The 72,089-nt window shown below is 46.2% G+C and overlaps 1 protein-coding gene across 1 annotated transcript; it reads right to left on the bottom strand.

The window, feature by feature from the left end:
* Positions 1-21,583: 21,583 nt before the first annotated feature.
* LOC130120533 (neuroligin-4, X-linked-like) lies at positions 21,584-46,339 on the bottom strand. Its single transcript, XM_056289104.1, has 8 exons — positions 46,207-46,339; positions 45,127-45,279; positions 39,513-39,698; positions 36,023-36,473; positions 35,460-35,673; positions 32,796-32,920; positions 25,799-26,408; positions 21,584-21,988 (listed from the first exon to the last, which is right to left on the bottom strand). The coding sequence occupies exons 1-8, from the start codon at positions 46,322-46,324 to the stop codon at positions 21,584-21,586; spliced, it is 2,262 nt and encodes a 753-aa protein (XP_056145079.1). The 5' UTR covers positions 46,325-46,339.
* Between the last annotated feature and the right edge of the window lie 25,750 nt (positions 46,340-72,089).

Here is a 72,089-nt window from a genome sequence, read left to right as displayed (position 1 = left end):
CGGTTTCCTCCCACCATCAAAAAGACATGCATGTTAGCGTTGATACTCCTGTCTGTGCCCCCGAGCAAGGCAATGGAAAGAAGAACAATACAATAGGATGGGTTAAATGCAAAAGGTGCATTTCCGTACGGGAATTAATAAAGCGTACCTTCTTCTGATGATGAAAGTGTTCAGTTGCCCCATAAAACACTGTTGTAAATCTGTGTCCAGCGGTGGCTTGATCCGTCTTTCTTGGATTTAGAGGAAGAGGAGTCAAAAACTCACAACCACGCGGGTACTGGGATTTTCACAGTGCTCGTCGTTTGTGGCTAATAATCACAGCAACCTCACCAAGCCCGGTTGCACGGCTACCATTGCAGCATACATGGACAATAGAGGCCACACGTAACCAAAACGTTACTCTTGAATAGAAAGGCAAAAAGAAAAACAGGAGCTAAATAACATGCGTCCATTCACAGCATGCGTGCCATTCAACTCAAAGAATACAAGGCGCTGTCTGATGACGTCGCTTCTCTCGTATCTAGACGACGAGTATTTTTTAAAGGTACATTTCCCAATTTCGACTGTTACACGCTGTATCCAAAATCTCTACAATAAGAGGGTAAAATTACATCATATCCGATACGCATGATGGAGGATGTAAAACTGTGGATGTAAGACCCAGAGTTAAACTGGAGCACTCATAACATACACAAGCGGCATTCTATGATACTTTAACTTACGCATTAATATGAACTCATCTGTGGCTTTTTTATCATTGTTTTCCCTTTTAAGAACGACCAAGGCCGTCATTTTAACGGTTTTGGATTTTCAAAGTTCATAACTTTGCATTAAAAAAAGATACAGACCTGCCGCTTCGTGAATGCGCCTAAAATTGCATGCACTCTAAAAAATGCTGGTGTGGTGACCCACATCTATATATCGAGAGACATTCACCTAAGAGGACGGTGTACCTTTAAGGGAAGAGGCGAGGGGTCAGATAATGCACTTCCGCTTCCGGTTCACAGTCAGTTCAGTGTCGTTGTCGAACGTATGACATGCAAAGTTGGAGCTAGTAAACTACCTCGACTACGTCTACTCTCACGTCTCCTGTCTCGTTGTTTTCTAACTCCACATTGGTGACCCCGACGTGATCGAACTACTAATACGAGTCTGACAACGACGACGCCGGTGCTAACAACATGGCTATTGCTAACGCTAGCATTTACACCGCTACTGTGAAGCTACCCGACTTTTGGCAGCATAATCCACGGCCGTGGTTTCAACATGTGGAAGCCCAGTTCCAGCTGAGAGGGATAACGCAGGATGCAACGCAGTACTTCTACGTAGTGGCGGCGTTAGACGCATCGACAACGGCGCGAGCAATGACGCTGTTGGAAGCTCCGCCAGCTGCTGGCAAGTACGATGCTATAAAGACATTCCTCCTGAAACTATTTGAACTGTCGGAGCTGGAGAAGGCAGACCGTTTACTGTCCCCGAATGGCCTCGGCGACGGCAAACCGTCTGAGTTAATGGAAAAAATGCTGTCTGTGCTGGGATCGGCTGATCCGGCCTTTCTTTTCACACACATTTTTCTGAGGCAGCTCCCCGCACCTGTACGCACAGCACTGGCCAGTTCTCCTCTCGCCGCCTCCAAGGACTACCGTTCTCTGGCTGCTGAAGCAGACAGGGTTTTCCTGGCCAACCGGCAACAGTTTGTGCATGCCCTGCTACCCCACCAGACCACCCCACCACCACCTGTGTACGACTATATGGACACCGCGGCTGCGGTGACAGCCCGCCGCCAACCTGACGACGGGCTCTGTTATTACCATGCCAGGTTTGGGGCAAAAGCAAAACAGTGTCGCAAACCCTGCAGTTACAGGGTTCAGGGAAACGCCAAGGCCGGCGCTCGTTAACGGCTATGGGCGCCGGCCGTGACTGCAAGCTGTTGTTCATCAGAGACTCCTTGTCGGGCCGACGGCTGCTGGTTGACTCTGGCGCTCAACGCAGCACACTACCAGCACAAGCTGTGGACACGATGACCGACAGTCACGGCCCCCAGATGGACGCCGCCAACGGCACGTCCATTCGGACGTACGGTATCAGACATGTGGACGTGTGTTTTGGCGGCCGACGTTTCGGCTGGGACTTTGTGATGGCTGCTGTATCCACCCCGCTCCTAGGTGCGGATTTCCTCTGTGCTTTCAACCTGCTGGTGGATGTTAAAAACTGTCGCGTGATTGATGCCGTCTCTTTTGCGTCATACCCCTGCACGCTTGGGGGCGCTGGAGCGCTGTGCCTCGCTAACACACTCTCCACCGGGGATCCATACCAACGCCTGCTCGCAAATTTCCCCGAGCTCACCACACCCACCTTCTCCTCGGCGGTGGCCAAGCACGGCGTGGAACATCATATCACCACAGTGGGCCCCCCAGTTTACGCCCGGGCCCGACGCCTCGACTCGGCCAAGCTCGCAATAGCCAGGGAGGAGTTTTCGACTATGGAGCGCCTCGGCATTGTCCGCCGTTCTGACAGCCCGTGGGCTTCCCCTCTTCACATGGTTACTAAGGCCGACGGGGGTTGGCGCCCGTGCGGGGACTACCGTCGCCTAAACAATGCCACGACCCCCGACCGGTACCCCATACCGCACATACAAGATTTCTCTACCCCCCTGGCGGGCGCTGCCATCTATTCCAAAATCGACTTAGTGCGGGGGTATCACCAAGTGCCGGTCCACCCACTGGATGTCCCAAAAACGGCTGTCATCACACCCTTTGGGCTCTTTGAGTTTTTACGTATGCCTTTCGGCCTTAAAGGGGCGGCGCAGACGTTTCAGCGCCTTATGGATTCTGTGCTCCGCGACATGCCATTTTTGTTTGTGTACTTAGACGACATCCTCGTGGCCAGCGCGTCGGCGGAGGAACACATGACGCACCTCACACAGCTGTTCGACAGGCTCAGCAAACACGGCCTCATCATCAACCCAGCTAAGTGTCAGTTCGGGTAGTCGTCCATCACCTTCCTCGGGCACCACATCACTCCACAGGGGGCCGTTCCCCTCCCTGCCAGGGTTGAGGCTGTCACCATGTTCCCCCGCCCCCGCACTGTACAGTCGCTGCAGGAATTCCTGGGCATGGTGAACTTTTATAACCGTTTCCTGCCCCGTGCCGCCCACATCATGCGTCCCCTGTATGAGGCCCTGCGGGGTAAGAAGTCTAAGGACGAGCTGGACTGGTCTTCGGGGATGGACGAGGCTTTTGTGGCCGCCAAGACCGTGCTGGCCAACGCTGCGCTGCTAGCTCACCCGTCGCCTGCCGCCCCCATAGCCCTTACAACGGATGCCTCCGACTACGCCGTGGGGGCCGTGTGTGAGCAGTGGGTGGAGGGGGGCTGGCAGCCGTTGGCGTTCTTCAGTAAACAACTCCGTGAGAGCGAGCGCAAATACAGCACCTTTGATAGGGAACTACTGGGTCTCTTCCTCGCAACCAGACACTTTAGGTTCCTATTGGAGGGCCGACAGTTCACCGCTTTCGTGGACCACAAACCGCTGACGTTCTGTTTGGCCAAAACCTCAGAACCGTGGTCTGGGCGTCAGCAGCGCCATCTCGCGGCGGTTTCCGAGTTTACCAAGGACATACAACACGTGTCGGGCAAGGATAACTTCGTCGCCGACTGCCTTTCACGGGCAGTTGTTAACGCCGTTCACTTGGGACTCGACTACGCCGCTATGGCAGCGGACCAAGCCAAGGACGCGACCGTTCAAGACTACCGGTCGACCCCTACGGCGCTACGGCTGGAGGAAGTGACGTTCAACTCGGCCAACACCACCCTCCTCTGTGACATCTCCACCGGTCAACCGCGCCCCCTGGTGCCTACTTCCTGGCGGCGCCGAGTTTTCGACACCGTCCATGGCCTTTCCCACCCGGGAGTGAAGGCCTCGACCAAGCTGGTGAGCGTCAAGTTCGTTTGGCCTGGGCTCCGTAAGGATGTTAGAGCCTGGGCCGGCTCGTGTGTGGCGTGCCAACGCGCCAAGGTGCACCGCCATACCAAGGCCCCTTTGGCGCCGTTTGTGGTTCCAGAGAGGCGGTTTGACCACGTCAATGTTGACCTGGTGGGTCCCCTGCCCCCCTCCCGTGGTTATACGTTCCTCCTCACTATTGTGGACAGGGCCACCAGGTGGCCAGAGGCTATTCCCTTGTCCTCCACGACGGCAGCAGAGGTAGCGCGGGCGTTCATCGGCTGCTGGGTGGCCCGTTTCGGCACGCCTGGTGACATCACGAGCGACCGGGGCTCCCAGTTTACCTCGGAGCTCTGGACGGCGGTCGCTGAGCACCTGGGGATGAAGATCCACCGCACTACGGCGTACAACCCGCAGAGCAACGGACTTTGTGAGCGGTTCCATCGGGACATGAAAGCCGCTCTGCGGGCAAGCCTCACTGGCTGCGACTGGATGGACCGGCTCCCGTGGGTCATGCTCGGCCTGCGTTCGGCCCCGAAGGAAGACCTCCAGACCTCCTCCGCTGAGCTGGTGTATGGCCAGCCCCTGCGGGTTCCGGGGGAGTTTCTTCCGGATGCTACGGCTCCCTGGTCGGCCGCCTCTCACCTCAGTGCGTCCCGGAGCGCTGCCGGTGCCTTCGCTCCCGTTCCGATGTCTCAACACTGCCTCCCCCGGTCCTACGTCCCCAAGGATCTGCCATCGGCGAGGTACGTCTTCATTAGGCACGACAGCCATCGGTCCCCGCTGCAGCCCCCATACGACGGGCCCTTCCGCGTCCTGGAGGCGGGGGATAAGAACTTTGTGGTGGACATGGGGGGCAGGCCGGAGCGGGTCGCTATAGACCGTCTCAAGCCCGCTCACTTGGACATTGGGGAGCCAATGCAATTGGCCCTACCCCCGCGGCGGGGGCGCCCTCCTAGGTCGGCCCCGGCACCTGCCTCTGTTCCTGCTTCGGCCCCGCCTATGGCCCGGGTTTCGGCCCCATCTGTTTCCCCTCCTGTGAAGCGCAGCCGTTATGGCCGCAGGGTCCGCCCTCCGACTCGTCACCTGTTTTCCCCGTGACTTTGCACTATGTCATTGACTGTTCTGTTGTAGAGTCTATTTTTATGTTCATGACTTGCACTTTTGCTGTTTTGCATTGTTTTGTTTAGGTGAATTCTGGGGGGGCCTGTGTGGTGACCCACATCTATATATCGAGAGACATTCACCTAAGAGGACGGTGTACCTTTAAGGGAAGAGGCGAGGGGTCAGATAATGCACTTCCGCTTCCGGTTCACAGTCAGTTCAGTGTCGTTGTCGAACGTATGACATGCAAAGTTGGAGCTAGTAAACTACCTCGACTACGTCTACTCTCACGTCTCCTGTCTCGTTGTTTTCTAACTCCACACTGGGTTGTTTTCTCAACCCAAACGCTGGGTTGAGGCTGTTTGACCATATTTTGGGTTATTTTAATTTTATAAACCTTGTTACGTTTGTTAGATTAGCAAAATGTGTTGTCCGTTTGGTTTTTCATGTAATATTTTCCCTTCTTCAATTTTGCTATTCAAGTTCGACCACGTCTCTGAAATTTAAATTGTTCAAAAATAGTATAAAAGTTGTTAAAATGTTAATTTTTGTGTCAGTCGTTTCCTAACAGACATACTAATATATGCAATGCATTAATATCTCAATTGGGTATTTATCTTGACAGAATATAGAGTTTAAAAATCGGCCGTCATTTTGACCGTCCATGGTCGTTTTAGGTATGAGTGAAATTCCGGTCGTTCTATTAATCCCCAACTGTACTTGGCCAACTTCCCTGCTTTCTGAGCAGTCCTGGTCGCTGCTCCACCCCTTCTGCCGATCCGGGGAGGGCTGCAGACTACCACATTGCCTCTCCCATACATGTGGAGTCGCCAGCCGCTTCTTTTTACTTGACTGAGGAGATTCGCCAGGGGGACGTAGCACGTGGGAGGATCACGCTACCCCCCCGCGAATAGGCGCCCCGACCGACCAGGGGAGGCGCTGGTGCAGTGACCAGGACACATACCCACATCCGGCTTCCCACCTGCAGACAGGGACGCCCGACCAAGCCGGAGATAACACGGGGATTCGAACCGCCGACGATCCCCGCGTTGGCAGGCATCGGAATAGACCGCCACGCTACCCGTACGCCCCACATCATCTGTGGCTTTTTGACATGTTTTGCCTCTATTTTATTGTCATTAGTTTTGTTTGTCATTGCAGTACATGAAGGAGGAGGTGCATGTCCATGACACCACCTCCAGAGCTCTTATTGTATGCTAAGCCCCTCTAGCAAGGCAGTTTCTCTGCTGTGTGTCTATGTTGTTCCTCAGGATGAGAGTTCTAGATTCACAGATGGTGTTCTTTGCTCGCCCCCCCCCCCAATTATCTTTGAGAAATAAACTATTGCTGTTGCATTATTCCAGACAGACCAGATTGTGAAAATCAGCAGTGATGAAAACAAATCCCAGAGATGAATGAGTATCCTAAACAGGCCATTAAATTCTTCTGAGAGACAGAGCTTCCCTGCCGACTGCTTTGTTTGTTTCTCCAGCCAGTGGATCGTAAGTGGGTGATGGATCAGACTGCTGTGGCACATTCAACAGGAGACAAATGCTGATGCCGGCACAGTAAAACACCAGTTACATGACGCTCTCTGGCTCAGGGTGGGGCTACAATCCTACACTCATGGCTGTTCCGTCCTCTTGATGCACGCATGAACACACACGCACACACACGCACACACACACATGTTACTGTACTATTGGAGAGATCGTCGGTGAAAACCTGTTGGAATTTGTTTGCAGAAGCTGCATAATGTTGACAGGTAAACACTCTCATACACACATAAAAACACATGCACACGTAGAGATTTACATCTATACAAAAAAGACCTGTGCGCACACATTTGCATGTATATGAGCACACAAGCCCTGCACACGTAGTTGTTGAGGACTTATGTGGAAAAGGAGGTAGTGGTTTGTAGTTAGAGGCACTCTGACACTCACTAATGTCAGAGTTAGGTTCAACCTTAAGTAAGGCCTGCAGGCAAAAACTCCCCTCAGAGGAAGGAACGCTATGACACAAAAACACCACACACACGCACACGCACACACACACACACACACACACACACACACTAACGCACACAAATACAGTTACATACACATACAGTATACACACTTGTTTGAAGTCTACGCCATGTCCCTGCTGGCCTGGACACACCTGTACTGTATCTATCTTCTCAGACAGAAGTTTAAGTGATAAACCATACGTTTTGGCAGTGTGTGTGTGTGTGTGTGTGTGTGTGTGTGTGTGTGTGTGTGTGTGTGTGTGTGTGTGTGTGTGTGTGTGTGCAGAAAGAAAGATAGAGCCAATAGTCTGTAGACAAGGGCAGGCAGAGAAAGGGGACTGGGTAACAGAGACAGAGACACAAAAGAAAACAGAGGGTGGGAATGTGTGAAAGATACGACCTGTAAAAGGCTTTGCCATGAGGAAGTGACCTTGTGAGTGCCAGGACAAAGGACTTGTCAGAAACAAACACAGAAGACAGGTTCTGCTGTGGGGCAAAAAGACAGCCTTTTTTTTTTGCACCCTACAAAAAGCATAATAAACCCTGTTTAAAATGATTGCACAGACAGGCAGACGATGGTGCTGCTATACAGTGTAGTTAAAGAAACGGGAGAGAAAAGAGAAAGAAAGAAAGAAAGAAATGCATAGGCGATGTAGGAATGAGAGGAAGGCAAGGTAGGAAAGACATATTGTGTCCCCTTCTGCCAGGGATAAAGGCAGAAAGAAGAAGGAGGGAGATGAAGGAGACTTGAGTCATCTGAGCATCAAAGAGGACGCGTATATGAGCTTGACCCCTGGAGGAGAGGTCACAGGTCGTGACCCCTGACATCTGTAAAGATACAGTTTCTCTGCACATCCTTAAAGGACGGCTTCACTGTTTTTGAACCCAGACGTCATTAAAATGTTGTCGGCCATCTTTTAGAAACGTACAGACGCCAGCTTCACTGAGCTCTTCAGGACTGAGAAACTCGGTGCGCTGTGCTGATCGTCCTCGGTGGGTTCAGCACACTCCATCGTTTACGTCATCGAAAACAGCGATAAATCGTCTGTTCGAAGAATGGGAATTTCACAGTCCAGACCAAAGTGTGTCATATGTGTCATTGGAAAGACGGTGGGCAAAACGAACCACATCAAGCCATGTCCAGTAAATATGGCGTCGTTCTACATTTCTACACGTTTCCTGCGCTTCATCTGCCCTGTCCGTTGCCGCGCTGCAGGGTTGTTTCCGGTGGACGTAGCGAACACGACAGCGCTTCCTGCTCGCGCGCAAGTGTGGGAGTTCAGGGCCGGGATGTACTGCGTCGGCGTCAAACAGAGACCCCAAATCAGACTTTGCTTCTATCAAAAACATGTTCTGAAAAAAACATGAAATAAACGAAGACTATGGGGACCGTGTCGTGAGCTCGCCGTCTTCCTAATATATATATATATATATATATATATATATATATATATATATATATATATATATATATATATATATATATATATATATATATATATATATCGTGGGTTTATGAAGGTTCAACCGTTTGCCCCATTTGGATTGTGTTGAAGTCCAGCGAGAAGATTAAGCAAAAAAAAAAGTTCGCTTTCTCAAAACTGAAGGGGATCAGTGAAGTTTTCTCGTCAACAATGTTTTAATGAGGTCCGGGTAAAAAGAAAAGAAATAAAAAAAGAGAAAAGGAAAAACTGAACCTCTCCTTTGATGCATATGCAGACACACATATCTTTCTCAAATGCACACAGCCTAATTATATAAAGGTCTGTTTGACTCTCTTACACACACACATACACACAACTTGTTTCACGATACAGGGAAACTTTGCTGCGTGAACTGCAGAAAGTGTTGTGGTATGTGCAGCTCGGGCTTGATACTGGGCAAGTTTGGCCAAAAAGGATAGTTCCTTATAGAGGTTCAAATGGCCAACTTTTATCAGGGATAAGTACCTCTCTCCAATCTTCATTGGCCAAAGCACTTAAGGCTGGCAAAGAATATTGAGCAAACACACACACACACACACACACACACACACACACACACACACACACACACACACACACACACACACACACACACACACACACACACACAGAGTGATTATCTATCCCTCCCAGCTGTGAGCCTACTAACCAGAGTTACATCACAGTGGAGTGAGACACCTGGGTCTACTTTATGTAATACACAATCCTTACACCCCCCCCCCCATACACACATGCATACACACAAACACACGCATTTGCGCAGTGGACACACACATATACACATACACACATGCACACATACACAGATGTCAAGGTAGACAGGTATGGGTCTGGATTTGGCTAGGTAAAAATCCATAGTACATGAGTCTCAGTGGACTCTAGTTGTACATCTGTGCAGTGAATCAGACCACAGACAGGACAGTACAGTACCTGGCTTGCAAAGTACTTCTGTTTGTCTCATCTGTCTACATATGACCAGACTGCACATTCAGAGCCATCTATCCAAAACGAGCACTGGTAGAGAAATCACAAAAGACAGCGAGAGTCCCACATGCTCCTTGATGCACCGTTACATTAGCAAATCCTGCGAGGCGACAAATCCGGTTCCAGACAACATTTCAGTCGTTGAAGTTAAAAGTTTATTGAGCGCCAAGTCGGTTTTGCATGTACGAGGAATTTGTCTTTCTTGGATGCTCAACATGGAGACAGAAGCATACAAAGAAAATGCTTTTTTTAGAAGAAAAGGATAAACTAAGAATAAGCATCAACAACAAAAAAGTACATTTATCTAACTATCCATTTTGCAGCCAAATGATCGGTAGGGTGTGTTAGGTAACTGCCTATAAATAGAAAAAAATTTAAGATCAATGGATATGTTATGCATGTAGTGGTACGCACAATTGTACATATAGTACTGCACATGTAGGTGACAGATATCATACTAATAAGTACAAGAATACACATATATAGAGGAGAATAACCACAGTCGCTCAAAATGCAATACAATATATAATGCATATATAATATATATTGCAATGTAATAAATACTATAATAGATACTAGCTAGGTTGAATCTATACTGATTCTTGTACTGAGTATTGATAATCATACAGTGAGAAATGCTGGTGAGTGACGAGGGAGACCAGTACAGTGTTAATGTCTATTCCTATCTGTACTGGTACAGAGGAGTTGTAGTTAGTGATAGAGAGAGAGAGAGAGAGAGAGAGAGAGAGAGAGAGAGAGAGAGAGAGAGAGAGAGAGAGAGAGAGAGAGAGAGAGAGAGAGAGAGAGTGTGTGTGTGTGTGTGCGCACGTCTTCTCCTGGATAGCCACCTTGCCATGGCGGAGAAGCTTGCGTGTACCCATGATCCCAAAAGCTATGCTGCCTGGAGCTTGGCTCCTGGTAGGCTCACCCAAGGCAGACAGGTCAAGGGGGCGATTCCAGATGAAGCGCGATCCAACAAAGACCTCAACGGCAGAACTGGTGAAAGATGTCTCCAGGTCACAACGGCAGTGAAGGCGGATGAAGGCTGCCACTGAGGGTACTCCCCAATCGTCTTGGTTCTCCATGACATTGGACTCTGGCCACCCCCTGCCAAGTACTGTGTGGTGGCGACAGGCGCATCAGCCTCTCCACGTAAAAAGCTGTCATGCACAGGCGTCCTCCCATTATGCGGCTCCAGGATCGGTCTCTACACCCACCTGAGGACCCAGAAGGGAGGGAGAACGGTCATACTCACCCTGAGTGACTGCCGATGATGATGATGATGATGATGGTGGTGTGTATGATGATGGTGGGGTTGCTAATGCTAGTTGGTAGAACAGTGGATTGGTACTTGTCAGCAGTTTAGTTTTTATTATTGGTGTTGATTTACAATGTTGGACTGCGGTGTCCCTTCTGTTCATTACTTAGAAAGATGGTATTTTTGTTGGTGTCCTTGCCCGCAATTCATGATATATAGTTTGTAAAGTAGTATTGCTAATACAGTTTATTAATCTCTTTCGTTTGTTGCCTTTAAATAAATCCTAAAGTAATGTTTTCAGTCTACACTTCCTTCGGACTACCTGAGCTTGGGCCTTGGCACACAGTGTGGATCAGCACTGAGGCTTCACCAGCCTCCTTGTTAGCTGTGACTCTGGGCATTCTTACATGGAGAACGTCATGGCCAGATAACAGTGTCGCAGAGGCCACTTGAGATGCATCCTGGGAGCCCAGAGATAGTTGAGTGGTTATGGCTGCTGCGTCTGGACCCACTAGCCTATTATCAAATCTCTCCAGAGATTTCAGTCCGGTGTCTCCCCTCAGCTTTCTCTCTGCTCAGCTAAAAGAACGATACGTGAGTGGACTGCCCAGGCGGTTCATCCAGCACAGGGCTGCCATCAGAAGAGAAAAGAAATCAGATTCTTAACCCTGTAGACCCTGACCTGACTGTGCTGGGTCTCCATAGAGAGTGGTATGCTGATATACAGTCTTAACGAAGGAATATACTGCAAATAGATGCTAATTCCAGCCACAAATATTAGATTGTTACCAGTCTAAAAAAAAGTATTTACTTAAATGTTGTGTTTACATTTATGCCAAGGAACTCAACTCATTTCAGCGTTGGAGAAAATATTGAAATATTAATAGGCAAGACCCCGTGAGAACGCATCGCAATTTTTTGCAAACACAAGCTGACACATAAAATATACAGCACAGCGGGCTGCCTACTGCAAGCAGAAAAAGCCCATTCCAGTTTTAATTAGTTGGTTTTCCATGACGATTCTTGAGGCATGCTGCAGGAGCATGCTAAGGGTCCTAAGTAATTCAATGGCTGAAACTGGCACAAATGAAAAATTAGTAAAATGGGTTCTAGTTTTCAGCCGGCAGAGGCTGGAGCAGAGTTTCCCGGGTGGGTGTGAGATGATTGGATTTTATCTGCGCAGGATCACAGACAGTTCACACCCCAGTGATAGGCTAGCGTTGTGTGTGTGTGTGTGTGTGTGTGTGTGTGCGCGCGCGCGCGTGCGTGTGCGTGCGTGTGCGTGTGTGCATATGTGCGCATGTGTGTTTGCTGTGAGCAGAGTAAACGCTGGAAATCCAAACTTCCTTCCTGTCTGAATGATAACAGGCCAACCATAACACCCCCCCCCCCCATTCTCTCTCTCTTCTCATGCTCTCTCTCTTCTCATGCTCTCTCTCTTCTCATGCTCCCTCTCCTGCTTTTTAAGAATTCCAAATACACATCAGACGGGTATGGCCCATATGTACGGTCCGCACACACACACCCAGTTTAGTCACAGCAGAGGGGCATCATGGGAATGGTACACAGGCGCCACTGCTGGGCGACTTCCCCGTCTGACAAAGCAAGCGGGGAACAGAAAGGGACGGTAGAAATAATCTTAACGAGTGAAACAGTAAGATAATATCGACAGCCGCAGATTTGTATGTAACAGTTGATCCGTTTTGAGGCGACGTCGACGGACAATTTTGCTAACAATGACATTATACCATCTGTTGAGCTCCTGTAATTCTGTATACTTCCGCTGGTGTTTTTGTGAAAACACGGTTGCTTAACAAAATGAAGTGTTGCGTGTGCTTCTCGTAGCCACATGCACCTGTGATTATGGCACTGACACGTTTAGGTTTTTAGCACGTGCCTGCACATTGTTTTTAACGACAAGAAATTGAATTGAATTGAACTGAACTGAAGTGGGATTTTAAACCGAAGCACTTCCCCAAGCCTTGTATCCTGTTTTGCATTGTATCAGGGTCAATGCTGACCTCTAACGGTCAAACTGGGTCACTGCTGTTGTTTACCCTGAACCCACACCACCACCACCACCACCACCACCACCTCTTGATCCTCGAGAAACAGCAGGAAATATTGAAGACTGTGAATAATGCAGCATCAGTGTTGACAGGCTGAACTCTGGAGGAGCAGGCAGCCAGAGCGATACACAGACCATGTGTAATGGAGGTAGGCAGAGAGACAGACAGACAGACAGGCTACGGGACAGACAGACAGGCTACGGGACAGACAGGCCGGTGGAGGAACAGACGGCAGACGTAAAGTAGTAAAGCAGCGCACAGACCAAAACATCTTACGCTTAATTAATTAGAGTGCAAAAAAAACCAAAACCTATGAGTTTATGAGTGGCCTGAAAGGTAGTTAGGCTTGGTTTGTAACATCACGACAGCCACACAACACACATTAGCAAATAAACAGACATGGATACGCGCACATATGCACGCACACACATACACACACACACACACACCAGGGAGGAAGGGGAACCTTGTATCACCTCTCCCAGCTTTTCAGATGGGGGGGGGGGGGGGGCAGACAGACAATGAAAAGGAAATTACCAAAAAAAAAAAAGGGATGGCAGTGGAAGGGGGGGATGAATAAAGGATGAGCGGGGGATGGAGGAGAGGGGAATCGGAGTATCAGGGATACGGAGGAGCTAAAAAAAAAGCTTATATTAGTGACAGTGCACCAAAGGGAGAAGAGGAGAGGAGAGGAGAGGAAAGCAGATAAGAGGAGAGGCGAGGACAGAGGAGCGGACGAGAGATGAATGAGAAGGGAATACAGCAGGGAGGACATATGAGGGAAGAGCCAGGCACAACGGACAGTGGGGGGGGGGGGTGCAGGAACGAAGACGGGCGCTGAAGACAGGAATAAAGAAGATGAAGGGAAAGACAGACGAGGAGAGGGTCGGAAATGGGGCAGAAGAAGAGAGAGGGATAAAGGGGAAATAAGACACGGACAGATGTGAGAAATCACAGAGAGAGAGAGAGAGGAGAGAGAGAGAGAGAGAGAGAGAGCTGTAGAGGGAAAATCGAGGGAGATAAGTGGGACATGAGAGGGAAAGAGAGAGAGAGAAACAGAGAGAAGAAATGGGGGTGGGGGCTCTGCTGACGCGATGACCTTGCTTGTCCGGCTGCAGTGATACATTCAAGATCATCCCAAGGTTGTTAGATAAGAAAGAATCCATTCAGAATACTGGAGGGGAGAGAGGGAGAGAGAGAGAGAGAGAGAGAGAGAGAGAGAGAGAGAGAGAGAGAGAGAGAGAGAGAGAGAGAGAGAGAGAGAGAGAGAGAGAGAGAGAGAGAGAGAGAGAGAGAGAGAGGGAGGGAGGAGATGGAAGAGTAAAAGATAGTGAGAGGGGGAGTGATACCGAGGAGAAAAGAGCACAGTAGAGAGATGTGAAGAGAGGGAGAAAGCGGGAAGAGAGAGAGAGAGAGAGAGAGAGAGAGAGAGAGAGAGAGAGAGAGAGAGAGAGAGAGAGAGAGAGAGAGAGAGAGAGAGAGAGAGAGAGAAAGAGAAATAAAAGAGAGAGAGAGAGAGAGAGAGCGAGAGAGAGAGAGAGAGAGAGAGAGAGAGAGAGAGAGAGAGAGAGAGAGAGAGAGAGAGAGAGAGAGAGAGAGAGAGAGAGAGAGAGAGGAGAATAAAGAGAGAAGCATAGCGATGGAGAACAAGGGGATAATGAGAGGGCGATAGTGGGAGAGAGAGAGAACAGGATGAGTGATGAAGGCCGCAGAGAAAATGATTCAGTGACTCAAGTTGCTATGAGGCACACAGGTGTGTGTGTGTGTGTGTGTGTGTGTGTGAGAGAGAGAGAGAGAGAGAGAGAGAGAGAGAGAGAGAGAGAGAGAGAGAGAGAGAGAGAGAGAGAGAGAGAGAGAGAGAGAGAGCGAGAGAGATGTGTTTTGGTGTCAGTGCAATGGGCTGGACAGTGTCTGTGAGTGAGTGTGGGTGTACATGAGTGTCTGTATCGAGCGGTTGTAAGGCAGGCACACAAAATTGTGTCAGTAAAATGGCAGGTGTGTGTGTGTGTGTGTGTGTGTGTGTGTGTGTGTGTGTGTGTGTGTGTGTGTGTGTGTGTGTGTGTGTGTGCGTGTGTGTGCCAGTGGACTGGCAGCACTGATTAAGTGCAACAAGCCAACTAACCAATAATAAAACAGGCAGGTTGCATTCCATTTCTAAATGAGCACCCCGACTTCTTCCCTTCTCCCCTCCTCCTCACTCCTCTCCTCTCATGCATAATCTCCCCTCATGTTGTTTCCCCCACTCCTCCGCATGTATCATCCTTCATTTTCCCTCCTGCGCTTTTTTACTACCCCCTGGTTCAACTGCTCTTCTCATGTTCCTTCATTCCCTTTCCTTCCCTGCCACCGTTATTGTCGTCATCATCATCGTCATCGTCATTGTTATCATTACCATTCTCCTCTCCTCTCCTCTCCCATTCTCCACCCAGCCCGTTCCTCTCCTCCCTCCTCCGCAAAGCCACATGCAGGGTCAGAAGACTACAAAATAATCACGAAGCTTGTTGCCTCAGGTCTATTAGTGGGAGCCGTCATTGTTACATGATAGCGACATTGAAGTATCCCGTGGGAGGTGGTGCGGTGCTCCTAAAGTTTGTGTGGTTATAAATCTCTACCCCTGAAACCTAGCTTAGCCACTCAAGCATGCCTCAGTGACATAAAACATTGGAGGTGATTATATATATATATATTGCACTGTCCTAAAGTCACAGTCCTGAAGATCGTCAATTTCATTTAACCTTCTGACACCTCTGATGATGCGTGGTAATCGCATTGATGAAACTGCAACAGAGTCGGGCATCCTGGTACCATAGCGGTCTATTCCGTTGCCTAACAACACAGGGATCACCGGTTCGACTCCCCGTGTTACCTCCGGCTTGGTCGGGTGTCCCTACAGACACAGTTGGTTGTGTCTGTGGGTGGGAAGCCGGATGTGGGTATGTATCCTGGTCACTGCACAAGTGCCTCTTCTGGTCGGTCGGGGCGCCTGTTCGGGGTGGAGGGTGAACTGGGGGGAATAGCGGGATCCTCCCACGCGCTACGACCCCCTGGCGAAACTCCTCACTGTCAGGTGAAAAGAAGCGGCTGGTGACTCCACATGTATCAGAGGAGTCATACGGTAGTCTGCAGCCCTTCCCGGATTGGCAGAGGGGGTGGAGCAGTGACCGGGACTGCTCGGAAGAGTGGGGTAATTGGACAGGTACAATTAGGGGGAATCCCCCCCCCCAAAAAAACTGCATCAGAGTCACCAGCGCTGTTAGTTCATGACCCTCTCCAGCAACTGGGTTTTAGCTGTTGATGGTGTACCTGTTGAGCTGCTATCTCTCAATAAAGGTATTAATACATGAGCTCATGCTGCCATATCAACATGCTACCCATGAATATTTGCTTCCTCTTAAAACTCGTTAAATTTGGCTACTATGCTGAAGACATCAAACAATATGTACTATATGATTCTTTCTGAGACAGTAACTATTAAAATGATTTAGATATTTGGTGGATTGGACATACACCAGCAATGTACATCCTCAGTACTGTAACTAGCTTGGATAACCAGGTATAGTGTATAGGTACAGCCTTGCTTGCTTAACTTGAGGACCATTTCCAATTTTTTTTTAAATCTCCTCATTGGTTTGCTGTCAAATTCAGATTATATCGTTTACCAATCATCCGTTAAAAGTGTAGCTAAGTGAGGCTCCAACCTAATAATACAGATTGTTTAATCCTGATGAGCAAGTGTGTGGGTTCAGATCTTAATTTAGGGCCCTGCTGACCATCCGTAAGTCTTTAAGTCTACATTCTTGCTTCTTGAAACAATTTCTTTTAGGGGGAACGGGGTTGTCTTTGTGTTTTCTTACCCTTTTTCTATCGTGCCGTTATCCTCAAGTGTTCGATGCGGGGCAACTCATGGACCGTTCACTATGAGGGCACGTCGATCGATAGCAGGCTTTAAAGTTAAAATGCTTTCAGCGAGGGTTGGAAATGAAAACAAGGCAATTACAACAAACATTAAACAATTTAAATGTCAAAAAGTAAAGTACATACAAATGAAATACTCTCCTTGAGATGTATTGTACTACTTTTCCGCCTACGGGCCGCTTGCAACTCTTAAGTGCAATATGCCTTGTTAATACACTTATGCCTATGAACACGTCTGTACATCTGAGACATCTTTCAAAGAAACGTGGCTGGCATTAGCGTTGGAGGTGAGTGTTTGAAATGCACCATGTGAGAAGCAGGTGCTAAGTGCTGCTTGGTAGTTTTGCAAAATCCACCCCCATCTGTCCTTGCACATTCCTCTCCTTGATTCCATATCTGCCCATCACCTCCTCATCACCTCTGTTCCCTTCACCAACATGCCCATTGAAGTCCGCTCCAATCATCACTCTCTCCTCCTTGGGTACACTCGCCACCACTTCATCCAACTCACTCCAGAATTCTTCTTTCTCGTCCATCTCACACCCAACTTGCGGGGCATTTGCGCTGATAACATTCATCATCACACCTTCGATTTCCAGCTTCATACTCATCACCTTGTCTGACACTCTCTTCACCTCTAGCACACTCTTTGCATACTCTTCCTTCAGAATTACCCCTACCCCATTTCCCCTCCCATCCACACCATGGTAGAAGAGTTTGAACCAATCTCCGGTCCTCCTGGCCTTACTCCCCTTCCACCTGGTCTCTTGCCCACACAGTATATCTACCTTCCTTCTCTCCATCGTATCAGCCAGCTCTCTTCCTTTACCAGTCATAGTGCCAACATTCAAAGTTCTGACTCTCACCTCCACACTCTTACCCTTCTTCCTTCTCTCTCGCTGCCTCTGAACATGCCTTCCCCCTCTCCTTCCCCTTCACCCAACAGTAGTATAGTTTCCACCGGCTCCCTGCTGGCTAACAGGACCAGTGGCAGTCATTGGTAACCCAGGCCTCAACCGATCCGGTATGGAAATCTGATTTATGATCCGCATATTTGATTTGGCAGAGGTTTTACGCCAGATGCCTTTCCTGATGCAACCCTCTCCATTTATCCGGGCTTGGGACCAGCACTAAGGATGTACTGGCTTGTGCATCTCCCCTGAGGCAGGGTCCTTCTCAAAAGTCGCTCTAACAAGATTTAAAAAAAAAGAACAAAAACACCTGGTCATGACTTAAACCTATCCTTTAAAATATGTTTTGCCTCCAACAAATCAAATAAACTGTAATCGTACCTTGTCAACAAGATTAGAGCAAGGACAAAATGTAGGCGACAAAAGGCTTTGGATAACAGCCATTAGTCTGCGACTGGTTCACATCCCACAGGGTCTCCCTGGCCAGCTGGCAGGGGCTGCTGCTCTGTAACTCCAGGTCCTCTTACTTTTGTTGCAATTGATGGTATTTCTATATTTAAAAAGAAAGAAAGCCACTATATGTTGTAATTGTATTCTTACAATGAAATTCATCCTCTGCATTTAACCCATCCTATTGTATGGGAGCAGTGGGCAGCTGCAGCACCTGGGGACCAACTCCAGCTCTTCTTTCCATTGTCTTGGTCAGGGGCACAGACAGGAGTATTAACCCTAACATGCATGTCTTTTTGATGGTGGGAGGAAACCAGAGCACCCGGAGGAAACCCACACAGTCACGGGGAGAACATACAAACTCCAAACAGAAAAGAACATGGGACGGGCTGGTGTTCGAACTCAGGACCTTCTTGCTGAGGCAACAGTGCTAACCACTGGGCCACCACGCCGCAATATATTAACAATATGCAACAATATGTAGCAACAATATGTTAGCACATGTTAAGCATCATTTGTTCAAAAGCAAGTGTTAGTCACAGTAGGTTTTTTTTGTTTTGTTTTTTTCCCCTAAATGACAGGTCTGCTGAGTTATTTACCAAACCAAGCTACTGGAGAGTAGTTCTCTGGTTTTTCAGCAAAACAGGCAGAACTAATACCAAACTGCATGAAATAAAGGCCCGTGGTGCATCATTTCAGCTATTTTATGTGATGAACGTGGTCATTTTATACTGTGTGCTCTGCACAAGTAGGAGATAACATTGTGAAGACGGGCTGCCCCCTGCACTAACACTCACACAAATACAATAGACTAAGATATACAAGACATTTGAAACACATCTAAATTGTAAAATACTGATAATTTTATTTTTCAAAAATGCAGCAGAAATGTTTATGCTTGACACAATCCAGCCATCCACTGAGTCAACAAACCCATATGAAAATAATAATCATTTATATATATATATATATATATATATATATATATATATATATATATATATACATACACACACACACACATATATATATATATATATATATATATATATATCGTTTTGTAAAACTTCATTGCTTGCCATCCACAATTTCTCAGCTTTCTTTTACATGTGTTCTTTCGACAAACAATCAACTGAAATATCTCATGAGTTACTAGGGATGAAAAGAGGTTAAATAGGCCTTAGTGTGACAAAGCAGGGTAGGATATAGGATAGGATATTTGGGTTAGGGTAAGGCAAAGGAAGTTTGAAAAGGGTCCAAGATTGGCTATAGGATACATACAAGAAGAAATTAGGTCTTTCGGGAAGAGGATAAGACAGCTTATTGGTTATGATAAAGTGAATGAAGACAGGGTATTTGGTAAAATTTGGTTAGAATTTACCTTTGAAAAAGGTTTAAGTCTGGATTTTTGCCAAGTTGTGATATTGGTTAGCACCAGAGTGAAGGATTTACTTTTGAGTTGGTTAATGCAGTCTAGGTTCCTAGCTTTCCAATGAGGATCAGGGTCAATTTAACCAATGCAACCAGAGGCCAGCTACAACCAGTAGCCAAACCAATTTTTGGTTCTGCTACTGTAATTTTCACCAACAGCCACGTCATGCTATCGGGATGTCAATGGATTTGGTGAACTCTGGGAACTGCACTACTGTGTGGGAACTGTGTCATGGAGGGTACTGTCATATTATCTATTACGTTTAGGAAAGGAAGCAGCAACATGGTGCATATAGTATAGCTAGACCAAAGTCTCTCTATCAGTGCTTCTAAATGGGACATGGTTTTTGTCAGCAACTGGCAGTTCAGGCAGGGGCCCTCCTGGGAATGCTGGGACCCCCTCAAATGGTGATAGACTTAATATCATATTAACGTGAAAAAAACATCCTTGCTTTTTGGGGGTCCGCTCATAACAGCACAGGATCCACTGAATCATTACCACCTTTCTGTGACTTGCAAGAAGGGCCTAGATTACCATCCGGGTAGTTAGATATCAGAGATAAGGCGTCAAGGTTTTTGGTTCAGGGAGTGGGTGGAAAAGAGATTTAGAATCAGGGGAAAGGGTGAAAAGGGAAGGTGTTAGGGGTGAGGGGTTAAAGGTCATGGTTTTTGGCTGGTGATCAATCTTCAAACCAGTGTTGCATTATCTACACAGTACTAGCTCTTCATCCATTGGTCAAATTAATGAGACAGGATGATTTGAAAATATGGTGTATACTTCTGCTAGGTAATCGAAAGAAGTTTCTCATCACTCACATAGGTCAGAATTGTAGAAATAACAGTGCATAGCAAATATAGCCTTTAAATAAAGGTACTGTGTACATACTACAGTGGGTGAGACAGAAAGACTACCAGCCTTGCTCCAGGACATCTATACATATACAGTAATATCTGAAATGAAAGCGATAATGTGGTTAAATAAGTTGTGTTCTAATGCAAGAGCAGTAAATGCTATAAATCATAATATATCATCTTTATCTTTCCCTTCTATTTACAAGAATTGGACACGTAGCTGGTTGGAGTGATTCTTGGATCAGTCTGGTAACTGTTTGAGAGGCCCTCTCTTCTTCTCAATCCAATTTCTCTCCCTTCTTAACAGCTCTTTTTGCCGGGTTTTCGATGTCACTCTCTCACTTCTTTTTTTTTGTAACCCTCAAAGCTGTTAAATCCCCCCAAATAAAATCTTAAGCCCTTTCCCACCATCTGACCAACTTTTCCTCTTGCACATGCTGTTTTTTTCTAATCCCCTCTTCCTCTCGGTTTGTTTTTTTTTCTTTTTCATCCGTCTCTCCTTCTCTAATTTGCTATTTTCTCCCATCCCTCATTTGATCCTTGGCAGATAGGGCCTTTGATCTGGTAATGGAAAAATTGCTACATTCACATTTCACAGGTTGTTCGAGTTGACGTCGGCAGTCTGTGTGCGGTAATGCCAGGCTCAGTTCTGCATCTGCAACCACTCCTTCACTTAGTGTAGTCCCGGTTCAGGTCTGTTCCGTAGTCCAGGCGAGAGATGTAAAAAGGACCGAGTCGACCCCTTTTTTCCATCCTCTCCAAATGTAAAAAACAAAACCCGAATACTTGAATTCCAAATCAAGTTTTACTTGATGCGATATCCGTCTCAGCGTGTCAAACTCCCACGGGTGAACAAACTGATGCATAGAAGTGGAACTTTTCCGGGCTTGACTCCGCAACTGTTTTTCACTTCCAGCATGCAACACACAGTTGTCTATTTTTCTATACTGTTACTGATATTGTCACTCTGTCTGTCCGTCTGTAACAATCCTGCAGGGTAATTAGTAGAGGTATTTATGTCTTTTGCTGTGTGCATTTGTGGTGTGTGTATAATGTATGTGTGTATGTTTGCGTGTACAGGTGTTTGTCTGTGATGGCATTGCACGGCGACTGTCTGCGTATGTATGTGTGTGTGTGTGTGTGTGTGTGTGTATGTGCGTAAATCTTGCTGTGGTTATACGCGCGTGGTGGAGTGTGTGTGCGCGGCGATGTGTGTGTGTGGCAGGTGTGTGTTGCTATACGGACTGTGGTGCGTGTATGTAGGGTGAGGGTGCCCTAGCCGCATCCCCACCAAAGATCCAGGGGTCATGGGGGTCATAGGCGTTGCCGGGGTGACCGGGTGCGACCCGGGTGTCACCGGTAGCGACCCCGGGGTCAGGGAGGTCATGATGGGGACGTCATCGGGGGAGCGACGCAGCGTGAGGGTGTAGTCCGGCGGGCAGGTTAGGCGAACGGTGTCCAGCGTGCTGTAGATGTCCTGGGTGTCCAAGCCGTCCAGGGCATCCAGCGTGTCCAGGGTGTGGTGGTGGGCGTTGTTCCTCTCGTCCGCTGATGCCGCGTCACACTCCAGCTGCTTCACCTGGATCCGAAAATGAACGAATGGATGGTGGAGCAGTTCAAGGGGGGTGGATCAGTGGGAGAATCAGGTAGAAGGAAGGAAAGAGCATGAGAGAGGAAACGACAGAAATGGAGAGCAAGGGAGAGAAAGAGTGGAGTTGAGGGGGGGGGGGGGATGACAGCCAGTGATGGAAAATGAGCAAGGTCATTATAAACTGTGGGGAATAGAAAATCTGAATGCACCTGTGCAGTCATTCATTTTGCTAAAGGGTATGTCACTGCTTCTTAACTCACTCATCCCATATGTACCCATCCATCTGATTTATTGAACTGTGTGTACATGTACTCCACTCTGTTGGTACCTCGAAGAAATTCTGAAAGCTGTCGGGACACGTAGTCACGCTCTCTCAGGGGTGGGTAAACACCACCCTTAAACATACTGTGCTCTTTATAGAGAAAAGATCACGTATAGATAAGCCTTTATTATATGACGTTACTCACTGGTGGGGAATTTCTGTCTGTCCGCTGTAACAGACCCGTGATCACTTTCCAGACTCAAACTTACATTGTCTGCATCTCTGCCTCGCCCTGATTTGCAGTCCCTGCTGTTTGTCTTTCAAACTGTAGCCGCTCTCCAAAAAAATATCCGCAACACTAACAGTACGAATGTTGTCCTAGAAACTAAATTCCAAAGTAATGCTTTGCATTTAATCACCCACTGGGCATGCTGTGTGTGTCTTAGGAAGCAGAGTGTGTTTTTATTAGCCTTGCAACTTTGCACGTACAAGGAATACGACTTGAAGGCGTGCTCATTGTAAAAAACATAGAACACACCACTACTTTATGAAAGAGGTGAGGAAAAAGAGACATTTAGAGAAATAAAAATCTCCTCTCTACGTGGGCGTCCGAGTAGTGTAGTGGTCTATTCTGTTGCCTAACAACACGGGGGTCACCGGCGTCCCTACAGACACAATTGGCCGTGTCTGTGGACGGGAAGCCGGATGTGGGTATGTTCCCTGTCGCTGCACTAGCGCCTCCTCTGGTCGGTCGGGGCGCCTGTTCGGGGGGTGGACTGTAGTAGTGTGATCCTCCCACATGCTACGTCCCCCTGGTGAAACTCCTCGCTGCCAGGTGAAAAAAAGCGGCTGGTGACTCCACATGTATCGGAGGAGGCATGTGGTAGTCTGCAGCCCTTCCCGGATCGGCAGAGAGGGTGGAGCAGCAACCAGGATGGCTTGGAAAAATTGGGTAATTGGCCAAGTACAATTGCGAGAAAAAGGGGGAAAATCCAAAAAGAAAAATCTCCTCTCTAGAGACAGACAAAGAAAATCTAAGAAGTTTACAAACTGAACCTGACAAAATATTGAGTGTCAGTGCTGTGAGCCATAACGCACCACAGCTACATGGTGAGAGGAGACAAACACTTTGATTTTCATCGTCGTGTCGGTACTCAATCATACTAGCACACACAGGCTACTAGGATAAACACAAAGGAAGTCTGAGCTACAGTGCACACATACTATATGTATGCATGTGCTCATACATCAGTGCACACGCACAATCCACGTGCACAAGCACTGACATGTGCACTGCCAATGACTGTTAAGAACCAAGCACTTTGCAAGAGCTCAATTTAAGCACATGAAACGCTACGCAATAGGAGGCACATGCTCGACAACAGCCAGTATGATGTCACCTATCATAAATAGCCTCTAATCATTGCTCTGAGTTGACTAAAATAGGGAAATTCATATGAGCAAAACTAGTTTTATTAATCCGCCTTCCAAAAATTAGGGCAGTAAAATTACTATGGCTGGTTAGCAGGAATTTCAAAAATTAGCAGCTAAAGCGTATAGCGAGGCAAATTTAATTTAATACACACACACACACACACACACACACACACACACACACAATTTCCTCTCTCTCTCTCGCATACATTTACATTTCATTGTCTGGTAACAGCACACCTGTAACAAGGCGAGTAAAGGAAGTACTGCAGGTTAGAGAAATCTTCTGAGTGCTGTGTGTAAATTTACGTAACATGCACAGTCAAACATTTTGTGAGCTGGTACTCACTACTGCCTTCTCTTTTTAGGGCAAGTCCACAGTTTATGAATTATTCTCTCCTTTCAGAGGCTATAAAAAAAAAACCCAAAAACACTTCAACACATGTTGCTTCTAATTTGCAACACCCATGGGCCACAGCATTTTTTTCCGCACATGTTTAAGGCCCATCTCTCCATCGCTACCCCAACCCACTTGTAGGCTGCTGCTGAAACCACATACTAGCGTACTGAATCATACACATTGTGTCAGTATACACTGCATACTGCTTAATAAGCACTATTATCAAAAGACAGTTTAGACTGCAGTATACTTAAATGGTACCTTACACTTTTTGGATGACTCTTCCATCGCATTCGCAAAAGTGCCCCTTGTTTTCTAACTCTGTCCATATTGAGCATCATCAGCCACGAATAGCACAGCACAACAAAGGCAGTCTGCTTGTAGGTGTGTATTAGCCCCCAAGGTAACCACTAACAGCCAGTTATGTGGCTCCAACGCCCACCTCTCATCTGACTGTCTGAGCTGTACAGCTAGCGAATGCTTACCCCTCTCAATAGCATCAAGCACACCTTTCCTTTCTGTCTCACAAACATATCAAATTGATTTCACAAACTCTCCTTGAAAAAGATTCAGCTCTCGAACTAATTTTGAAAAGACAGCTCATTGAAAATGACAGCTAAGGGGCATCCGGGTAGCGTGGCGGCCTATTCTGTTGCCTACCAACACGGGGATCGCCGGTTCGAATCCCCGTGTCACATCCGGCAGACACAATTGGCCGTGTCTGCAGGTGGGAAGCCAGATGTGGGTATGTGTCCTGGTCGCTGCACTAGTGCCTCCTTTGGTCGGTTGGGGTGCCTGTTCGGGGGGAGGGGGAACTGGGGGGAATAGCGTGCTCCTCCCACGCCCTACATCCCCCTGGCAAAACTCCTCACTGTCAGGTGAAAAGAAGCGGCTGGCGACTCCACATGTATTGGAGGAGGCATGTGGTAGTCTGCAGCCCTCCCCGGATCAGCAGAGGGGATGGAGCAGTAACCAGGATGGCTCGGAAGAGTGGGGTAATTGGCCGGATACAATTGGGGAGAAAAAGGGGGGGAAATCCAAAAAAAAAAAATATATATATATATATATATATATATATATATATATATATATATATATATATATATATAAATAGATAGATAGATAGATAGATTGATTGATTGATTGATTGATTGATTGATTGATTGATTGATAAAATGCAATCAAATGTTCCAGCTATTTAAAAAAAAAAGTGATTAAATATAAATAGCAACGATCATCTGCCCTATCAGCCTGGAAAGATCAAACTGTGACAACCATCATGCAGAGCTACACTTGATGGATTGTGCACAAGCCCCAAGGTGCATTTTGGGACATCTTTGTCTATCTTGTAATACTGGCTGCAACATGCGATATTCTTGCTAATGTAGTAAACACACTGCTTACTCACTTTATGTTGACTTTATGTCACAGTTGGTATGAGCAGTGTGAACAGTGTGTGTAAATTGAGGTTTTCAGACACAATCATTAAGAGACAGAGAGGTTAATTGGATACAGATGTGACCAGCTGGGCCACTTATCATTATCCTTGCCTTCTAAGAAACACTCAAACCACACGTCATCTGCCACATCCTTATTATATTATACACATAATAACACACACATATATACTCATCCTCACTCTCTCTCTCTCTCTCTGTCTCTCACACACACACACACACACACACACACACACATAGCTCACCTGTAGCGACATCAGTCCCTCTCCCTGCAGGTGGGCGGCGACGTCTGCGGGGGTGATGTCCCGTCTTGGGGGAGGCAGCGGACGGGGTCTGCGGTGCTCCAGACGCCTCTTATCTTTCTTGTACAGCAGAGCGGCAAACGCCAAGATGTTGAGGAACAGCAGCGACGCTCCCACGGCGATCGTCACAGACAGCTCGGTCGAGTAGTCCTCGTTGGGAACTCGAACTCCGTTTTCCTCCCCACCTTGTCCCAAGGCAGGCTCGGGGGGCTGCGGGGTGCCCGCCTGCGACCCCGGGTGACGCGTACTACTCGGGGGCCAGCCTTTGGATAAGCGCTTGGTGTAAGAGAAAGGGGTGTCGTCTTGCGGGGAGGGACTGTGCGTGAAGGAGGACACCGACTGGAGGAGTTCATTGACGTGATGCAAGTGGGGGACCAGCTGCAGCCAGAAGGAGATCTTGGTGGCCCGGTAGTGGTCCCTGACGCGGGGTTTGAGGCCGATGTGAAGGTAGAGCTGTTCTTTAGGGGTGTACTTGGACCAGGCTACCTCCTCGAAGCGGTTGGGCTTTGTGTGGATGAACTTGGTGTCTTGAGGCACTGGCTGGTTAGGGTCGCTGGAGAAACGGGCAAACAGACAGAAAATGAGTTTGTTCACATAGTACAGAAGAGACAATTGTTTCAAATCATGTTTTCCCCAAGATCTATAATCAACAAAAGGGAGGGAGCTATTAATTGGTGTTAAACGAGAGGAAAATTGGTTCATCCATCCATTATCCAAGCCACTTATCCCAATTGGGGTCACGGGAGATGCTGGAGCCTACCCCAGCAGTCATAGGCTGTAGGCGGGGAGACACCCTGGACAGGCTGCCAGGCCATCACAGGGCCGAGGCATTCACACCTAGGGTCAATTTAGTATGGCCCAATTCACCTGACCTACCTGCCTTCAGACTGTGGGAGGAAAGCGGAGCCCCCAGAGAAAACCCACGCAGACACGGGGAGAACATGCAAACTCCACACAGAGGATGACCTGGGACGACCCCCAAGGTTGGACTACCCCGGGGCTCGAACCCAGCACCTTCTTGCTGTGAGGCAACTGCACTAACCACTGCGCCACCGTGCCACCCGGAAATTGGTTCATTTATCCCTCTTTATAACCGCCTCTGGGACATCCACATGCAGCGGTACAAAGACACGAATAGATGTAAAAACAAACAAAAAACAAAGAAACAAACACAAAGATCCACAAGAAACAAGTGCCTGAGAAAAACAGATGGTTAGGTTAACTGAGGAGGAGAAAGAAAGAAACAAATGCGACGAAAAAACAACCATCAAGCCATTACTAAAGACAGAATGAAGGCAAGAAACTCCAACAGAAATGAATATCAGTTGTGTGTATTTAAAAACGGATGTAGCTGAAAGCAGATTTTTGAAATTACACCACTGACAGATAGACAGGCGGATGATCGCCTGTCTACTAACAGACACATATCTGTCCAAAGTAAAAGGGGAGCAGAGAGTCACAGACCAGCCGGTTATAAACTACGTATACACTTGTCAATCAGATCTGCACTTTACAAGATGGACCATCCAGACAAACAAACACATGACTGCTGTACTCCGATGCATCCGCACACCCCCGCACCAACACACACAATACTCAGCTTCCCCTTTATACTGCACAGCTTTCTTTTTACTCCCCTACCCCAGTGCACACCCATTCAGGTCAAACATCTCGCCCGAGAGAAAGCAGCCCCATTGATATTTAAAAGCACACACTTAAATTTCCCTCTTGATAGGTTTGTTGTGCAAATGGCACCGGCGATAATGATAATGAAGAGCGGGCTTCAAACCTCTTTTGCACACATGACATTTGCTTCATGCACTTTTATTCAGGGTGTCATAGTGTCATACTGAAGCACTCTTATGCTTTGTGCTGGTCTAAAATTGAAATGGTAATAATATGTAAAGATCTAAATAAGATATTATTGTGTACAGCAATGCCACATACAACAAAAAACTAGTTAGACAGGCAGACAGGCTAGATAGACAGACAGACAGACAGGCTAGATAGATAGATAGATAGATAGATAGATAGATAGATAGATAGATAGATAGATAGATAGATAGATAGATAGATAGATAGATAGATAGATAGATAGATAGATAGATAGATAGATAGATAGATAGATAGATAGATAGATAGATAGAAAGATCGATCGATCATTTGATTGATCGATCGATGGGGTGAGAACTCACAGCTCAAATCTTCAACATCATGTCAGTGATATCATTGCTTTAATTAAATGTATCAGTAGCAGATTACATTGCTATTACATTTGTCTAATAAAAATGTTGATAGCATGACAACTTTAACTCAAAATACTTCCTCTGTGGCTGTTCCATAGTCAAACAGGGCAGCCGCAGCACTGGCCTAATTCTCTGTGTGGTAAGATAGTGGCTTGCTTTGATGATTTAGATCCAGGTCTAAACTGCAGGTGTCTGTATAAATCTAAAGAGGCCTCCATGGAGTGAGTTTCTACTGGAAGAATTACCTGTTATTACTCACCTGGAGCACTGCAGAAAAAAAAGAAAAGATTCATTCGTGACAAGTACTGTTATTTTGTATAGCATGGTACAGATAAGAGGTATTCTTATCAGTGCATCTCTGCATCTCTTTCTCATTCCAAATCCACAACATACTGTTGTGTAAGTGTGGACAGATAGGCAGACAGACAGATATGTGTATGCCTGTATGTTTGCATGTGTGTTTGTGCATGTATTTTTTGTGTGTAATTTATTTTTCTATACACTTGCATTACAGTGTAAGGTGCATGTTTAAGTTTGCATGAGTGTGTTTGTATGTATTTGTGTGCATGTATTTGTGTGTATTGGTGTTTGCGTGTGTTCATGTATGGTATAAGTGTGTTTGTATATGCACATGACTTTACACAGACTTTAAGGTGTACAAATGTAAGTGCTGTGTGCTATAGACAGTATATGAACATGCATGTGTTTTTGCATAATTGCACATAGTATTGCCCTCATAGATAGATAGATAGATAGATAGATAGATAGATAGATAGATAGATAGATAGATAGATAGATAGATAGATAGATAGATAGATAGATAGATAGATAGATAGATAGATAGATAGATAGATAGATAGATAGATAGATAGATAGATAGATAGATAGATAGATAGATAGATAGATAGATAGATAGATAGATGGATAGATGGATGGATGGATGGATGGATGGATGGATGGATGGATGGTGGATGGATGGATGGATGGATGAAACATGGCTTTACATATTCTACATACAGTTTTAATATCTCTCTCTCTGGGATCTCTGCTCAGATTATGCAGCAGTCAGAAGCTTCAGAATGTTTCAACAAAAGGGAGACACAACATAAATGGGAGAAAGCGGAATATGTACAGAGGAGGAGGAAGAGGAGGCGACAGGGTAGACAGGGGGAGAACAGAGGGAAAGAGAACAGAGTGGGAGAGAGGATGACAGAATACAGATGATGTGAATATTGTCCAGCCACAGTAGCAGTAACAAGTTAAAGATGAGTTTCAGCAGAACGTATTCTTTTTCTATTTTTCTTTGTTGGAACATTGCCTTGACATTCCTCAAAGACCTTTTTTTTTCTCCTATGAGCTTTTTAAGACCATGTCTGTACAAGAAAAACAGAGAGCTGACATTGAACCTAACCGAACAGCTATTTCGGGAAGCACTCTATTCTGGTCAGATATTAAAGACCAAGATTATTTTTTATTGTTTTTCTTCAGCCAAAATGATGTTTCTTCTCTGACGCTGAATTAATCTTCATACTGTCTCTGTTCAATTATTCCTATCCAATCCTGAGATGGTCTTTCTGAGGGGACAGCTTTTCTCCTATGTTATTCCAAGGTACTTCTTTAGACAGAGAGATGCCTTAAGGATAATCTGTGACTCTGCCGCAATCACTACTTGTTATCTTTGCTCTGTCTTTAAATTGTGATTCATTGTATTCTCATCGTCTTTTAAACTCATAACCCTTGGCAGTTGAGACCATGGCCATTCCTTTTTGTGTAAATGTTCTATTTATGCTTCTTCTTTTTTTTATTCCCATGACTCAAAAATACATGAAGCACTACATGGAAAAACGTTTTCTCTGAAAAAATAAGACATCAGAGAACTGCCGCAGATCGTTTATCACACACGCACACACACACGCACGCACACGCACACACACACACACACACACACACACGCACGCACACGCACACACACACACGCTACTAGCCCATCACCAGGGTGTGAACTGTCTGTGAATCTGTGCAGATAAAATCCAATCATCTCACACCTTGGAACCACTCTGCGCCAGCCTCTGCTGGCTGAAAACTAGAACCCATTTTACTTATTTTCTATTTGTTCCAGTTTCAGCCATTGCATTACTTAGGACTCCTAGCATGCTGCTGCAGCATGCCTCAAGAATCTTCACGGAAAACCATCTAATCAAAACTGGAATGGGCTCTGCTGTACCCCATTGCAGCCCGCTGTGCACGCACGCACGCGCGTGTGCACACACACGCACACACACACACACACACACACACACACACACACACACACACACACACACACACACACACACACACACACACACACACAGTCTGGACTCTCTCTCCCTCTTTCAACGCTCTTCAACCCTCTCCCATGTTCTCTATTCCCACTGCTAACTGCACCAACATGGACATTATTCTTATTACTGGCATCCAGAGCACACATCCCGCTATGGCAGCACTTCTTTTTCTCAGTCCACTCTGTGCACATTGTATGGGTAGTTGATTTATTCACAAATAACATAAATATATATCTTAGCGCGATAGTCTCAATGTAAATACTGCAGTGTGAGTGCATCATCTATGAGTCCCTATTTCATATTTCCTTGCAACTGTAAATTCAGGTGTGCCTAAAACACCAAACTCATGTACATATTTATTCATACTACTAATATCACTTTTGATTTTTTACTCTTTATGCTTTTTTCATTTTACAAATCTGCCATTTCTAAGGTTGCAGGGAGTAGTGCATCAAGTCAAAACCCTGGTAATGTGGAAAACCTACATGGCAAATGAAAACATCTGAATCTGACAACAGCATAGGGTGGCAGGGGACTTCAATCCCAGCACGCATTAGATGCAAGGCAGAGAGACAGAGGCCACACATAGACCATATGTACCCTCGTTATATTCATAATTCCATTATAATTCTGTTATCTTCTTTCTATTTGTATTCTGTAAATTCTGTACACACAACATCCATTGCACGTTGTCCGTCTCGGGGGGAGAGATCCCTCCTCTGTTGCTCTCCCTGAGGTTTCTTCCCGTTTTGTTTCCCTGTTTAAGGGTTTTGTTTAGGGAGTTGTTACTTATCCAGTGCGAGAGTCTAAAGACAGGATGATGTATTGCTGGAAAGGCTCCTGAGGCAAATTTTTAAATTGTGATATTGAACTATACAAATAAAATTGATTTGACCTGACTACAAATGAGCGAATGAGGGGTTTCACATTCACCTAACAAGCATGATGCTTGTTAGGTGGATCCTATTTTGTCCTCGGCTGGGCCATGACGCAACTGCAGTAACCACTAGAAGCGCCGTGTCACCCATTTTAGTCGTGCATGCATTCAAATTACAGATCGACAGACATGGCTTTTAAGTGAATGTGAGGGCAAGGACTGTCATTGTCCAGAGCGGCGATCTCCTTTTCAGTGCCAGTGGAGAAGCCATGGGTAATTTCTCCAGATGACATCACGGATTAAGATCCATGCCGTCTCATTTCCGGCTTTGTAATAGATTTATTCCTGCGAAATCAAGGCTGACTCGCCCAGAATTAGACGAACAAGATATCGTCTTACCAAAATCTTGTTTCTCCAGAGTTAATTTTTTTTGATACTTTAAAAAGACAAAAGAAGGTTTTCATTTTCTTCTTAACTGCCAAGTACAGTAACCTTGGACTTTTTACGATGTCATCTAATGGCCTAAATGAAGCATAGAGTCACGAGATATCTTCTATACGTGGGGGTGGGGAGCACATTTCACTGTCTATTATCTTGATAAATACAGATTTTTGTTTTTTTCTCTGTATGGAAATGCTGCATAACAGGGATTTTTATTCCCTTTATGGTACGCATTTCTCCAAGCATTAGGCACATAATCTGAACACAACAAAACAACAGGAAATAATGGTTGAAAAAAGGGAGGAAAGCATCGCCATTAGAAACTAATGAGATTTGTTTGTGCAAGAAACCAGAAATAACGACAAAACCGAATCCTTGACTGCTCCCGTGTTTTGTTAAATCTTGTGTTCTGTATACTCTTCTTTTTTTAAATACATTTTGCATCCAATCATTTGCCTATTTATTTATCTATGCGTCGTAGATGTTGCCTTTAATGGGTAGGGAAGTGGTGAGTGACAGGCGTGACAGGGTACAGAGAATTGGAAACGTGCGTCAAAAGTCATTGGCTTGATTTGAATCACGTCACAATGTTGAACAAGGTTAAAAGAAACTCACTGGAAATCGAATAACGCTCCATCATTTGTGCAGTGGTTAAGGGAGGTGCTCTCCTTTCTACCTTTAGAAAAGCTCCGATATAAAATATGTAAAGCCTGCAAAAACTTTACTTTGACCTGGAGTCCTTTCATAGGCTTTATTGAAGGTTTTCCCTTTTATTGAATGTACTTTTTATTTACCTGGTTGTAACGACAATACTTATAGATATATGTGTACAACTTTATATCGTCTTCAAAAACATGGTTATTATGTGGAACTGGAATAAGAAATCCCGGCATAGTCCTTTTTTTTTTTCTTGAGCCTTGGGGGGAGGGGGGATTCCTACATGTTTCTTTTGTTGCTGTTGTTGTCGTTGTTTATGTGTCTTGTATACCTGTTCCAAAAAATGTGAAAATTGGAAAATAAAGTTTTCCAAAAAAAAACACAAAAAAACTCACCCAGTCTTTGCAAAGTTGGTCCAGTAGGTCATGACTACTGCGCTCAGCATCACATCGTTCTTAGAGAAGTTACAGTTGAACAGGTCAGTGGGTCCCACCATGGGTACACCAAATACATAGGGAACCTGCACGCAAACAGAAACAAGTGTACAAGTACAAGCACACATAAAAAACACATACACACATACGTACACACACACTCAACACATACACACACATACATACATACATACATACATACACACACATACATACATACATGCACATGCATGAAGAAGAGGAAACACACACACACACACACACACAAATAAAAGAGAAGCAGGTCAACACAGCATTGATTTATTTGTTTATTTATTTACCCCCCCCCTTTTTTTTCTCCCCAATTGTACTTGGCCAATTACCCTATGTTGTGAGCCGTCCTGGTCGTTGCTCCGCCCCCTCTGGGGCTGCAGACTACCACATGTCTCCTCCAATACATGTGGAGTCGCCAGCCGCTTCTTTTCACCCGACAGTGAGGCGTTTTGCCAGGGGGATGTAACACGTGGGAGGATCACGCTATTCCCCCCAGTTCTCCCTCCCCCATGAACAGGCGTCCTGATCGACCAGCAGTGGCGCTAATGCAGCGACCAGGACACATACCCACATCCAGCTTCCCTCCCATAGACACGGCCAATTGTGTCTGTAGGGACACCCGACCAAGCCAGGGGTAACACAGGGATTCAAACCAGCAATCCCCGTGTTAGTAAGCAACAGAATAGACCGCTACGCTACCCAGACACCTTATTTTTTATGAAATTCACGTAATCCAACCATCAACTATGATCATTATACCGGTGAATCTCTTTATATGCTAAGCAACTTTATAATCAGACCTGTGCAAAAATAAATTCACCTATATAACACCTAAAAAAATATCATTCATGTGACAATTACTAGGCTTAAATCAGTGGGCATGAGTCAACTGTGGTAGTACTTGCCAACTAAACTAAATCAAGTGCTCCTGATTATATTGTGTTTATTTCTAAAATCTCTCAGACATGTTCAGCTATTTTCTGGGTCATATCTGACACAGTGATAAACCACCTCATTCTGGCCAATGGATATCGGGTAATAATTCTATCTTGCTAGACATTTTCCAATTCACTGAACATGCTGTATCTTGTACCATACTCGCGAATGAGCATTCATAGTTAAGATTAATTCAGACTGTGACAAAGTGGGTGAGAGAACAACCATTTGTCCCATCATCATCTCAGTTGGTACCAGATCTTGGCTTTCCTTGCCACAGTGGTGCAGCCTAAACTCAGGTGCTGCTGATCAACTCAAGGAGTATTTAAGCAGTAGCTTTGGGGTTGTTAGTGGGCTGTAGGACGTCAGATGTAGATGTGTGCACGTGATGTTCCAATTGTTAGGCGTTCAGTTTTGTTCATTTATTTGTTAATTTAAAGCTCAATTGCTGTGAGTTGAGGTTTTTTCATTTAATTGTTATTTCAAGCTCAATTATTGGGAGTTGTTGTTCAGTTCATATGTAGCTGCATCCTGTAAATAAATTGTTTTATTTTAAATAAACTGTTTTGAGTCTGCCGTCTACATTTTAGCCACTCAGGCCAGGCTTCCTCATATTTGGTGGCAGTGGTGGGATCCAGGCCAGTAGGAGGCAGTGAAGGAAGTGCCAACCGGAGAGAGGAGACTTCAGGCGGCTGATGTGCCTGGGGTTCATGGTGTGCTTGACCAGCATGGGGCAACAGTCAACTGCCAGATCAATCAGGTTGTGCTGAACTGTCCAGTCTCTGGTGACTCCTGGTGTGGAAGCAGTCTGACAGGGGTGCCAGGATGGAGCAGGAAGGCAAGCAGCAGGAGGAGAGGTGGAATTGAGTCCAGCAGCAGGGTGCCCAGCTTCAGCAGGGGGTGCAGCAGGACCATCAGGAGTGTCCGCAGCTGTTGAAAGGTTGACTCCTCCACCGAACTCAAGGCAGAAGACTGATAACCAGGCTGTTTGGGAGAGGCCTGATGCCCAACCATTGGAGAACATTTCAGTCAGGTGAGGTTCCCTGACTGGAGAGGTCCAAGGATTCAGGACATCGTTGACTTCCTGTCCCATGACTCTGAGGAGTAACAGTCTTAAGAGGGTGTGTGTGTGTGACAAAGTGGGTGAGAAAACAACCATTTGGCCCATCATCACCTCAACTAGTACCAGATGTTTGCTTTCCTTGCCACAGTGGTGCAGCTGATCCACTCAGAGTATTTAAGCAGTAGCTTTGGAGTTGTTAGTGGGCTGTAGGACATCAGGGTGTAGATGTGTGCAAGATGTGTTCAAATTGTTGTGAGTTTTTGTTTATTTGTTATTTTAAAGCTCAATTGTTGAGATTTGTTAGTTCAAGCACAATTATTGGGAGTTGTTTGTTCAGTTCTTATGTAGCTACACCCTGTAAAATAAATAATTTTATCATATAGAAACTTGAGTCTGCCTCCTACATTTTCGCCACACAGGCCAGGCTTCCCTACACAGACAACAAGCTAGAGGAACTTGACGATGGTTACCCCTAGAGACCAGGCTTCACCATCATGAATCTCCTCACTCATCCACTATTAGAGGTGTAAACCTGAGAGTGCGGGCAGCTATCTATCTATGCACCCTTACACAACAGCATGTTATCTGCTCACCTCATCACCATGGGCGGAGTCAGCCCAAGGGGGTGTGGCATCACTTTGGCAGTGGTGGTAGAACGAGTAGAAGTAGGTAGGTGATCCATATTGGGCATGGAGGTCAGCTGTGGCAACTGCCGGCGCTACCCATTGGTGATCTGTGAACAGCGCAACCAGGGTCTTGCGCCGGGTCTCTGCATTGTCCCGGTCAGCCCAGTCTGTGTACATGAACCTGTAGTGGATGAAATTAAAATCATCTAAGAGGGCAATATATGCATTTATGCAAAAACACATGCATGTACATATACTGTATTGCACACAGTACTTGTGTACATCTTGAAGTCTGTGTAAAGTTATGTGCATATATAAGCACACGTTATACACCAACGCATGCAAACACCAATACACATACATGCAAATAAATGCATACAAACACACTCATGCATACTTAAACACGCACCTTACACTGTAATGCAAATGTACAGAAAAATACATAAACATTGACATGCACAAACACGCAGGCAAACATAAAGGCACACACACATAACGAAGCAAATGCATACACACTCAGACACACAAACCTTATACTCTCTCTCAGTGTGTCTCGGCCCTCCGGATATCCGTACAAACTATCCACAAAGTCTGACACAGCGAAGTCAAAATCCTCAGCAGTGACCCCATCCTCCGAATCTACGATGCCTTCGACGAACTTTACACCCTCTCCTTGGTTAACCCCCAGCATCACATCGTAGTTCAAAAACTCCCCTTGCTCCATCAGTATCTGAGGGTCATCTGGTATAACATCCCCGTCAATCACAGGGGCAAAGGCTGTATGGTACTTGGCTGGCGTCACGTTCTGCTCCACGAGCTCACGGTAGCTTCGGCCTTGGAGGCAGGCAACCAACTGGGTGCTGTCATCGATGCCGCAACCTACTCTCTCCCCCAGCTGCCGGGCATACTTGCTGGGCTGGTAGTTCACAGCCCAGCTGGCTAAAGCGCTGCCGCTCTGGATGATGGCCCTGTGGAACAGGTCTGGGGCATATATGAACATACACATGAATATTCAATACAGTGACGCATGCCGGTACGCACAGGCATGAACATTGAAGCACACGCACTCACACACACACGCGTACAAAACTCTAAATGTGCACGTGCACACAAGAGTATAAATATATGGATGCACCGAGACGCAGGTGATTTGATTAGCTGTGATTTTGTCATTTCTAACTTTTAAAGAACACCGTTTCATGTCATATATGGATATGCAAAATCAAACACACACACATACATCAATGTTCACATGCATTGGCGTGAACACACTTATGAAGGAATGAACACGCAAAAGCGCGCACGCGCGCGCGCACACACACACACACACAAATCTATGGCTGCAGATCATGAAGATGTAAACACAAAGATGCACAAGTGTACTCATGCACAAACACACTCACACTTGCACAGACATACATGAATGCACATATGCTTTCACTTGAATACACTTATGTATGCACTCCCACACACAAACAGACAATACAGAGCACACACAGCTGCAGAAAAAGAAAAGTATTCAAAACATGAGTCTCTAAACATGAGTATTAAACATGTGTCTATAAGCTATCATCCAAAATGATGGCATCTGGACAATATGAGAAGGTCGGGGCTCCTGGACGATAAAGCCAAAGTTGAAAGATATTTAAACATTCAATGTACTGCAGTATGACTTATCAACATTGACGATGAACAGTTTTTTAAGTACCTACTGTAGGGACCAGCACTGTCTGTGGACTACAATACCCATAACACCCTGCTCAACCTCAGGTGATCTCCACCCAATGTTTCACTTTACACTGTAACAATATTTGTTACAGTAATACTTTGACAAATACGGTGACACAATTTCGTCATAAAACTGCGGTGGATTTGAAATTCGCTCTCTCACTGTGGACTGTGCACCTACAGCATTCAGAGATGCTTTCTGCAGAATGACAGAAGAATAAGGACCACGTGTCTTCACATTACCGCTGGCCACAGTTTTATACGACGATAACCTGCTTTGTTCGTCCGCTAATCAGCTGTTATAACCATTTCCTGCATGACACACAGTTTCCACAGAAAGAGAAGGTGACCAGATCCCTTTTTACTTTACTTCCTTTTTACTCCCTTTACTTCCCTACTGCAATTGCAAATTTAACTCCAAGATCATCAGACGACGGATGAAGTATTGAGGATTTTCCGCTGTCCAGCTGTCAGGAGAAAAGAGACTTTTTTCCTTGGACTTGCTTTTCGACGCCGGTCAACAAAGGATGCACCTCTGATCGCCACGGAAGAGCGATCTCCAATAAGGCCTTAGGGCAAGTTAGTCTTACGCCGGTATCAGACCACATGATATTTTTGTCTTTCACGATGGTCACTATGTCAGATTAGGCAATAATAGCGCCATACATCATTGCCGTGTCTTGGCCGGGAGACTGGCAACACTACAAGTATGACCCCGACCAAATATCGTATGCTGCCTTTCTCGATCTTAGGTCGACGGGGAGGAGGGTCATGAAATTGTCAATCATGGCTAGAGAAGCTTTATGTGTGATGCTGGTGGTCTTGTGTTCCCAAAAGAAAAATAAAAGAAAGATAAAAAAATAGTTGAGGACGCTGTTGCAGCTACTACAGGGTCATGATAACCTAGTATAGTTTAACTGGCGACTCGCCGGGTTGCTGAAGTGCCTCCACTATTTCTCGTCAACATTTAGCCTATCTTTTCTGACTCGGTCATGGTGCTCCCTCGAGGAAATGTCAAAAAGGCAGGGGTATTGTTGCCACTGCTCAACCAACCTTTCCTCTGTTTCGTCGTTCCACCTGACAGCAGCAACAGCAGCATCGCTTTCTCTTTGCCATGTTTACAGATGTGTACCAGAGAGCACTTTGCCATATTGGTCAGCGTCAAGGAACACCTCGTAGGAGATGTCCGACTAGGTGGGAAAATAGAAAAAATTGTGACATACTACTTCTCGTCAGGGTGTCATGGGGCGTCCCAGACGCCACATCGCTGTTCTTTGATTATGTCACACAACACAGGGTAAAGACGCCCGGTCGTCTTTCCTGACGTTCATAATTGGGCCCGACGCTGGAAATTTGACCAAATCGTGTCAAAATTGGGCTGAATTTATGTGGTCTGATCCCGGCGTAAATTATCTCACGTGAGAAAAATGTTGTTAGTTGAAGTCATCAGTGATCTAGATGCACATTGTGATTCACATAGGAAACATTAGATTTTAATTTTTTTTTGCTTTATTTTTTCTTTTGTCTGAATCTTCCCTTGTTACATGAGAAAAGTATTTTTAGTTGAATTCATTCGCTATTCGGTTGCTCACGCTGAGCCACATAGAGTTTGCTAGATAGATGGACCGTCTGCTTTCTTTTGTTCATTTGCTACTTTCATTTTTGGGTTCTTTTGTTGCTACCTTGGTATGCGATCTCGCTCTCTAATCCCTCTCGTTTTGTTTTAACCTTGCCACACTCTTCGCTGCGCACCATCTCGAAGCCTTCCTCTCACACACACACACACACACACACACACACACACACAATATTTGCACAGCCTCACTGCCTCATATCACCTTTTATGCCTTCATCATTATATTGCTGCACATCATTGATTGTACCTGATCAGTGTTAGTTAGTTAGTTAGTTAGTTAGTTAGTTAGTTAGTTAGTTAATTAGTGTTGATTAGTTTTAGTCGATTTCATTTTACTGATTGTTATAAATTACTTTCACTGAAGTAAGTTGTTGTCCTGCCTGTTCTGTGACAGTATTTATTGAAGCCTTCCTCTGCCAATCAAAGTACTCCAATCGGTGCAACATTGATTATTCTATCAACTTGAACGGTTCAATTATAACTATTGAACTACCAAAGTTAATGGTTAATAAATTCATGAGACTGGTTTGATAACCCTGTTTCACCCACACCACTGATATGCTTCATAACCAATTTTAAATTGCACACATAAAAAAAAAAGTTAAGCAAAGCATTGTTTGACAAAGTAGTGAGGTTTTCTAACCCAAGGTCCTTACCTTCAGAGTAGTGAGACAGGGTGAGCAGGCTGACACAGGAGGCTCCGGCCCCGGAGCCGAACACCGTGACGCGGTCTGGGTCTCCCCCAAAGGCTGCGATGTTCTCCTTCACCCAGCGCAGAGCCTGTATCTGGTCCAGCAGCCCATAGTTACCCTTAGCTGCCTGGTCCCCAGTACTCAGGAACCCTTCGGGCGGAAAGATGGTTGGTCTTAGTAATTACATGTATCTTGCTCTCATGTACAATGCATTACATTGGAATTTTACACACAAAATCAGTGGTAAAAATGTTGGATTCTTAGATCTTTATTTCAAAATGGTCTCTGACGGACCTAATCCTCCTACTTTTATAATGCCACATTATATCCTTTGTGCTCCCACCAAGTCAAACTGCTCATACCTACATATAATTCACTTGACAATTATAAAAATTCATATTTGAATCGGAACAAATTTGAATAACTCACAACTGCAATTGTAGGGCTTTTCATGTTTGGAAATACATAAATAAACCAACATTATATATGGTTCCTCTTGGGCAGAGCATTCCTAAGACCAATGAAATCCATTTTTGTCCCTTTAAAAGTCAGTGGCTGGAAATCTGAATAAATGTGTTCTTCTATATTTCTAGGGAACCAGCATTTTAGAGACACCTTTTTTTTTTCTCTCGGCCATTTAATTGGAATATACTAACAGCCATGAGTGCATTCACATGCATCTCGGTAAACACAGGCAGGCAATTTATCAAGGGATGTTTAATATTTTTAACACCTCCTGTTTTGTCTATCATAATTGTATGGGGGAAACGTGAATTGATAAAAATCAACTGATGTGCCTTCATACATGCACATACCTGAACTTTTATGCATAAGTGTGAGCATGAGCCTGCACATACACACACACACACACACACACACACACACACACACACACACACACACACACACACACACACACACAGATGCAGACGCACCCAGACACACAACCAAAAACACTCCTACACTGGTACACACACACACACACACACACACACACACACACACACACAGCTGTAACTGTGACTATCCCCTATTCCCTTTGGTGCTCAGGTTGTTAAGAAAGCACAAAGGATAATATTAAAGGCTTATTCCCCTATATCTCATTACTGCAGAACCTCATTTCTTGGAGCCTCAGACTTTTGCTGCACACATATAATGAGTGAGTAATGCAGCCGTGACAACAATACTGTCTATCAATTGTGTGCAGTTGTTGGAATTTTCTCTCATGCAAATAAAAAAAAAAGCATATCATTGGCAAATTAGATAGTAATGAGAGTTTTGAGATGCCTCTGTGTGTGTATGTTTGTGTGTGTGTTTTATTTTCCAAATAAGCTTTTCAAATGAGCTCCTTTCCTAAATAGTTGAGATAAGCAAGGTGTAATTATCCCTGGTCTAATATTTTATCTTTCATATGTATAAGCTCACCTTGAACACCTACCCTGTGCTTGATGATGATGATGATGATGATTATGATAAGGAGGAAGATGAAGAGGCTGCCACCTCATGTTGTTACTGGTGATGATGATGATGATGATCATCATCATCATCATCGAGGTGGAAGGGGTGCAAACAGTGAGGCTGGTCATGAAGATGATGAAGAGGAAGACAGAGGTGCGGAGGGTCTGTGTAGCATCAGATACACAGGATGAGATTATATAATTTAAGAGAACTCTTCTTTCCCGCTGACTGCTCAAACAGGATGTTTCTCTTACCTAGGGCACACGGATCTGTGCCTAATTAGAAAAAAAATTCTATACATGAGTAACACATTTAGACAAAAAGTTTCTAACAATAGTGGCAGTGTTCTCGGATCACATATATAGTATGTGAGCTGAAATCAATATTTCTTTGAATCAATTACTAAAATTACTAAAATTGGCCAATCAACACACATTAAAAGATTTCGGCACCATCCATTTTGAATATTTTAAAAAGTCTGTGAATGTTGTCATTCATCCAGGTCATAGTTATCCAAAGGAATTGAATCAAGTGCAACTGGACTTGGTTATATATCCGTGAAGACGTTTTGCCTCTCATCCAAGAGGCTTCATCAGTTCGTGCCTTTCTGATTAGACCAAGCTAGTCTAGACTATAACCAAGTCCAGTTGCACTTGATTCATTTCCTTTGGATAATATTTTAAAAACATTTCTAAGGTGTGATTTGAATAATTGTTCCTTTCTAAGCTCACTGTAACGCTTTTCAAAAAGCATTTATCTCTAAAAAGAGCCGGGTCAAAGCAGCCTGAACAGCAACAATCTGAGATACTTCATGCATTCAGGCCTTGAGCTTTTCCTCAACTGTGAAAATAACTGAGAATCTTGTCCAGACAGCAGTGAAACAGATCTGAGACATCCAGGTGAAAAAAGATGAGATTTAAATGGATACCTGCAGTGGAAAAAAATAGCTTTGGGGGCTTCATTCCCACTGGGGATCCCCATACTAAAGGAGCATTCACTCATAGTACAATACGTTGAACTTAGTGTAGAAAACATTGAACAAATGGCTTTGGCATTGTACAGCTTATACAAGGATGAACTATCCCAGACGGTCAATAGACATGTGGTGGTGACAGTGAAATGTAACTTGATGAATTTAGAAACTACACTTATTCACTATGATAATCCTCAAAAGCAAAAGTAAACGTCATAACTCTAGTGAGTAAGGTTTGAAGAAACTCGTTTTTTTTTCTCCACCTGATGACCACGTGTCATTATTTCATTTTTGTCCTGAAAGGACCTGGAGCTCACCATTTATGCTTTTAGTTTATCTCGTTTGGATTGCCAGTAATTCACTTTGCACATGTTTGAGCCAGCAGAGACTTTTCAAGTGACAGCTCGTCCAAAATGCTGCAGCCTGACTCCTCGTGAGGACTAAAACCACAGAGCAAATCACTTCTATTTTGACCTCGCTTCATTGGCATCCAATGCATTTTAGATTGATTTTAAGACCTTACTGATTAATGTTAAGGCCCGCTCTCAGGTTGCACCTGGTTCCATTGCAGATCTGTTAACCCTATATGAGCCTCAATGCACCTTAAGGTCTGCAATAACCTCCATGAGGAGATCAGGCTGGCAAGCACGTTATCTTTCTTCAAATTCCTTTTAAAAATGCATTTCATTCAGCTTGCATTTTACTCATCTGGTGGGATGATTGATTTTTTTTATATTGTTCTATATACCCTTGTACACTTTATTTTATACTTTTTTTTATTCATATCTGTTAGGTACATCAAGGATCGGCTCTGAGCCCTTTCTTGTTTGCAGTGCTGATTGACAGGTTGACGGATGAGATCAGGCAGGAGTCTCCGTGGACTATGATGTTTGCGGATGACATTGTGATCTGTAGCGAGAGTAGGGTGCAGGTTGAGGAGAACCTGGAGAGGTGGAGGTATGTACTGGAGAGAAGAGGAATGAAGTCAGTAGGAGCAAGACGGAATACCTATGCATGAATGAGAGGGAGGACAGCGGAATGGTGAGGATGCAAGGAGTAGAGACGGTGAAGGTGGACGAGTTAAAATACTTAGGGTCAACTGTCCAAAGTAACGGGGAGTGTGGAAGAGAGGTGAAGAAGAAAGTGCAGGCAGGGTGGAGTGGGTGGAGAAGAGTGTCAGGAGTGATTTGCGACAGAAGGGCACCAGCAAGAGTTAAAGGGAAGGTTTATAAGATGATAGTGAGACCAGCTATGTTATATGGTTTGGAGACAGTGGCACTGATGAAAAGACAGGAGGCGGAGCTGGAGGTGGCAGAGTTGACGATGCTAAGATTTTCATTGGGAGTGACAAAGAAGGACAGAATTAGGAATGAGTATATTAGAGGGACAGCTCAGATTGGACGGTTTGGAGACAAAGCAAGAGAGGCAAGCTTGAGATGGTTTGGAGCTGCCAGGGAAGAGGAAAAGAGGAAGGCCAAAGAGGAGGTTTATGGATGTGGTGAGGGAGGACATGCTGTGACAGAGGAAGATGCAGAGGATAGGAAGAGATGGAAACCGATGATTGGCTGGGGCGACCCCTAACAGGAGCAGCTGAAATTAGTAGTAGTAGTAGTAGATATTCCTATCTGTTAGGTACCATTCATTTTATCTTGCCTCGCAAAGCACGTTGTAGCCATGTTTAGCCAAGTGTTATATAAAGAAATTAATTGAAATGAATCTGGTGGCCCATGAGCATGAAAACTACTTATGCGCCATAAAAGACAACCTGAATTCCAAGGGTGAAAAAAAACACAAGTTGGCATTGCAAACTCTTCATCTGATTGTACAGTTTTAAAGCAGCATTAGACTGTTTCTGTAAAGGAGTCGAAAACAGATACAACTTATAGTCAACGCAAAAGCCTTAACACCCACAGTGGTTTTTTTGGCTGTATTCTGTTGACAATTACCAGAACTTTAGACCGTGACGATGTCGTTTTCTTTCAGATTAATCTTACTATTGGACTCAAAAGGTTATCATTAAGCATGAGTTGGAGTGCGTGGGCCTTCTCTAGTTGCTACTTGTCTTCGTCCCATGGACACTGTTGTATGCTATAAATACTACATCTCTTCTCGCCCACACTAGCTCCTCATCCAACACTTGAATATCCGCCTACACTTCATAACCTCTAACAAGGTATCTATCTAACTATCCTTTTCAAATTTTCTATCTATCCTTTTCAAATGTTCTTAACGTTGAACATTTTTGCATGCATTTAAGGTCCATTGCAATTACAGTGATGTGTTGGTGTTGACTGATTCGACTGCTTCCTCTTATCATAAGGCACACTGGATATAAACCGCTAGCTCAATCACCTGAGTAAGACTGTGAATCAAAGTGAAATGTTACAAAGAAATGTGTGCACCGTATTTCAATTCATCCTCCATTCATTATTCATTATGCACGGGCCATCAAAAAGCAAATGACCATAAGCAGGTAATATGTCAGTGATAATGTCAGTACGCTCAGCAGCACTGTTCAGTAATGATGTTGGCATCGCTGTTGCTCAATAGGCAGGGCATGGCACCAACGCTGCTAGTTTAGGGCATTACAGGTCCCCCTATAGCGGCACGGTGGCACAGCGGTTAGTGTTGTTGCCTCACAGCAAGAAGGTCCTGGGTTCAAACCCCGGGGTTGTCCAACCTTGGGGGTCATCCCAGGTCGTCCTCTGTGTAGAGTTTGCATGTTCTCTCCGTGTCTGTGTGGGTTTCCTGCGGGTACTCCGGTTTCCTCCCACAGTCCAAAGACATGTAGGTCAGGTGAATCAGCCATACTAAATTGTCCCTAGGTGTGAATGTGTCGGCCCTGTGACGGACTCGCGGCCTGTCCAGGGTGTCTCCCTGCCTGCTGCCCAATGACTGCTGGGGTAGGCTCCAGCATCCTGCAACCCTACTTAGGATAAGCGGTTTGAATAATGGATGGATGGATGGAAGTCCCCCTATAGTTAGGTGGATGAACTGTGGCACAAAACACTTGCCAGGCTTACAGGTTGGTTTTCTACCATGGTTTTCTACAGGTTGGTTTTCTACCATGCTAAAAATGCATGCACTTATGATATCATAAAGTGGTTTAGTGTACACAGAATAGCAAATGTGACCATTTTTTTTCACCTAGTACGCCGAGGCGATAGTTGAGGGTTATAACGATAACGTTGCCGTAGCTTGCCAACACGCTGCCGTCCATCATGTTTCCGGTGCCTTCCGTGTAGGAGCCGCCGTGGACGTAGACCATCACTGGCCGCTGACCCCCCTCTTCGTGGATGTCTGGGCACAGGAAGGAAAAACAAGGAAAGGGATGGGTGAGGAGATAACTTAGGATCGGATAATTAGGTGAGATTACAGAAAGCTCCATAGAAAAATAAATGAATGGATGAAAGAAGAAACAGACCAGACAGATGTACAGTTGGACTGATGCAGGAACATGTGAACAAGCAAGGCAGATGGAAAGACAGACAGACAGGTCATCATTCATCATTGCATACCAACAGTGCCATATGTTACAGCAACATGTTCAAGCCAAAACTCCAGGTAAACACAGTATCATCAAAGCAGCTGGTAAATCTATTTAATTGTCTGCTCTTAGGGCATTGCATTATTTCAAGCCTTCCATATTTGCTAGGGGTTTGTGATGTGTATGTGTGCGACTGTGTAATCACGCCTCTATATGTTTCCACCCAACCGGCATCCCGCCTCCACTCTCTAATGTTTGTGTACATCAAAATAAATGCATGCATTTAATGTGTATGTATGTGTGTACGTGTGTGTGTGTGTGTGTGTGTGTCTATACACATATTACAGGAAACAGTTTATGTTTCTTCCTTATGTGCCTACACACCTTCATTTTCTTCCATGCAAAAACTTTATATTCCCGATCCCTCATTCCTCAGTGGACACATATCAAGTCAGAGTTTGAGAGTATTTGAGCTCACCTATGTAGGTGTGTGTGTGTGTGTGTGTGTGTGTGTGTGTGTGTGTGTGTGTGTGTGTGTGTGTGTGCGCGCGCACACATGTGTGTGGGCCCATGTGGGCATATAAAAGCCAATATGTATGCATGAGTGAGCCAATATCCCTCCTCTCCACCTCTCTTCATGGAGGAATAGAGCGTAGACACCTCCTCGGTGGCCAAGGCAGGCGGTGGTGGTGGTGTGTGTGTGTGTGTGTTTAGTGCAGGTGTGAGGCGGCACTGCTCACCTTCCTCAGTGGGCACGTAGATATTTAAGTAGAGACAGTCCTCACTCTGGTGAGTGAGGTACGTGGCTGCTATATCCAAGTTAGCCGTTAGCCAAGATGGCATCATATCCCCCAGCATGCTCCTCTCATCCAGCGACTGCGGGCAAACTGGGGCAAACTGCGTCACGTTGCGTATCCCCGGCCAGGGTAGCGGGGGCTCGGGAGCCTGAAAACGTCGGTCACCTGTCGGGGGCCGGGCGTAGGGGACCCCCAGGTACTGGATGACGGGGCCTAGGAGGTCGGAGGGCAGCGGAGTGAGGATGCCTCTGACGCGGCCCTGCACTGTGGCGATGACCGGCACGGTCTGCTGCGCCCACACAGAGGAGGGTGCGTAGAACGAGAGCAAGAAGTAGAGGCAGAGAACGAGGGAGGAGAGGGGGAGGAAGCCGTGGGGGGAGGAGGTGAAGGAGGGTGGTGGGAGAGACTGGGGTGCTAAGGAAGAGAATGGGAGAGGAGGGCTTCCTCTGATCCTTCTCAACACAGACATGGTGCTCCGTTCCGAAAAGGGAAATGGAGGGTAGAGAGAGGAAGGGGGCAGCAGAAAGCTGGCAGGGGGGGGTTGGAGGACGGCGATCTGCTGGGGCTGTAGAGGAGTTGACCTTTCAGAGGTATCTAATGCATACACACAGTTGATGCGTTGCTTGGCCCATGGCATGCACGGCAATCTTGGCCCCGGTAAACAACTGTGCCCTCTACTGTGTGTGTTTGTTTATGTGTGTGTGTGTGTGTCTGTGTGCTTTTGTATGAGCGTGAGTACACGTGCAGATGAGCTGGAGTTTGCGGTCTTGGTGTGAGTGTGTCTCTATTCGTTTGTGTGTAAAGACACGTGCAGATAGAGTTATAGTTCGTGGTCTCGATTTGTGTGTTGCGAGTGTGTGTTCCTGTGTGTGAGTCAGTGATTTTTTTGCCTCTGAGTGCGTGGTGACTCAGTCAGCGAGTCCCTTGAGTGTGTGTGTGTGCGTGCGTGCGTGCGTGCATGCATGTGTGTGTGTGTGTGTGTGTGTGTTCCTCGTTATGTAAACAGTAGCATCACTGTTCCTCTGTCACTCTTTCCCTCCGGTCACCCCCATAACAAGCCCAAACTGCATCCTAAAAAGGAGAGTGACATGGACAGAGAGAGGAGGACAGACAGACAGGAGGAGACACAATGTGACAGGAGATGGAAAGGGAGAGAGAGAGATTTGATTAGATGTGCTATAATAGCGGCATTGTAAGGTAAACAAAATGTTAAGGGATTTATTAACATTGCCATACCCCCGACCCCCCCCCCTCCACACACACACACACACACACACACACAGTAATATCACAGCGGACAAACGGGCAATCTACACCCCTGTTCAAAAACAGGGATAAGCGATAGGGTGAGAGATTAGTTATTGACTCGTCCTGATTCACGTTTGGTCTTAAGGCTTTATTACAAAATGACGGTTTCTGGTGAGGTTTGAGGAGACACACATCAGATCCTCGCGCCGCGCTTCACAGATCACGGGACCCGGTGAGCGTGAGAGGGGGCGTCACGTTCCACGCTTAATTACACCCCGAACACACCGCGGGGCTCGTGACCTGCATGTAGCATAAGGTAGAAGGCCTGTGACAGCGCAGTACAAACTCTCACCCAGACATTCTCTCTCGCTCTCGCTCGCGCTCTCTCTCTCTCTCTCTCTCTCTCTCTCTCTCTCTCTCTCTCTCTCTCTCTCTCTCTCTCTCTCTCTCTCTCTCTCTCTCTCTCTCTCTCTCTCTCTCTCTCTCTCTCTCTCTCTCACACACACACACACACACACACACACACACACACACACACACACACACACACACACACACACACACGTAAATACATATAACTTGCTGGTCTGGAACACACACACACGCACGCACACACACACACAGCTGCTCCCCAGCCACCGCTCTCTCTGGGGCCCTAGGGCAGAATATCAGCGCGTGCGCACACACACACACACACACACACACACACACACACACACACACACACACACACACACACACACACAGCAGAAACATCCATTTCCATCTGCTAGAAAGGCGCCTACACCGCTCTTAGCAGTATCAATATTGCTGTGTAGAAATGATCTGTGTAGCGCTCCTCCCGTTTCCAGACTGTGTTGGTGTCGGCTGTCCAAGGTGCTCGTTAACATTCCTGTGGTGATCACACACACGCTGATGAATAACGCTCCATTTATCAAGGCAAACCCGCCTGCCTTCATAGAAGTGTGGCCAGCCACCCCCCCCCTCTCCTTATTTATTTATTTGTATTTCCCCCCCGACGGAATACATAAAGCCACGCCGCATTTATTAACAATTATCCTCAAGTGAGTCCCAGAGATAAACACCACGAGAGAGACAGAAAGACAGAGAAACAGAGCGAGCGAGCAAGAGAGAGAGAGAGAGAGAGAGAGAGAGAGAGAGAGAGAGAGAGAGAGAGAGAGAGAGAGAGAGAGAGAGAGAGAGAGAGAGAGAGAGAGAGAGAGAGAGAATAAACCTAGAGCGCTTTCAAATTTGATCGGCGGGGTTGAATCCACTCAAAAATCTCTATCGCACCGAAGCTGACTACGGCAAAAATGATGATAATAATAATAACAATAATTATGATGATGATAATAATAATACCTACCGTGGCTGCCCGCTGCAGTAAAACCTCAGCTGACAGAGACGCAGGCTACCCTTCCTTCCCCCCGAAGTGAGCGGTGTGAAATCCCGGGACCATGGTCCGTTCACCGCATTATTCGCCTCGTGTCGGCTTGCTGCAGCTGGTCCGACGTGCCCAGGATGGGATATCGGGACAGTATATTCCGCCGATGGGGCGTCTTTGAGCGCAAGGCAAGCCTCTCCCGGGAATAAAAAAAAAAAGAAGAGAAGCGAAGCGAAAAAAAAAGAAGAGAAGCGAAGCGAAAAAAAGCGTCAATCAGCGAAAGGTAAAAAGAAGACAATAGCGCCTGTATGTAAGTATAGAAGCCAGCGAAGTATTCCTGCAAATGACTACAAGGCCCAGGACGTTCAAATGATCAATCTCCCTCCCTCTCCCTCTCTTTCTCCACCCTCCCCCTATTTCTCTTGCTCTCCCCCTTTCTGTTCCCCCCCCCTTCCCCTAGATGCGATTGGACAGTGTGGCAGGCAGCAGCTAGTGATCCAATGATACGCACCTTGCTCCGTAAGGACATGCAGGCAGACGGAAAGAGAAGAGTGCAGAGGAGAGCAGAGGAGAAGAGAGGAGAAGAGAAGAGAAGAGAAGAGAAGAGAAGAGAAGAGAAGAGAAGAGAAGAGAAGAGAAGAGAAGAGAAGAGAAGAGAAGAGAAGAGAAGAGAAGAGAAGAGAAGAGAAGAGAAGAGAAGAGAAGAGAAGAGGGAAGAAAAGAGGAGAGGAGTGTTCGTGCAGACACAACACACCACGACACGAAACATGTTGATGGACGCACGCGCATTCAGACATGCATACGGGGGTGAACTATACACACACCTGTCGATCGATGGCTGCAAACACACCGAAAGCCATATCCACATGAACACCAACACACACACACACTGGAACAAGCACAATGATATTTCTAGGTTCACACATGCTTATGTACCTACCCACACACACACACACACACTATGGGATACAGAGTGACCTCACATCTCTTCAGGCCCAGAACAGGAGATTCTGTTCCCATTCTATTCTGCTCTGACCGGGAGCACCTCTCCCACAGGCACTGTAAGTGTGTGTGTGTAAGTGTGTGTGTGTGTGTGTGTGTGTGTTAATGCAGTGGGTCTGCAGTCAGTCCTAGCTGTGTTTGGGAACACTCCTCACGTCAGCACAGCCTGCCGCAGCACTCAGGACTTTCTTACTCTACTCCTTCACTATCGTCAATCAATTCATCAGCCTGTCCATTCGTCTCTCCGGCTGTCCACCTGTCTGCCCATCCACCTGTTCGCCTATTTCACCATCCAACCCCCACCCTCCTAACTCTTTCATGAAGTCCTAGTGTCACAACTCTTTTTCACTATGCCATTGTGTCATTCATTCATCCTCCATGCACCCTCTTCTTTTTGAATCTCTTTTCAAGAGGTTGTCCCAGTTACTTTGTTCTCCCAATTTTCTCCATCTATCTATCCATCTATCTATCTATCCATCTATATATCTATCTATCTATCTATATATATATATCTCTCAGTTTGCATGTTTCAACATCTCTCACTAATCCATCTGTCTATCTATCCCATCTTCCCTCGCACCTCTAACAGTGCAATCTAACACCCATCAATCCATCCATCCATCATGCATCCATTTATCTTATTTCATTCATTCTCCCCGTTCATTTCTCCATCTATTTTGCTCTAATTTCTCTCTGTCCATCCATTCCCACACCTCTCCAGTTCTCCTGCTTCCAGAGCAGTTCTTGCTCCGTCCATCTATTACACTATCTCTCGGTCTGTCGGCACTTCAGCCCTCTCTATTTCTCGCCGTGTCCCTCGCTCTATCTCTGTCTCCACTCATCTGATCATCTGTTCCGCAACTCCTTCTTTCTCTTAAAACATTCATCAGTGTCTTAAACACATCGTCTCTATCCTCGGCCTTAACTCTCTCATAACCCAACGGTGACTTTCCCTCCCAGACTAACCATGCATATGCACCTGCAAAAATACGCACAAACCTTTGGAGACATCTAACAAGGACACTCCAGTCATTTAACAAAGCATTATTTTGAAATCCTAATCAATAATGGAAACGCCACAAATGTCACAACTGCTTACAACTAACTACACAGTGAACCTCATCAAACATTAATTTATGTTTTTATTGGCAGTAAGCAATAAAAACTAAATCGCTTCCATTTCATTGATTTAACAAACCACTGCTTTAAACTCAAGTGTGTGAATGTGTTCACCGTGATACCCGTCAAGGGGAAAATAGATAATGATACAAGAGTGCGATTTACAGAATTCACTGTATGGGTATTATGCAGCTTTCACACAAACATTGCATTTGCATAAACATTGATCCGTTGCTGGTGCTTGATACTTGGTATTATAAAATCCTTGCAGCAAAAATCACCAAAACCAGAAGTTTTGCAGTTGGGAGTGCTAATCCCAATAGGACTGAATCAAAAAATGTAGAAAATTGAAAGTAGAAAATAGCTTATGCTGAAAATGGATACCGTGCTGCTGCAGAAAAATAATGAAAACTAAATGATTGACTGAGCTTAAGAATTTACATCTCCCAGCATGCACCTCCCCCCTCTAATTTGATTATCAACACTTGTCGCACGTAATCATGAGATTATCGTTTGTCACCCTGCACAGCATTGCACCATATGGGGGGGGGGGGGCAAGTTTTCTTAGGGTGCTATATGTTGACACATTTGTCATGATTGCAGTATCTTATTTTGTAATGAATCAGGCATCTTTCTTCCCATTGTGAACCTACATGCAACGAACTCTGACTCAATCAAGCTTCATCTTCATAACCCCACTGGCGTTAAATGTTATTTTGTCACTTTTAATAAAACACCGAATTAGCTTCTATCAGATCATTTGCAAGGCAACTCTTTTCTCCAGTCTCTCAGCATCAACTCTAATGATGGTTGGTTACTTGCACACACAAACACCTACACATGCACACTTACACAAGCATGCACACATACACATGCACACCAAGCACACATGGAGTCGTGGCATGTAATCTGTTATGTATTCCTTTGCCGTTTACAATCTATATTTATTCTTTTAGAGACAGCGTTTCAGCTCAAAGCTTTACCAAATGATGCCATCCTCTGTTTAACTTAAAGAAGGTGTGTTCCACCGTTGCTGTTTGTGCTTTCATTTTGCTGCTTCTTGACATACCTCGTCCAATTAAATTTTCCTCCATCTGCTTCAGTCTGTCTCGCAGCCTCGATCCCATCTTCCTGAATGTGATTCATTTATATAAGTATATTCATCACTGCCCACATTTAAGAAAAGTGGGTCAGTTCGTTTTAAAGGAAGTTTTATAAAGAGCATATGATGATAAACAGGATTATCACATGAAGAAAACATGGGACATGTTTGCAGGGGGGGGAAAAAAGAACTGATAATAAATCAGGGACATGGTGAAAATTAAAAGGAGCACATGTGAAACATAAAATAGGGGACAGGGACAGAGCCTCTGCACCTGTGTTTGTGTGTGCTGTGTACAGGCTTGGGACTGGCAATCTGGAAACTCTGGCAAATGCCAGATGGACCAGCCCATTAGTGGGCCTCAAGGCCAGCAATGTGGGAAAATAATTGTAGGGGGTAAAAAACTGACCTGCCGGCTGTGGCTCACTTGACATTGGAACAGCCCATCTGATTGGGGGTTACCTGGTCCCAATTGTCAATAGGCAACCTATACTGTAAGGCAGGTGTAGGAAGCGCTACCCTCGTCCTCCCCCCACCCCTTCAAGTGGATGTGTGCATCCATGTGATGTCAGAGGTCAAGCTGGAACTAATCAATTCAAGAGAGAACGAGTTGGGGGGGGGGGGGGCGTCCAGGTGGCGTGGCGGTCTATTCCACTGCCTACCAACATGGGGATCGCCGGTTCGAATCCCCATGTTACCTCCGGCTTGGTCGGGCGTCCCTACAGACACAATTGGCCGTATCTGCGGGTGGGAAACCAGGTGTGGGTATGTGTCCTGGTCATTGCACTAGCGCCTCCTCTGTTTGGTCGAGGTGCCTGTTTAGGGGGGAGTGGCAACTGGGGGGAATAGCGTGATCCTCCCATGCGCCACATCCCCCTGGTGAAACTCCTCACTGTCAGGTGAAAAGAAGTGGCTGGCGACTCCACATGTATTGGAGGAGGCACGTGGTAGCCTGCAGCCCTTCCCGGATCGGCAGAGGGGGCGGAGCAGTGACCGGACAGCTCGGAGAGTGGGGTAATTGGCCGGGTACAATTGGGGAGAAAGGGGGGAAAATCCAAAAAAAACGAGAGAGGGAACGAGTGGAAACTAAAAGTTATATGTTGGATTCAAAAATAAAGCTAGCCTGAAATGGTAGATGGACTGCATTTATGTAGCACTTTTCTAGCCTTCTGACCACTCATAGCGCTTTACAGTGTCCGCCTCGCATCCACCCATTCACACACACGTTCATACACTGATAGTGGAGGCTGCCATGCAAGGCGCCAACCTGCTCATCAGGAGCAGTTAGGGGTTCAGTGTCTTGCTCAAGGACACTTTGACACGCTCTCTGCAGGAGCTGGGGATCAAACCCGTGACCTTCCAATTACTAGACGACCCACTCTACCTCCTGAGCCATGCCGACCCTAATGGAAATGGATAAATGTCCCAAAAAGCGAAAAGGTGGAGCAAAAAAGGCCAGAGAGAAAAAAAAAACCTCGAGGCTGATGCTGCAAAATGTTTTAAGTTAACACATTTATTCAAAGATGCCACTGATGAGACATCTTCTCATCGCCTAAGGTAGGCCAATATATCTATTATATTCGCTGCTTAAGGCTGCTGTGCTATGCTGTTTTTTAAACGATGTCAAGGCGAGAGTGTTATTATGGCTCAGCTGATTAGTCACTCTGGGTCTGCTCCAGTAGGGTGCAGGCGTGCTGCTTGTCACAGCCTGACAATAGCAGTGAATGAACCCATTTAAATAGTGTCGGTAGCATGAAATCCTGACTGTTAAGCCTGATGTGTGAATTGCATCAGATCAGCTGCCAACACAATGTCGGATGCTTGACTATAAATAGAGCGCTGTTAATTAATGTCCATTTTCAGACACATTTCCAGATCACCATTAGGCTAGGCCTACATTAAGGAAAGATTTTGTCCAGTGTGAAAATTGAGTTTGGCTTGTCTTTATGCATGCTCAATAATCCAGGTAAAGAAATCATAGAAAGCTGAATCAGTTCATCTGGACACAACATTTATTGAGCGAAACCTTTCATCGCTCATCTAAGTGGCCTCTTCTCCTCAGTCTCAACTGACTGCAGGTACCCCCACCCTTATAAAGAAGAAAAACACCACTTTATTTTGTTATTGTACCTTACAACGAATTGTATTCTTACAATGAATTTGTTTTCTGTACATAACCCATCCTATTGTATAGGAGCAGCGGGCAGCTGCAGCACTCGAGGACCAACTCCAGTACTTCTTTCCATAGCCTTGCTCAGGGGCACAGGCAGTAGTATTAACCCTAACATGCATGTCTTTTTGATGGTGGGAGGAAACCGGAGCACCCGGAGGAAACCCATGCAGACACGGGGAGAACATGGAAACTCCACACAGAAAGGACCTGGGATGGTCTGGGGTTCGAACCCAGGACCTTCTTGCTGTGAGGCAACAGTGCTAACTACTGGGCCACCATGCTACCAGGCAAGAACAATACAGTGGCATAATGACCAAAAACAACAATCGGTCTCATATACAAATTGCCATAACCATTAACTAGAGTTACAATGGCCATGTGTACTATTCACGGAGGATTTGGGAATGGTTGCAATCACAGCATTGTAAGATGGCGACAGATGTAATCTTAGCCCCCCCCCCCCCTTGGTTCATGGATGCCCATTCCCTCTTCACGTGGCCTCTTTGACTCCCCATTCAACATCATGTCTCAGTTGCTTTCAAACCCCAAAACACGCTGCGCCGGAAGTTGGTCCACCCCAAGGATCGGGTCCCCCGGCACAAACAGAGCATTATAGTGTACGCTGTTAAGTGCCAGGGGGGTTGCTGTGACTTGTACATTGGGGGAACCAAACAGACGCTGGCTAAGAGGATGGCACAACACAGAAGAGCTAACGCATCAGGCCAGGACTCCGCAGTCTACACCCATCTACAGGCCAATGGCCACTCTTTCAAGGATGAGGCTGTGCACATCCTTGATAGGGAGGAATGCTGGTTTGAACAGGAAGTCAAAGAGGCCAACTACGTTAAGAGGGAACGCCCTTCCTTGAACCAAGGGGGGTGGGGGGCTAAGAGTACATCTGTCACCATCTTACAATGCTGTGATTGCAAACATTCCCGAATCCTCTGTCAATAATACACACAGCCGTTGTAACTCTAGTTAATGGTCACGGCAATTTGCATATGAAACTGATCATTGGTTTTGGTCATTATGCCACTGTATTGTATATAAAGGTGGGGACACCTGCAGTCAGTTGAGACTGAAGAAGTCACTTAGATGAGGGATGAAACATTTCTCTCAATAAACGTTTTGTCCAGATGAACCGCTTCAACTTTCTGTGATTGAGTTTGGATGTTTTGTTTCATGATGACAGCATTGCATTTTGTCATATGATTACATCATATTTGTATTTAAGTTAAAGATTGTAGCATAAGTGTACCGAGAGTTGGTTTGCCTACTGTGAAATGACCAAAATCCTAAATGCACATCTTGGGGTGCCGATTTTTCCTCTAGGCCATTTCTTCATTATGGGTTATTTATTCATTTATTACATGATTTTACGAAACCCTGTCAGTACACCTGTTGCTAGGGTGCCACCTTGACATCTATTGCTTAGCCTATATGCTATAAATAGCATGATATTGCTTTATGCAACACATAAGTGCATATGTTGGGGAAAAAGGAGGCTGGTCCAGCCGAAAATCGTGTGTGTGTGTGTGTGCGCGTGTATGCGCGCGTGTGTGTGTGTAAGAGGGTATGACAGTCCGGCGTAACTACCAGGCATGTTTTGGAAGAGGTAGGTGAATGACAGATAATATAAAAGTAGACGAGAAAAATTGGTCTGAGAAGATCGAGATAAGGTTTAGGCTGCGCTTCACATTTGAGCCTTTAACTTGGGCTCTAGTGCTGAGACACTGTCCGGTTCCCAGACAGTTATAGGAAGCTTGGTCAAATTACCGACCTCTGACCCAAGCTGTAAATAAGTGAAGGTGACCACACACGCACACGCACACGCACACACACACACACACACACACACACACACACACACACACACACACACACACACACACACACACAAGGAAACCCAATTCAAAGTTGAGTTGATTTTTTTCTATTCCTATTTTCAACTAGTGTTGTCAATTGTTCAATTTTGTTTTCCCATTGATCCATCCCATACTTTATACTGAACACTGTCAAGTCGAGTCGAGTTTATTTGTATAGCCCAAAAGAACAAGGTAGTCCCTGAAGAGCTTTACAATCAGTACAAAATACAACCCCCTCTAATCTTGGACCCTGGACCGGGACAAGGAAAAACTCCACAAGAAAAACCTCAGGTAGAGCAACAGGCGAGGGATCCCTCTTCCAGGACAGACAGACATGTGCCAGGTGTCAAATACATAAAAGTTATGTAACATTATGGATTACACACAGAGTGAGGTAATGTAGAATACATCCAGTTAATGCATAAAATTTAGCGAGTTTAAATGTACTGGGAAATAAAATTGTAAGGACAGAGTACAAAGGCATATGCTGAATATGGAGCTGCCAGGGAGGAGGAAAAGAGGAGGGCTAAAAAGGAGGTTTATGGATGTGGTGAGGGAAGACATGCAGGCGGCTGGTGTGACAGAGGAAGATACAGAAGACAGGAAGAAATGGAAACGGATGATCCGCTGTGGTGACCCCTAATGGGAGCAGCCGAAAGAAGTAGTAGTAGTAGAGAGTACAAGGCATGTTCAGTGAATCTGTGACCATCCAAGACAACGTCAGGAATCCTAGATGGAGTAACGAGCCAGCGGGACCCCACAGCACAAAACCAGCTCTGCTCAGAGCGGCCCTGCAGAGAAAATAAAATAGACTTCACATGCACACAGCAAGCAGAGATATCTTAAATCGCCAGGAGGGTCGGCCTGTGACCAAGGGAGGGCGCAGCACAAACAGGATCTGAAGTCATCAGGCAGTCCAAAGAGAGGGAGAGATGATCCCTGATTATCAGACAGCCCATAGAAAATCCCAGAACTCCCTGTATGTATGTATGTATGTATGTATGTATATATATATATATATATATATATATATACCAGATATATTGTCATGGCAACATGGTTAACACACTTCACATATTGTCATGGCAACATGGTTAACACACTTCACATGCCTGTAACATCTCCTTTCCTTTAGCTTTGGAACATAAATGTAATCAAGTGCTTAATGTAAACAATTTCCTCCAACTTCTCCAAGGTGCATGTAAACACCCCACCAAGTGTATTGCATTTCACACTGTAATAATAGGCAAGGCAAGGCAATTCTGTGAATAAACTTTGAACTTGAACTTTGAACTTGAACTTACACATTTAGCATAATGGCATAGCATTACATAATGCATTGTGTCCACAATCACAATGTTTTGTTTGTTTTAACCATGAACACGGCTACTGTGTATGCATTTGAGCAGATCGGCTCTCAAGGCCTTTGGAATAATTATGCACTGCCCTCTGTACACATTCAACTCATCCCTAAAGGGCCAGTATTCCCACACTGCCAATGGAGTGTCCTCCTTGAAGTCAGGCCACCCACCAAGGATCACCGATTTCAGTTCTTGAAGTGCATCATCCGTTTCTGTGTGCTGTGCTATTTGGCGGAATCTGAAGGCAGTAACATCCAGGTGCTGTGCTTGGTCTAGCTGTGAGTACTCTATCTGAGTGCTGTCCATGGTACACACTGCATGTCGCACGTATGGGGTGTCTGACCCGCAGCACAGCGGTATAGTCCTGCTTAAAGCATCACTGACGTACATTTCAGGCCCAGGCTTGTACACAACATCGAGGTTGTAACATTGCAGCTGCACCAACATGCCCTGGAGATGTTTCGGTGTGCTCAGGAGGGGCTTTTTGAAGATGGTGATCAACGGTTTGTGGTCCGTTTCGGCAATGACTGTTTCCCTGTCACATAAGTAATGGTGGAATCTCTGGCAGGCGAAAACTATGCTCAAGAACTCTTTCTCTATTTGAGCGTAGTTTTGCTCCGTCTGCGTCAGGGCTCTCAAGGCAAAGGCCACAGGCTGCCCCCTTGCAACAAGCAGTACCCTAGTCCAGTCATGCTAGTGTTGCTCTGGATCATAACAGGCTTTGTGACATCATAGTACTTGAGAACAGCAGTGCTAGAGACCATCTGCTTTATTTCACGCACTGCATCCTCATGCTTGGGCAACCAATTCCATTCCGTGTCCTTATCCAGGAGCTTGTGGAGTGGCTCACAGACCTCTGAGAGCTTTGGCAGGAATTTGGAAAGGTACATCACAAATCCAATGAAGCATTGCACAGCCTTCACACCAGTGGGTGTTGGCATCTCTAACACAGCCCGTGTTTTCTCTGGGTCGATTTTCAGTCATTCTGAGGACAGTATGTGGCCGTGGAAGTGGACAGCTTGGAGTTTGAACCGCAGCTTGCGCTCACACAATCTGAGCTTCACGGCCCTGCATCGCTCCACGAGAGCACACAAGCTGTTATCATGGTCCAGTTCTGCTTCTGCGTCCGTGTTACCACACCCGACCACCAGAATGTCACCAGCTATTGGTTCGATGCCAGCCAGGCCTGATAGTGAAATGTGTTTTCCAGGTTGCCATGACTATATTATCTGGTATGTATGTATGTATGTGTTTGTGTGTGTGTGTGTGTGTGTGTGTGTGTGTGTGTGTGTGTGTGTGTGTGTGTGTGTGTATGTATATTTATGTATATGTATGTGTGTGTGTGTGTGTGTGTGTGTGTGTGTGTGTGTATATATATAAACTTATATATATATACGGTATGTGGGGAGTTCTGGGATTTTCAATAAAAAACTTTGAGCTGAAACATGGTGTCAGAAGTGAGACTGTGAAGCTCATAAAGCCCCAGAGAGGAGAGGCTCTTGCTTGGTTTCAACTATCTCAGACGAGGCTGTGCTTTTCTCCTCGAATGACAAAATCTGTGTGGAATCTCCCCTGTGATGACATAATTTCCCCGGAATACAGTTTTAGCTTGGTTGTGCTCGGGTGTAACGCTGTTCCGGGTGACAGCTCCTCTTTGATCTTGCTGTTCATAACATTGTAAGTGGCGCAATATTATGAGCAGCAATGTTATATCTATCTGACATGCCTGCCTTTTCTTATTCAGATGCAGGTGCACAAACAATTTGAGCCCCTGGGATTTCACAGTGCTAATGCATTCAGTGGCTCGGAACAATCTATCATCAGCATCTGAGTCCCCTTCCCCTTGTTCAATATCTTCAAGCACATTCACTTTTTTTATTTTGTCAGACTTCCTACTAGCCTGACATATTATGGCAAAGTGATTTGGAATGCCGCATGCTCGGCATGTCTTACCAAAGGCTGGGCATTGTTCTTCAAAGGTTTAACATAAATTTTGTTTTGCCTTGTATACATTCCTGATTGACTGCTTAGTGCTTTAGTGTGCATTTACCATAAGGTCAGTCATTCAGCTGTGTGGTTCATTAGGGTAGATTTTTTTTTTCCTTCGTTAGTCGGTAAAATGACAAATAGGGGCTCATTGTTGTTTGTTGGGGATTTTGGGGATGATACCAATTATAATCATTCTGGTGTTCTGTCCTCTGATGTTCAGTGCCTTGCTGCTTCGGTTAGATATTTACAGCTTCAAGTAACTCATTTACAGTCAACCATAAGCCAGTCACTTAAGTTACAACAGTTTACTTCAGCACTTAGAAAGACAGACTAACCCCCCCCCCAAGTATGTTTCACACTACCAGCCCACATTTCATACCTCTACCCCTGCACCACAGTTTTCAATCCCCCGACATGATGCCGATGGGACAACCTTGAACTCATCTGTGCACCAATCTACTACTACTACTCTAAGAAAAGATTGGCTTCAAGCGGTGGCCCTTTATAAGGAAGGTCGTGGCCTGTTTGACACCCAGCTATTTGTAGAAATGCAAAGATTTTTGGCAAAGGAACCAAAGAATTGGTTCACAGCTATGCGACCACACCTGTCGCCTTGGACTCAGTTCTCTGACCTTTTCTGCAAGGCCTTTCTTCCTTCGGATAACCAGGAAATGATATGGAGAGGTCAAGAGGTCCAAGACGTCCTCATGTCGCCTACATCCCTATAAGGATCTCCATCTATATGTGCCCACCACACTCCATGGCACCCTGCTGGAACACTATCATGACCACCCTATGGCAGGTCATCTTGGGATCGCAAAGACCCAGGGCTGCCTCCAAAAACGGGTGTACTGGCCTGGCATGAGAGGTGGTGTTAAGAGATACGTGCTGACTTGTACGACATGTCAGTTCAGCAAACCGCCAAACCATAAGCCTGGAGGATTCCTACAACCAGTGGTGGCTTCTTTTACCTTGGGAGTCCGTGGAAGTCGACTTTGTGGGGCCCCTGCTAAGGTCTTCAACGAATACATTCTAGTCTTTGTAGACTATTTGACTAAGTGGGTTGAAATCTACCCAGTGCGGGAAGCGTCTGCTCATGTGGCTGCTGATAAGTTTCTTTCTGAGGGCTTCACCAGACATGGCGCCCCAAAACACCTGGTGTCCGATAGGGGTGTCCAGTTCATCAACGACATGTTCAAGTCAGTCGTGGTGGCGTTGCAGACTGCCCCACAGGCTGACAACAGCCTACCACCTGCAATCCAACCAAACTGAGAGAGTGAATCAGATGATAAAGACCACAATCAGAGCTTATGTTGGGGTCTAAACACAGGGAATGGGACCGTCACCTTTCACTCATCTCCTTTGCAATGAGAACGGCTCCTCATCAGAGCATGGGTGATTCACCTGCCTTCCTCCTGTACGGCAGGGATCTAACATGCCACTGGACCTGTGGATGCAACCTGAGCTGGAACCTGCTCCGGAGACTGTGGACGTTTACAAGTCTGACCTGTCTGCTGCTCTGCGGGATGCATATGATCATGTGCTCCAATCTTTGACAGCCAGTTATGAAAAACAGAAATGTCACTATGACAAGAAAAGGAGACAGGTGGCATTAGAGATTGGGGACTTGGTTCGGCTGAGAAATCATCCACGCTCTGACGCATCCACCGGTTTTACTGCCAAATTGGCCCTCTTGTACAAGGGTCCCTACAGGTTGATCAAGTGATGTCGGACTTGAATTACAAGTTGTCTAGGGTCTCAGACAATTCCAACACTGGAGTTCATCATAGGCGGCACGGTGGCGCAGTGGTTAGTGTGGTCGCCTCACAGCAAGAAGGTCCTGGGTTCGAGCCCCACGGTAGTCCAACCTTGGTGGGTCATTCCGGGTCATCCTGTGTGGAGTTTGTATGTTCTCCCTGTGTCTGCGTGGATTTCCTCCGGGGGCTCTGGTTTCCTCCCACAGTCCAAAGACATGTACGTTAGGTGAATATGCCGTACTAAATTGTCCCTAGGTATGAATGTGTGTGTGTGTGTGTGTGTGTGTGTGTGGGTGGGCGGGCGGGCCCTGTGATGGCCTGGCAGCCTGTCCAGGGTATCTCCCCGCCTGCTGCCCAATGGCTGCTGGAATAGGCTCCAGCATCCCTACGACACTGACAGCAGGATAAGCGGTTCAGATAATCAGTTGGACACATGATGGAGTTCATCATGTGTCCAACCTCCTACCCTTCTTGACTTGGGGTGGTGATGCACAATCTCCACAACCTCCCTCTCTGACAGCAGTGGAGACTGACTGCAGTGAGTCGGATGGCTGGAGAAATGATGAGGAGGAGGAATATGGTTTTGACTTCCTGTTTGGCAATGGGGAAGACATTGGCCCTCCAGTTGGGGAAAGTGAGGAGCCCGCAACAATGCCGGAAAAGTCGGCTAACCTTGGTGTCTCACCAGTGGAGATGGATCTGGAGGAACGTAGACCGTTGACCTCACTGACTCATGCTCACTCCTCCCGATACTCATTTAGGCCAAGACACACACCTAAAGTGACCTCTAACTGGGCCTAATCACTGGTTTCATCCTCATTTTGCTCAGCAGTTTGATTTATGAGTTGAGGGCCTTTTCTTTTCTGTTTTTACTGGGGTTCACTGTCTTTTGTTTAGTTCTAATTAAGAACCTGTTTTCACACAAGGGGTTTCATTTAACCATGAGTGATGTTTGTTTTTTGTTTTTTTTAGTCTGGTGGTTAGTCGACTAAGTAGTTTAAAGTGTGAGCAATTTCAGCATTTTCACGGTGCTCTGTTTTCTTTGAAGATTTTGTCATAAGCCTTTAAAGAGGAAAAAGCCTTCAGGTGTATGTATACCTGCAAAGTGTTGGATATGGGGATACTGGTTTTTTGAGCTTTGTGCTGTGGACGTTTTTTTTATTTTCATTGAAACACAAAATGTAGTCTAGGCATTTGAGTCCCTCTCCTGTCTAGTGAGGCCCGAGGACGGCTGTTGTTTTTTTTTGGGGGGGGGGTATGCAATGATCGCTGCCTTGACGTCTATTTTGTGATGTATTACTTCCGTTGAGGGGCAAGTTCCGGTTTTATTATGGTATGGGTAGACGCTGGTGTGAACCGTCGTCACCAATTTTTGTGATAATCCGCTTTTCGGTGCTGGAACCATGACCTGTATCACAACAATATCTGTCCTCAATAAAACTACAGTAAAGGTATGAAGATTTTTGTCTGGTATTCTTCCATTCCACTCTGCGGAGATCACCCCGATCTCTACAAAACACATCCTGCAACACTGCCTACTGTCAATATTATCCATGCAGGCTGTCATAGTTGAATTATGAGGGGTCTGCCTACTCAAGTGGACATTGGAGGGTTATTGAAAGCCTCACAGGGAGTAAGTACACTGCTCAAAAAAATAAAGGGAACACCTAAAAACACAATATAGACCTCGATGAATGAAATATTTCAGCTGAACATCTTTATTTATTAGACAGAGGAATGTGTTTAGAGCAAAATAACCTAAGAATGATCAATGGAAATCTAAATCATTAGCCCATTAAGGTCTGGATTCAGAATCATACTCAAAATCAAAGTGGAAAATGAGAACATAGGCTGATCCAACTTCTGTGGAAATTCTTCAAGACGATTAAAAATGAGGCTCAGTAGTGTGTGTGGCCTCCACGTGCCTGTATGCACTCCCTACAACGTCTGGGCATGCTCCTGATGAGACGACGGATGGTCTCCTGAGGGATCTCCTCCCAGACCTGGATCAGGGCATCGGTCAACTCCTGGACAGTCTGTGGTGCGACATCGCGTTGGCGGATGGTACGAGACACGATGTCCCAGAGGTGCTCGATTGGATTCAGGTCTGGGGAACGTGCAGGCCAGTCCATAGCATCAATGCCCTCGACATACAGGAACTGCTGACACACTCTGGCCACATGAGGACAAGCATTGTCATGCATGAGCAGGGCCCACTGCACCAGCATATGGTCTGACAATGGGTCTGAGGATCTCATCCCGGTACCTAATGGCAGTCATGGTACCTCTGGCTAGCACGTAGAGGTCTGTGCGGCCCTCCAAGGATATGCCTCACCAGACCATCACTGACCCACCGCCAAACCGGTCATGCTGGAGGATGTTGCAGGCAGCAGAACGTTCTCCACAGCGTCTCCAGACTCTCTCACGTCTGTCACATGTGTTCAGTGTGAACCTGCTCTCATCTGTGAAGAGCACAGGGCGCCAATGGCGAATCTGCCAACCAAGATGTTCTCTGGCAAAGGTCAATCGGGCTGCACGGTGTTGGGCTGTGAGCACAGGCCCCAATTGTGGACGTCGGGCCCTCATACCATCCTCATGCATTCTGTTTCTCACTGTTTGAGCAGAAACCTGCACATTAGTGGCCTGTTGAAGGTCGTTTTGTAGGGCTCCGGCAGTGCTCCTCCTGTTCCTCCTTGCACAAAGGACCAGATAGCGGTCCTGCTGCGGGGTTGTTGTCCTCCTGCGGCCCCCTCCACGTCTCCTGGTGTACTGGCCTGTCTCCTGGTACCTCCTCCATGCTCTGGACACTGTGCTGGGAGACACATCAAATCTTCTTGCCACAGCACGCATTGATGTGCCATCCTGGATGAGCTGCACTACCTGAGCAACGTCTGTAGGTTGCAGATACCGCCTCATGCCACCTATAGTGGTGAGGGCACTAGCAAAATGAAAAACTAACCAAAGATCGGCCAGAAAAGATGAGGACAGGCAAATGGTCTGTGGCCACCACCTGCAAATCCATTCCTTTTATAGGGGTTGTCTTGCAAATTGTCTACTTTCCACCAGGTGGAAATTAGACAATTTACCAACAGGTGAAATTGATTCACAAATCAGTGTTGCTTCCTAACTGGACAGGTTGATATCTCAAAAGTGTGATTGACTTGGAGCTACATTGCATTGCTTATGTGTTCCTTTTATTTTTTTGAGCAGTGTAGTTTAAGTCAGTGATAGTGATTGAATCAACGTGGCACCACAGCTGGTTAAACATCTTCATTGTTGCACTGTTTGAGTGTCTCTTCTCCTGGATCGCCACCTTGTCGTGGTGGAGAAGCTTACGTGTACCCCTGATCCCAAGAGCTATGCTGTCTGCAGCTTGGCTCCTGGATCACCCAAGGCAGATAGGTCAAGGGGGAGGTTCCAGACGAAGCGCGATCCAATTAAGACCTCAACGGTGGAACTGGTGAAGATGTCTCCAGGTCACAACGGCAGTGAAGGTGGATGAAGGCTGCAACAGAGGGTGGTTCCCAATCATCTTGGTTCTCCATGCCATTGGACTCTCGCCACCTCTTACCAAGGACCGTGTGGTGGCTGCAGGCGCATCAGCCATTCCACATAAAAAGTTGTCACACGCAGGCATTCTCCTGCAAGGATACCCACAAGTACCTAGAAGGAGGACAGTCATACTCGATCCTGAGTAATTGCCAATGATGATGATGATGATGATGTTTGGGGGACAGTTTGCTGCTGCACAATTCAGTTTCTCAATGGGCAGTGATAAAGTTTATCTTATCACATCTTGGATAAAATCATAAAGCAACAGCAAGGAGCCAAAAGGTGAAAAGGGAACATTTAAGACTAGAGGAACAGATGTCTCCCTGTGCAAAACTAATGGTCTGAAGCTGCAAATTATTTGTTTAACTGTAGTACACTGCAATAACTAATCAAGACTTGTGTATATACTTTGCCTCCTCTCACTCCCCTGAAATTCTGAGTCACCTCCCACACACACACACACACACACACACACACACACACACACACACACACACACACACACACACACACACACACACACACACACACACACACCAGTAAATTAGTTAGGGGTCTACAGATGTATGCATATACAGCTTAACAAACAGTGCCCTGCCAGAGCACCAAAACAAGAGAAAGTCTGAGATGAGGGAAGTGAGGTGAACGTGGCAAAATGGAGGGTAGGAGAGATAATTAAGAAAAGGGAAAAAAAGAGGAGTTGAGAAAGAAAAAAGGAGCCTTGCAGGAGAATGGAGAAGGGTTTAGTGAATAGAGCAAAGGAAAATGGATCATGAATAGAGAAAAGGGAGGGGAGGGGAGTCGAAGTAGAGAGGATGTAAGAGAGGAAGGAGTGGTGTTTAAACAGGGTGACGTGGATAGGGGAAGAGGTGGAGAGAGAGAGAAGAGAGAAATGAGGCAGGGGGGAGAACATTCAATCAATCTTTTATGTTAATATCTGCTATGATCACAGTAAAAGGATATGATATTGCACAGGTAAAGATGAGTATTGATTTCATCGCAGCTGTGGTAAGTATCCCTGCACTCCAGAATAAAACTGACATTTTTTGGCTGTACTTGTGAATTGTGAGTAGACTTATACTTGGTCATGCTGTATGGGTCTCGCATTAGGCCTGAGCCAATAACAAGGAATTGGACGATATGTCAGACAAGGGTGCCTAATTATCCTAACCAGATACGTTGTTAGGCTCTTGAAACAATGGGGGCTTAGCCAAGCCCAGAAATATCTAGATTTTCACCTGATAATGGCACCATTTTCAAGTTATTTCAGAGTAAAATGAATATAAGATGTAAGACACTGTGCTCAAAAGATTTGGGTCAGGTGTGCAGGCTGGCTTTCACAACATGAAATCGAAATAAACAAAATGAGTGCAATATGAGTTCTCGTTCAACCTCATTATTATTTTTATTTGTAGCAGCAGGGGTAAAACCCTAAGAAAAAATAAGAGCCTTGATGTTGATTAAGCAGTCATATGCTAGACTGTATGTTGCCAATGCGTTGCTCAATTCTGAAAATTGACCAACCTTGGTCTGATAGCTTCTGCTTCTACTGTGTGATAAGGTCCCCTTCTGATATGTGACAAACTGTTAACTCTGTCTTATCTGTCTGTCTGATACTCTCCTCTTCTTCACCTCTCATCTGTCTGTTGCTCTCCTCGTCTCCTCTGCTGTCTCCTCCTGTTCTCTTCTCCTCTCTCCTGCCCTGCTCATAAAAAGTATGCAATGAGCATATGCCAACCAAAATCTAACCAAACCTCTCATTTTCTGATGTGATGATTAGATGATAAAAACGTTATTTATCACTTTATGTTATACACAGACAACCAATGATTTGAACACACCAACCAATATCAGATTATACAAAATCAAACCATTAATGCTCAATTCCATCCAATAGAGGCTAAATAGTCATCAATACTCATTATTCTATATGGGCTGACAGTCACATAACACAGCAACACTATTGGATGTAGGCGACAGGCAATGAAATTCAATATTCAATGCAGCAACAGATGTACATCAATCAGCATTTCGTAGCTATTTATTCACGACCTTAATACTATTTCCAGGACATGTGATTGATCACGTTGTCTTTTTTTTACTGCAGTGTAGGGCGAACTCTTCGGTGTTCTCTGTCGAGCTACACGAATTGCAGAAAAACAATTTGGGGTTTCAAATTCACTCCGTCAAAGTCGATCGATAAAGTATGTGCTGATGAAGACATTTGATTTCCTATCAGCTTTGATATGAAGTGTCATTACTGACTGTTAAGGGGTGCGTGCATCATTCGGTAGAACTGGATCGATATTAGGCAGCAGCCCCAAACCAGCCCCCGAACTGCCTTGCTGGAAAAAGGACCCAAAAGCGGCTGTTTTGACATCGGTTCCATGAACAGCGGCTATCATGGAAACGTGTTTCATACCCTGATTGTGTATACAGTTAAATATCGCCATTTTTTTATGAAATAATTACCTGGCTACAATCACTGCTGCCATGAACCCCGGAAAGTCCGCTTATAAATGCGCTTCATTTACCCCCAACTCTCCGAAAACGCTAATAATTTTCACTTTGCGTGTGGTTATTAGCGCTGGTATTTGCGAATTGGATTTTTTTGCAATGACGCGTCTCGGTAGTAGTTTATCGCGTGATGTAAAAAGCTGTGGCGTTAACAAGATGCGCGCGCAGAACGTGTGGCAAAACATGGCCGAGAAACAACGTGCGTACCTATGGATCTCACAGATGAACGCGTATATCATCAAAAGCCTATCACCTTACTTTATTCAGACACATATGTAGGTCCATATCTAAAACAACAACAACAAAGAAATACAACACAGGACAACAGAACAAAAATATAGCTAAAAACAGCAATTCACAAGTCCACAATGATTAAAACCTATACAGACGTTTGCTCCAATGTTTCCAGACGCAAGAGGAGTACCTTGTGTCACTCTGTGTAGGCTCAGTTAAGATAATTAAAATTACATTCTTAGAATTAAACGGAGAAAAGTCAGAAATTTGAGAAAATAGAAATCTCAGAATATTTTGAAGGTCTAAGCAAGGAAAACAGAGAGCATTCGGAGTTGAAACTTACGCTAAGGACTGGAGAAAAACGTTCTGATCCGTTCATGCTTGCTGAAGCTCAGTGGACAAGTGACATCACGAAGTTGCCAAACATCGGCTGGAGGGATGTGACTGAATACCTCATAAAAATACCAAGTATATTTACGAAAGAATCGATGAAGGCATGCAAGTCTTTAGAAGCATATGATTACTTTGTTGGTGGACACGTCCAAGACTGCTTTTACCATCCGTTATCGAAGGAAAACAAGTTTTGCTTCATCAAATCAAAGGTAAGCCCTCATAGTTTAATTGTTTGGACTGTTGAATTGTTTGTATTCAACGAAAGTTGAATTGTTGTACGGTTATGAGATCGAGGCTGGAGTCAAATTATGACCTCAAACATCATGACACAAGAAAGCTGATAGAATCGTTGTTAAACTTGAAGAAGGCTAGGCATTAACCACTCAAACTGGTTTGGCAGTTGCTCTAGGAAAGTGTAACATTTAGAGCTGTTACTTACGTATTTGTGTAAGAAACGAGGACATACCAGATATGAAATGTTCTCCGCAAATCTTCGCGTTTGATATTTCCTCTTCTGCACGTCTTCCAGTCCTCCCGATGGCTTGCATAAATCCACGCCTGTGTTCTTTGTTTTTCGATTGGAGTTTTCCTTTCGGCATGCGATAAAAATACAGATGCTTGTTTTTACCATCTTTACGATTTGTAGCTACAGTCGACAACGAACCAACTGTGAGGCATTTCGTTTGGTTTAAAATAAATTTCTCCGTAATGATATTGTGGCGAACGTAGAAGCAGCGACAAAGGTAACTTTGCAGCCGCTTTATTGAACTCACACAGAAACAAGAACTTGCAGAAATGTGACACAATACATGGGACTCATCAACTCGAACAACAAAGTTGTTTAGGGTTTCAGTTACAAGGTTACACAACACAACAGAATGACAACTACAATTACACCACAACAAATAGTAATCACATAAACACATAAAACCACATAAAACACTTACAAAACATTTAATAACAACTGACAATCTGCACGCAGTGCCTGATGGGTAAAACAGGACAATTGGCACAATTCTGACGTGGTAGCAACTTCGCTACATTACCCCCTCCAGCGTGTCGCCTGTCCTCAGCCGACAACAAAGTCCCTATAGCGAAGGGGAAGCCGTCTCCGCCGCCGCGGGGGCACGGGTCCCTGTTCCCCACTGTCCGTCCGGTTGGTAGGGCCTGTGGGTGCAGGAGGGACCGTCCCGGGTGGGCTAAACTGATCTACAGGTTCTTCAGCCAAGGAGCGGTAAGGTGCCAAACGGTCCCTGTACAGAACTACCACCCGCCCCCGGACACACAGTTTCACCCGGTACACAACATCCGAAAGCTGTTCCAACACCTCACAAGGCCCCACCGACTGGCTGGCGAGCTTGGGGGAGACTCCTCTCTTCCGGGTTGGGTTGAAGACCCACACCTTTGCTCCTGGGGTGAAGGAGCAGCCCTGACAATGAGTGTCATATGCCCGCTTTTGTTTTGCACCTGCCTGTTCCTGATGCTGCCGAGCAAACTCATGTGCCTCGGCCAGACGTTGTTGAAGGTCCCTGGGGGGCGTGCCAAAGGCTAAGTCCACAGGCGTCCGCAGTTCTCTCCCGAACATGAGCGCGGCCGGTGTACACCCAGTACTTTCTTGTACTGCCGACTGGTACGCCCACAGGACCAGGGGTAGATGACAGTCCCAGTCTCGCTGGTGCCGTGAGGTGACAATAGCGAGTTGTGTGGTGAGCGTTCGATTGAACCTCTCCACTAGTCCGTCGCTCTGGGGGTGGAGGGGCGTTGTCCTGGTCTTCTTCACCCCCATGCGTTGACACACCTCAGCGAATACCTGTGCCTCGAAGTTCCGCCCCTGATCGCTGTGTATTTCTTCGGGCGCACCGAACCGACAGAACATCTCACACACCAGCCGCTCGGCTGTAGTGGCAGCGCTCTGGTCTGGGACCGCATACGCCTCAGGCCATTTGGTAAAGTAGTCCATGGCCACAAGGACGTACCGGTTTCCGTTGTCTGTGATGGGAAATGGGCCAAGAAAGTCCACACCGACCCGTTCCATGGGGGCCCCCACCTGGTATTGTTGTAGAGGGGCATGGGAGCGTCTGGTTTGGTCCTTTCTTGGCAGTGCAGGCATCACAACAGTGCACAAAAAGTTCAGTGTCATGCCTGCATCTGGCCCAGTAGAACCGTTGGCGCAGTTTGTTCAGCATCTTTGCCACCCCATAGTGACCTGCCCCCGCCGAGCCGTGGGCTGCCCGTAGCACTCGTTGGCGCCAGTCCTTGGGCACCAGTAACTGCCACACACTTCTTCCCCGGCCCAGCGCTTGCCAGACCCAGTACAACAGTCCATCACGCCAGGCCAAGGTGGCCCACTGGGAAAAGTAGGCCTTGGTCTCCACCGACATGGCAGAGACAGCTTGCCAGTGGGGGCGTGCCTTGGCGTCGACCCACTGTCCCACCCTGGCAAGGGTGGGATCACTATCCTGCGCTGTTTGCCACTCCTGCTTGTCCATTGCCATCAGCCACGCCTCCTCTGGCTCAACCTGCCGCGTGGTGGACACTTGGAGGATTGCTCTGTCTCGCTCCTCTTGGCGCTCACAATGTTTACAATCCTTGCAGGGACGACGGGAGAGGGCATCTGCATTGCTGTGCAGGCGCCCAGCTCGGTGCTGGGTCTCGAAGTCGTAGCTCTGCAGCTCCTCAATCCACCTAGCCACCTGGCCTTCGGGCTCCTTAAAGCTGAGCAGCCAGATCAGGGCCGCATGATCCGTCCGCAGGAGAAAGGTCTGGCCATAGAGATAGGGGCGAAAATGATTGAACGCCGCGACCACTGCCAGGAGCTCGCGTCGTGTAACGCAGTAATTGCGTTCAGGGCGGCTCAAGACACGACTGTAGTAAGCCACCACTCTCTCTCCCCCAGCAACTTCCTGAGACAGGACGGCCCCCAGCCCCACATTGCTGGCGTCTGTGTCCACGATGAAGTGGCACTTAGGATCAGGAAGGGCCAGGATGGGTGCAGTGATCAAGGCAGTGCGGAGCCGGGCAAAGGCGGCTGCACAGTTGTCGTCCCAGTTGAACTCCCGTCCCTTCCTCGGTGAGACGGTGTAGGGGACTGGCAATGGAGGCAAAATTGCGGACAAAACGTCGGTAGTAGGAGACGAGCCCCGTGAAGCTGCACACCTCGCTGACGTTTCGCGGAACTGGCCATTTCTCGACCGCCTCCACCTTAGTAGGATCAGGGGCCACGCCCTCTGCCCCCACCACATGGCCCAAAAACTTGGTCTCACGTCGAAGGAGGTTGCATTTCTTAGGGTGCAGGCGCAGGCCCACCCCCCGAATGGCTTGGAAGACCTGACGGAGGTTCTCTAGGGCCAGCTCGTAGTCAGCGGCATGAACCAGAAGGTCATCAAGGTAAACCACGCACCGGTTGCGGGGAATGTGAGCCAGCACCCTCTCCATTAGTCTCTCGAACGTGGCGGGGGCATTGCAGAGACCAAAGGGCATCACACGAAACTGCCAGAGTCCCTGACCGATGGTGAAGGCCATCTTGGGTCTGGCTTCTGGTGCCAGCTCCACCTGCCAGTAACCGCTCCGTAGGTCAAGTGAGCTGAACCACTGTGACCCTGCGATGTGGTCCAGAGCGTCGTCAATGCGGGGCAAGGGGTAGGAGTCCTTGCGAGTTGCATTGTTCAGCCGACAAAAGTCCACACAGAACCTCCAGGTGTCATCTTTCTTTTTGACCAGGATGGCAGGGGCGGCCCAAGGGCTATTGGATGGCTCTATCACCCCGGCTGCAGCCATCTCTAGAATCATCCGCTCTACAGCTTCACGCTTGGCAAGCGCTAACCGGTAGGGTCGCAGTCTAATGGGTGGGGTTGTACCAGTGTCGATTGTGTGCTGCACCAGGTTGGTCTGGGTGCAATCCTCTTCGCGTGCAGCGAAAATCTCAGCGAACTGTTGGAACAGGTCTTTCAGCTGTTGATTCTGCTGAGGGTCCAGCCCTTCACTGCTCCGCTGATACAGATCCTGGATGGCGGAAACAGTGGCCGGCGAGGGTGTCTGAGGAATGGTAGCCTCAATGAGGGTCGTCGTCATTGTTGGTGGGCTGGGCAGTGTCGTCATCCCCACGGTTGGCAGTGGAGGTGGGGGCGGCG

The sequence above is a fragment of the Lampris incognitus genome, chromosome 11, assembly GCF_029633865.1.
Source record: "Lampris incognitus isolate fLamInc1 chromosome 11, fLamInc1.hap2, whole genome shotgun sequence".
Taxonomy (NCBI): Eukaryota; Metazoa; Chordata; class Actinopteri; order Lampriformes; family Lampridae; genus Lampris; species Lampris incognitus.
Note: the sequence above shows the minus strand (reverse complement) of the source record. Positions and strands in the feature narration are given on the sequence as shown.

Bases quoted from the DNA above. Each gene is read 5' to 3' on its own strand.
- LOC130120533 (XM_056289104.1), bottom strand. From the start codon at position 46,324: ATGCTGGGGGATATGATGCCATCTTGGCTAACGGCTAACTTGGATATA. The intron at 45,280-46,206 runs GTGAGCAGTGCC...TCCTGTGCCCAG, and splicing joins CTACGTGCCCACTGAGGAAG to ACATCCACGAAGAGGGGGGT. The intron at 26,409-32,795 runs GTGAGTTTTTTT...CCGTTTCTCCAG, and splicing joins ACCAACTTTGCAAAGACTGG to CGACCCTAACCAGCCAGTGC.